We start from the raw sequence: 72,089 nt of genomic DNA on the forward strand, positions 1-72,089 counted from the left end.
TAGGATTGAGAAGAGAAGTGAAGAGGAATTAAAGTAGAGGAAGAAGAAACTTTGCTTTGGCTTAAGGTTTTACATCAATTCAACAAATTTGGGACTCAAATTTTTCTAAAGCAAATGTTCTAACCCCTTCCTACAGAATTTTGATCTTTGATTTCATCTTAATTCTAAAAATTTTGAAATATTTTGGCTTGAAACATAATATTTATATCGTTTGGGTATAAAATAGTGAATCTGAAAATTTTCAGATCTTTCTGCCTTATTCTAGCCATAACTTTGTGCTTAGATTCTTGATTTTGGAAAAACCATATTTATTTGAAAATAAACTTATAGACTTTCTTTTACTATTAAAACTAATAAATTTGGAGTCTACTTGTCTACTCAAATTATTCTTTCAATTGACCCTACTAAAATAGAGACTATTAGTTTTGACCTTTTAGTACTCTTGCTTATAACTCTCTGTTGAAAACGTCGATTTATCAAAAACTAGATTTATAAATATTTTTATGCATATCAAATTTATATGATTTGGAGCATAATTCCTATTGAATCATATGTTCGAATCAACTCTATGAATTCTGCAAAATAGAGATAATATTTTCTGACCTTAGGTTACTAAATTATTTATAACTCCTTGTTGGAAACTCTTATTCATACAAAATTTGATTTATCAAAAATTAATATGATATATCTTTCGAAAGACCTTATTTTTCGTAAATTGGAGCATAATTAGTTTTTCAAATAATTCATGCAATGTGCCTCTCAAATTCTATTAGAATCGAGCTTTGATTGATTTTGCCTATTCTTGTTTCATCACTTTAGAAATTAATTTCAGCTAAAATCCTTGCTTCAATTGAGCTTTAAATTATTGCTTTGAATTCCTGTTTGCTCTTATCCTTCAATTATTTATATACCTGAATCTATTATGTAAAGTTTATGTTTGTATCACATTGTTTTGTATAGGCATATACATTCCGTTATCCGCTTGTGTTTCTGATATATCCTAATTTTATTGTTCACAATACCCTTTTGTACTCTAATATTTGTGGGATAATATGAACCTTTGCTAGAAATGGTAAATGAATTATTTGAAACTTTGCCAGAAATGGTAAAGGGTATGTGCCTAGAGCCCGCGATGCTTTAGATTAAGTTTGGTGGTCATTCAGAAACGGATGGACCATATTATGTTATGATTTCACTTCACCATCTATATGTTTGATATGATATACAGAGCTTTGATTATATGTTTTTATATATGCTTTGGATAAGAATGAAATGTATGCAATGTCAAATGCGACATTTGAGCTTTTGATTTGTATTTGTTATTGATATGTTCTGAAATATTTCATATACTATTGATATGTTTCGAAACATTTCATACGCCATTAATATGCTATGAAATGTTTCATTTGCTATTGATATGCTCCGAAATATTTCATCCGCTAATGATATGCTTTGAAATGTTTCATATGCCATTGATATGATCCGAAACATTTCATATGCCATTGATATGCTCCAAAATACTTCATATGTTATTGATATATTCCGAAATATTTCATCTACCATTGATATGCTCCGAAATATTTCATCTACCATTGATATACTCCGAAATATTTCATATGTCATTGATATACTCCGAAACATTTTATATGTCATTGATATGCTCCAAAATGCTTCATATGCCATTGATATATTCTGAAATATTTTATATGCCATTGATATGTTCCAAAACATTTTATCCACCATTGATATGCTTTGAAATGTTTCATCTGCCTTTGATATGCTCCAAAATATTTCATATGCCTTTGATATGCTCCAAAACATTTCATATGCTATTGATATACTCTAAAATACTTCATATGTTATTAATATATTTTGAAACATTTCATATACCATTGATATGCTCCAAAACACTCCTTACTTCATTGATATACTCTAATTAGTCTTTACTTTCTTATTATGAACAAAATATGCTTCAAATGAAATGACATTGTAATTCTACATTTGTTGAGTGGCTACCTATAAACTATTGTATTCCTGCCTTGTATTTGGTACCTTATTTGTTTGAAACTATCCTCTTTCGTCATGGATATGTTAGTCGCTTGCTGAGCTCTATATGCTCACTCTGTTGCTATATAATTTTTTTAGGATAGCTCGTCGCTCACTTAAATGTTTAAATTGGATCAAGGCTTTGGAAAGTTAGAAGATTTTGGGACAAATATTTAGTGGATGATATGCTTTTATTGTATAAGTATACTTGGTGTCTAATTAAATGTTGATGGTAAATATGAACTTATGAGTTTTGTAAAAGTTTAAAGAACCTTTCATGTTTATGATTTTATAGTGTTAAGTTTAATTTGTATAATGATATGAACATGTTGTAAATATTAGTTTTTGTGATTATATAGAATACCACACTTATGGATTTATGAGGTGGTTATTATCTTGGTGAATTAGGTTCAGATTTTATAATTTATTGAGTATTATGGTATATGATTTTAAACTGCATAGGTTTTATGAATTGTGGAATTATAGATGCGAATGATTTGAATGTTTTATCAGTATACTCAAATATGTGTTTGGATCCTGGGATAAAGTTTTGTTGAATTATAATAATGATAGGTTCACACCTCCTGAATGTGAAAATTCAGGGGGCATGATAGAGAGAAAAATTTGAGTCCCAAATGTATGGAATTGATGCAAAACTTAAAGCCAAAGCAAAGCTTCTTCTTCCTTTACTTTAATTTATCTTCCCTTCTCTTCCCAATCCTACGTTAGATGCAATAAGTTTCCCTCCTTTAGTTTCTCCTCTAATACATTAGATTTGACAAATATAAAGATTGCAAAGTGGCAAGCTTGCATAAAAGAGGCTTATGTGTCATCCATAGAACAAACATAGGTGATACCAACCTTATGTTAGCTAGTGAAGCATGTCCATCATTTTATTTTTAACTTAATATGAATCTTTTACAAATCATATCAAATTTTTAATATTTACATTTAGGTCCCAACATTACAAATAAGCCCTTATAAAATTTTCAACAATAAGGGATGTTGCACTCTCGAAATATATTAATGACATATGAAATATTTCAAAGCATATTAAGGGAATATGAAATGTTTTGGAGTTAGTAATATATATAAGACATTTCAGAGCATATCAATGGTGTATCAAAAGTTTCGAAGTATATCAATAGCATATGAAACATTTCGGAGTATATCAATGGCATATTTAGAATATATCAATAGCAAAAGAAGAATTTCGGAACATACCAATGGAATATGAAATATTTCAGAACATATCAATGACATATGAAATATTTTGGATTAGATCAATGATGTATAAAATGTTTCAGAAGCATAAGAAATATTTCAAAATATATCAAAGAACAAATACGAAACAGAAGATCAAACGTCGCATGTGTCGTTGCATATATTTCATTCTTATCTAAAGCACATCTCTCATTTTGAAAATTTTATAAGGGCTTACTTGTAATGTTGGGACCTAAATGTAAATATTAGAAATTTGATATAATTTATGAAATATTCATATTAAGTTAAAAAAAAATGGTGGACATGTGTCACTAGCTAACCTAAGGTTGGTGCCACTTATGTTTATTCTATGGATGGCACATAAGCCTCTTTCATGTATGCTTGCCATCTTGCAATCTTTATATTAGTCAAATCTAATGCATTAGAGGAGAAACTAAAGGAGGGAAACCTACTGCAAATAACATAGGATTGAGAAGAGAAGGGAACAAGAATTGAAGTAGAGGAAGAAGAAACTTTGCTTTGGCTTGAGGTTTTACATCAATTCCACATATTTGAGATTCAAATTTTTCTAAGGCAAACGTTCTAACCCCTTCCTATAGAATTTTGATCTCTGATTTCATCTTAATTCTAAAAATTTTGGAAGATTTTGGTTTCAAACATTATATTTCTATCGTTTGGGTATAAAATAGTGAATCTAGAATTTTTCAAGCTTTGACATTTCTGCCTTATTCTAACCATAACTTTGTGCTTCGATTCTTGATTTTGGAAAACCAAATTTATCTGAAAATAAACTCACATCACTTTCTTTTACTACAAAGACTAATAAATTTGTAGTTTACTTGCCTTCTCAAACTATTATTTTAACTGACCATATGAAATTTGTAAAACAGAGACTATCAATTTTAACCTTTCAGTACTCTTGCTTACAACTCTTTGTTGAAAACGCTAATTTATACAAAACATAATTTATCAAAAACTAGACTCATAAATATTTTTTTGTGCATATTAGATTTATATGATTTGGAGCATAATTCCTATTGAATTATATGTTCTAATCAACTCTATGAATTCTACAAAATAGAGATAATATTCTCTGACCTTTAGTTACTAAATTATTTATAACTCCTTGTTGAAAACTCTTATTCATACAAAATTTAATTTATTAAAAATTAATTTGATATATCTTTCGAAAGATCCAATTTTGTGCAAATTAGAGCATAATTGGTTATCCAAATAATTCATGTAATGTGCCTCTCAAATTCTGTTAGAATCGAACTTTGATTGATTTTGCTGATTCTTGTTTCATCACTTTAGAAATTAATTTCAGCTAAAATCCTTACTTTAGTTGAGCTTTACATTATTGCTTTGAATTCTTGTTTATTCTTGTCCTTCAATTATTTGTATACATGAATATATTATGTAAAGTTCATGTTTGTATCATACTGTTTTATATAAGCACATGCATTCCGTTGTTATGCTTGTGTTTCCGATATATCCCAATTTTATTGTTCATAATACCCTTTTATACTTTGGTATTTGTGGGATAATGCAAACTTTTTCTAAAAATGATAAAGGAATTATTTGGACCTTTGCTAGAAATGATAAATGGTATGTGCTTAGTGCCCGGGATGCTCTAGATTAAGTTTGGTGGTTATTTAGAAACGGATGGACCATATTATGTTATGATACCACTTCACCATATGTATGTTTGATATGATATCTAGAGCTTTAATTATATATTTCTATGTATGCTTTGGATAAGAATAAAATGTATGCAATGTCAAATGTGACATTTGAGCTTTTATTTTGTATTTGTTATTGATATACTACGAAATATTTCATATGCTATTGATATGTTCCGAAACATTTCATACATCATTGATATGCTCTAAAATGTTTCATCTGCTATTGATATGCTCCGAAATATTTTATCCGCTAATGATATGCTCCGAAACATTTCATATACCTTTGATATACTCCGAAACATTTCATATGCCATTGATATACTCCTTTGCTTCATATGCCATTGATATATACTGAAACATTTCATACGCCATTGATATGTTCCGAAATGTTTCATCTGCTATTTATATGCTCCGAAATGTTTCATCCGCTATTGATATGCTCCAAAATATTTCATAATTCATTGATATGCTCCAAAACATTTTATATATCATTAATATACTCTAAAATACTTCATATGTCATTGATATATTGCGAAACATTTCATACGCCATTGATATGTTCCGAAACATTTTATCCACCATTGATATGCTCCGAAATATTTCATCCGCCATTGATATGCTCCAAAATATTTCATATGCCATTGATATGCTCTGAAACATTTCATATATCATTGATATACTCCAAAATACTTCATATGCTATTAATATGTTCCGAAACATTTCATATACCATTGATATGCTCCGAAACACTCCTTACTTCATTGATAAGCTCTAATTAGTCTTTGTTGGGAAATCTTGGGGGCGACATCACATGCGTAGTGAAAGAACAAGAAAAATAAAATCTCCAATTTCCCAAAAAGATGTTCGTCGTCGTGCGAAGATTGGTGTGCAAAAATTCGTGAAATAAACTATGTACAGAATATATTATGTTGCCTAGGGAGATCATATATCCCTATTTTCTTGCAGATCTCTAGGAGAGGATGAAGGAGGTCAAGCGTCCTCCTCTCTAGTGGTGATCTACATAGTAGGGCTACAATGATGCTCCTCAAAACTCTAGGTCTACTCCGAGGTGGAGAGGGGGAGGAGAATAGGAGAAGCAAGCAAAGGCTCTAGCCTATGAACCACTGAATCCCTCCTATTTATAGAGGTCCCTTGTCAAACCCAAATGAATCCTCCCATAGTGGGTATTTGATCTGCATCCAATTACACAAGCATTTTAGATTAGTGGATCTCTATCCAATAATTTCTTATGGGCTCTTATTGGATCTTGTCTATGGGATCCAATAATTTAGGGGCTTATTGGATATCCAATAAGATAAGGGCTCCGGCGGATATCTCATATCCGAACCTCTACTCATCGCAATGCCTACCATATGCATGTGACCCTCTAGGCCCAATATCGAGCTGGCCATGAGTCATACCTGTCAGAACTCCTTCAAACTTAGTGAATTATTATTTCTATAATAATTCACTCGACTCATCGACTATGGACGTACTAGGCCACTATATCGTAATCCCCAAATAATACAGGGGAATTCAATCCATTGGACATGTTTGTCCTCAGTTACCATATATCTATAGTCCCTCATCCATCTAATATCCCAAAGACCGCATATCGGGTATGATGTTGTTATACCCATATGGTTTCTTCTCGAGTCTCCCTCTAATCGGATTCTCCCGGAGAACTCTTTCTCTCTTAATCCGAATGACCCTGGTCAGGGATTTGTCTGAGCAAGAACACATAAAATATTCTTCTCATGATGCCGAGAGTGGATGATCCTCTATCGACACTCAATAGCCCTCGTAAGGTCGACTACCACTCCCAATGATCAGCTGTACTAGATCTGGGACATCCAAACCTATAAGTCTAGTATCAAAGAGTGGAGCACTCATACATGACATCCTTGGTGTCTCAAGTCTAAGGACCAAATACACCACTAGGACTACGGAATCGCTGTATGACAATAAGGTATCATCAACCATCTAGCATTCCGTAAGCGGATCAATCAGTGAACTCATTCTCCAATGAGCACCTGTACTGTATCCCTAGTGTCCCTACACGAGCAGCTATGAGACCAGCTGCATCCATCATATGGACGGGTATACAACATACCAGTCTGTCCGGTTATTACGATGTCCCTCTCGAGTAACCTATGACCGAGATTATTTAGGATATGTATTTAAAGGTGAATCGATCTCATTATCATAATCTTATCACGATCCAATTCCCATTTCACAGATCCAAGAATATTACAATATATACATGCATATATGCAATAGTTAATATAAAGTGATAAATACCATAATATAGTAAGCAAAAAGATTCTGTGTCAAGTCACACGTGCCATCACTCACGTGATTAGCTTGTTGGGCACCTACGACTAGCAGTCTTTACTCTCTTATTATGAACAAAATATGCTTCGAATGAAATAACATTATAATTCTATGTTCGTTGAGTGGCTACCTATGAACTCTTATATTCCTGTCTTTTATTTGGTACCTTATTTATTTGAAACTATCCTCTTTCGTTATGGATATGTTAGTCGATTGCTGAGCTCTATATGCTCACTCTATTGCTATATAAATTTTTCAGGATAGCTTATCGCTTATTAAAATGTTTAAATTGGGTTGAGGCTGTGAAAAGTTAGAAGATTTTGGGATAAACCTTTAGTGGATGATATGTTTTTATTGTATAAGTATACTTAGTGTCTAATGAAATGTTGATAGTAAATATGAGCTTATGAGTTTTGTAAATGTTTAAAGGATCTTTCATGTTTAGGATTTTGTAGTATTAAGTTTAATTTGTGTAATGATATGAACATGTGATAAATATTAGTTTTTGTGATTATATAGAATACCACACTTGTGGATTTATGAGGTGGTTATTGTCTTGGTGAGTTAGGTTTAGATTTTATAATTTATTGAGTGTTATGGTATATGATTTTAAACTGCATAGATTTTATGAATTGTGGAATTATATATGCGAATGATTTGAATGTTTTATCAATATCCTCAAATATGTGTTTGGATCCTGTGATGAATTGTTGTTGAATTATAATAATGATAGGTTCATGCTTCCTAAACGTGAAAATTTGGGAGGCATGATAGAGGGAAAAATTGGAGTCCAAAATGTGTGGAATTAATGCAAAACCTAAAGCCAAAGCAAACTTCTTCTTCCTCTACTTCAATTCCTCTTCCCTTCTCTTCTTAATCCTACATTGGATGCACCAGGTTTCCCTCCTTTAGTTTCTCCTCTAATGTATTAGATTTGGCTAATATAAGGATTGCAATGTGGTAAGCATCATTGAAAGAGGCTTATGTGTCATCTATAGAACAAACATAGATGGCACCAATCTTAGGTTAGCTAGTGACACATGTCGACCAATTTTTTTTAACTTCATATGAACATTTCACAAATCATATCAAATTTTTTATATTTATATTTATGTCCTAACATTATAAATAAGCCCTTATAAAATTTTAAAAAATGAGGGATGTTACACTCTCGGAGTATACTAATGGTATTTGAAATATTTCAGAGCATATCAAGGGCATATGAAATGTTTTGAAGTATATCAATGATATATAAAACATTTCAGAGCATATCAATGGTGTATAAAATGTTTTGGTGTATATCAATAGTATACGAAACATTTCAGAGCATATCAAGGCCATATTCAAAATATATCAATGGCATAGGAAGTATTTCAGAGTATATCAATAGCATAAGAAGTATTTCGGAGCATATAAATGAAATATGAAATATTTCAGAACATATAAATGACATATGAAATATTTCGGAGCATATCAATGATGTATAAAATTTTTCAAAAGCATAAGAAATATTTCGGAACATATCAAAGAACAAATACAAAACAGAAGCTCAAACATCACATGTGTTATTGCATATATTTCATTCTTATCTAAAGCACATATAGAAGCATATCTCTTATTTTTATAAATTTTATAAGGGTTTATTTATAATATTAGGGCCTAAATGTAAATATTAAAAATTTGATGTGATTTGTGAAAGATTCATATTAAGTAAAAAAGAGGTGGACATGTGTCACTAACTAACCTAAGGTTGTGCCAGCTATGTTTGTTCTATGGATGATAAATAAGCCTCTTTCATGCATACTTGCCACATTGTAATCCTTATATTAGCCAAATCTAATGTATTAGAGGAGAAACTAAAGGATGAAAATTTGCTGCATCCAACATAGGATTGAGAAGAGAAGTGAAGATGAATTGAAGTAGAAGAAGAAGAAGCTTTGCTTTAGCTTGAGGTTTTATATCAATTCCATACATTTGAGACTCAAAATTTTCTAAGGCAAGTGTTCTAACCCCTTCTTACAGAATTTATATCTTTGATTTCCTCTTAATTCTGAAAATTTTGGATGATTTTGGCTTCATACATGATATTTTTATCATTTGGGTATAAAATAGTGAATCTGAAATTTTTCGAGCTTTGACCTTTCTGCATTATTCTAGCCATAACTTTCTACATAGATTTTTGATTTTAGAAAAACCAAATTTATTTGAAAAAAACTTATAGCTCTTTTTTTTACTACCAAGATTTATAAATTTGGAGTCTATTTACCTACCAAACTGTTATTTCAACTGACCCTATGAAATCTATAAAATAGAGACTATCGTTTTTTATCTTTTAGTACTCTCTTGTTTATAACTCTTTGTTAAAAACTTTGATTTATACAAAATATAATTTATCAAAAATAATACTCATAAATATTTCTGTGCATATTAGATTTGTATGATTTGGAGTATAAATTCTTATTGAATCATCTATTCTAATCAACTCTATGAATTCTGCAAAACAAAGATAATGTTCTCTTACCTTTGGTTATTAAATTATTTATAGCTCCTTGTTGGAAACTTATATTCATACAAAATTTGATTTATCAAAAACAAGATTGATATATCTTTTGAAAGACCAAAATTGGAGCTTAATTGGTTATCCAAATAATTCATGCAATGTTCTTCTCAAATTCTGTCAAAATCGAGCTTTGATTGATTTTGCCTATTTTTGTTTCATCACTTTGGAAATTAATTTTAACTAAATTCCTTACTTTAGTTGAGCTTCACATTATTACCTTAAATTATTGTATACTCTTTGCTAGTCATAGGTGCCCTGCAAGCCAATCATATGAGTGATGACACATGTGATTTGACACACGGTCTTTTTTCTTATTATATTTTGGTATTTATCACTTTATATTGCTTGTTACATATATGCATATATATATTGTGATGTCCTTGAATCTATGCGATGAGAATCGGATCGTGATGAGATCACGATAATGAGAACGATTTGTTGAATCTCATATTTTGATGATGAAACTAATTGATAAGTGTTTACGATTTAATCTGCGTTTTGAGTGACGTAGGATGCTTCGATCAGGGAGAGACAATTAAAGCAGGGAGAATCATGTTGGGCTAGAGAAAAACATGTTAGAAGATTAGACGTCGGGCCGAAGGATCGGTCGATGTATCAACAGAAGGCTTTAGGCCATGTATTCGGGCATCGGGCCAAGAAGAGCGGATATTACGCCAAGGATATTGGAGTTGTGGAGGTCAACTGGCCGATTGGGCAATAGGCTGCAAGAGAGGACGATGCGCTAATGAATCAGATGAAGCATCGATAGACCAATGACATGTCGGACGACATAATTCATGCTTAGTAATAATTGTCTAAATCGAAGTATGTTTTTATATGTGCAGGATTAACTACGATAGCAATGCATAAATCAAAATAAAGTTCCAGAGTCAAGAACGCGATTTCGTTGGGAGTTCGAGAGTTCGTCGGAAGTTTGGATGTTCATCGAAAGTTCTACCGGAACCAAATGAGAAGTCTAGGAGCTTGCCAAAGATATGGAGGTAGTAGCCTTAAGGTTGAAGGCTACATAGACTCAAGTTTTCAGTCTGATGTCAATGATAGCAAGTCGAATTTGGGGTATGTGTACACCTTGAATAGAGGAGCAGTGTGCTGGAAGAGTTCCAAGCAAGATACTATTACTGACTCAACCACAGAGGTGGAGTACATTGCTGCATCAGATGCAACAAAGGAGGGAGTCTGGTTGAAGAAGTTCAACACAGATTTGGGAGTCGTGCGGGTAGCGAGGAGCCGATCTCCTTATATTGCGATAACAACAGGGCGATTGCTCAAGTGAAGGAACTTAGGTCTCATCAGAAATCTAAGCATGTTCTGAGGAGGTTCCACCTTATCAAAGAGATTATAACCTAAGGAGATGTAGTAGTGGAAAGAGTTCCATCCGAAGATAGCATTGCAGATCCACTGACAAAGTCATTGTCTCAGATTGTCTTTGAGTGTCATAGGGGTCTGATGGGGATCAGACACATAGGTGATTGGCTTTAGGTCAAGTGGGAGATTGCTAGTCATAGGTGCCCAACAAGCCAATCACATGAGTGATGGCACGTGTGACTTGATACAAAATCTTTTTGCTTATTATAATTTGGCATATATATCACTTTATAACTATTGCATATATGTATATATATATATATTGTGATGTCCTTGGATTTGTGCAATGGGAATCGGATCATGATGAGATCACGAAAATGAGATCGATTCACCTTTAAACACATATCCTAAATAATCTCGGTCATAGGTTACTCGAGAGGGACATCGTGATAACCGGACATACTAGTGTACTATATACCCGTCCATATGATGGATGTAGCGGGTCTCATTGCTGCTCGTGTAGGGGCACTAGGGATACAGTACAAGTGCTCATTGGAGAATGAGTTCATTGATTAATCCGCTTACGGAATGCTAGATGGTTGATGATGCCTTATTAACAGACAGCGATTCCGTAGTCCTAGTGGTATATCTGGTCCTTAGAATTGAGACACCAAAAATGTCTTGTATGAGTGCTCCACTCTTTGATACCACACTTATAGGTTTGGTTGTCACAGATCTAGTACAGCTGGTCATTGGGAGTGGTAGTCGACCTTACGAGGGCTATTGAGTGTCGATAGAGGATCATCCACTCTCGACGTCATGAGAGGAATATCCCATGTGTTCTTGCTCAGACAAATCCCTAGCTAAGGTCATTCGGGTTGAGAGAGAAAGAGTTCTCCGGGAGAATCCGATTAGAGCGAGACTCGAGTAGAAACCGTATGGGTCTGACAGTACCATGCTCGATATACGATCTTTGGGATATTAGATGGATGAGGGACTATAAGTACATGATAACTGAGGACAGACAGGTCCAATGGATTGGATTCCCCTGTATCGTCTAGGGACTACGACGTAGTGGCCTAGTACATTCGTAGTCGATGACTCAAGTGAATTATTACAGAGATAATAATTTACTGAGTTAGAAGGAGTTCTGAAAGGTATGACTAGTCACACACATATGGTAGGCATTGTGATGAGTAGAGGTTCGGATATGAGATATCCAATGGAGCCCTTGTCTTATTGGATATCCAATAAGCCCCTGAATTATTGGATCCCATGGATGAGATCCAATAAGAGCCCATGAGAGATTATTGGATAGAGATCCACTAATCTAAAAGGCTTGGGTTATTGGATGCAGATCCAATACCCACTAGGCGAGGATCCATTAGGGTTTGACAGGGGACCTCTATAAATAGGAGGGATTTAGAGCCTCATAGGTTAGAGCCTTTGCTTGCCTCTCCTATTCTCCTTCCCCTCTCCACCTTAGAGCAGGCCTGGAGTTTTTGAGGAGCATCGTTACTGCCTTGTTGTGTGAATCACTACTAGAGAGGAGGATGCTTGACCTCCTTCATCCTCTCCTAAGGATCTGCAAGGAAACAGGGATATACGATCTCTCTAGGTAACACAATCTATTCTATACGCAGTTTTTCAGTTTTGCGGATTTTGCACACCAATCTTCGCACAACCATGAATATTTCTTTGGGAATCGGGGATTTTGTTTTCTTATTCTTCCGCTGCGCATGGAATGTCACCCCCAAAGATTTTCCCAACAGCGGTATCAGAGCCAGGTTGTTCGTGCGATAGATTGGTTTTAAAATGCATGTGTTGTATTTTGGAGAAGCTTTTGACATCAAAATCGTTGACGCAAAAGCAGAAAAGGGCAGTAACTATTACTGCCGTCGCAGATAGCAGCACTGCTATCTGCGTGCAAGCAGGCAGCCTACAGCAGCAGCCGCAAGGGCAGCGGTGCCTGCGGTCGCTACTCTCGCGTGGTGACGCGCCGCAGGGCAGCTACGCGTGTGGCCGCTGCTCCCGCGGGCAAAAACCCAGCAGGGGCGGTTGCTCGGCGAGGCAACACCACCTGCGAGCGCTGCCTCACGGGCAGAACCGCCCGCGGAGTGGACGACGCCCATAGGGGCATCCGCCAGCGGAGGTAGCGGCGCCCGCGGGGGTGCCCAGTTGCAGGGGCAGCGCCGCTAGCGGGCGTGCCGCCTGCAGGCGAGGGTAGCGACTCCGCCCTCCGCCGTACAGCCCGTCGCCGGCAAGGTGGCAGAGGCGGCGGCGGCAGCAACAGTAGGGGAGGATGAGGGCATTAGGGTTTTCTGGGCAAAAGACAGTTTTGCCTCTCAGAATTTGAGAAATTTCAATTTTTGTCTTTTGTCTAAATTATGAAAATACCCCTAAGAATTAAGAAATTCCCTATATATCCCTGATTTCATAAAATACTAATTAATTAAAAAGTTTAGTTGATTATTATTTTTATTATTATCTAGTAGTCCTATATGATGATGATAATTTATACATGTTATGTATGATATGTGGATGGTTGATCATGAACGGTGTGATGTGTGTAATTGTAATTATTATTATTGGGGTCTGTGAGCCTCCATTATATTTCTTGTTTATTGTCGGGCCTGTATGTGATTGATTACTTAGATTCAGACTTCATCGGTTGTGTTGATTCTCGTAAATCAATATCATGATATATTTTTATAATAGCTGGTGGAACTATTTTTTGGAGAAGCATCAAGCAAACCTTAATTGCTACTTCTACCATAAAAGTTGAGTTTGTCCCCTACTTTGAGGCTACTTCACATGGTGTATGGCTTAAGAGTTTCATTTTTGGACTTAAACTCATGGATTCTATTTCTAGGCCATTTAGAATTTTGTATGATAATTCAACTACTGTCTTTATGGATAAAAATAATAAAAGTCAAAGTCAAAGTAAACACATCGACATTAAGTATTTAGCCATAAGAGAATGTGTAAAAGGAAAGAAAGTAGTCATTAAGCATATTAGCACTGAATTGATGATTGCTGATCCTTTGACTAAACGCATGCCATCTCTGAAATTCAAGAATCATACAGAGAAAATAGGACTTGGTTCCATTTTGTAATTATATTGAAACTCTTATATATATTGTGATATTTTCTCATTCATGTGTACATTAGTTTGAGAAAATATATTTGTATTAGACTAAAAATAAATATAAGGTTTATTCATTAAGCAAAATTACCATACTAAGATTAATTCTCAAGAAACTAAATACATCATGATACATGGATAATAATACTCACTCTTAGAGGACTTATCGATATGATTCATATATTTATTTCTTAAAAAAATTATTTAATAAAGATTAATTCAAATTAGTAAGCTAAACATATGGACCAAGTAGGAGAATGTAACCGTTCTCATTAAATTCAACATTCATTATCATTGATTTCTTCATTTATTATTATTTAAATATTTTAATTTTTTATTCATTATAAATATAACTGTTATTATTAAATATTTTATTTATTATTATTAAAATTCTTCATTATGTTTCAAATGTTACAAATTTAAATTAATTCTTGAACGTTACGAAGTTGGTGATAATAAATATTCTTGATGGGAGAACGTCTATATAAATGATAGTTTTGGTTCTTGGGCTCTATCTCTCTCTTAAGTCTAAAGGATTTCGTACACCATCTAAAGCGAGAGTTTTAAGTCGAGAAGTGTGAAAATACAAAGAGAAACCATTGTTGAAATTCTTGACAATAATGGTTGGAGGTATGTAATTTTCGTTTCCATATTAGTTTTCTTGTATTTCTATTATAGTGGTTTAGAAACATATTTTGATATTAAATTCTTTCGGCCCTGTCCTCCCCTTTGACTTCGTTATTCTCTTAGACAATCTACCTAATGATAACGTTGGAGGCAATCCTCATCTCTTGCACTATCCCATTTCTCCTACTTTACTATTATCTCCTTCGACTTTCGCTATTCTCTCGGATGGCCTACCAAACCATGTTGTCAGTGGTGATCCTCATTTCATATACTGTCTCATTTCTTTCGTTTCACTATCTTATCCAATGCTTTTGGCTTCATGTAAGGTCGGTGGTTATTTACTGATAGTGAGGATCGAAATTATCATTTTATCATTTTTAGTATCATTTTTATACGTAACAATACATATGGTATCTTCTTCAGTAAAGTTAATGATGTGAGGAGAAACAATGTTAAAAGCTTTACTTTTATAAATATAGAAATATCAATATAATTTTTTAAAGTGTAAAGATCAAAATTCTAAACATAACTAACTGCATGCGATAATATTTTCTATATCTAGTTACCCCTACCTTTAGTCATGCCTACCTCTCACTCTCCTCAACTGTAATCACACTCCTTATCTTTCATTGTATTCCTCTCCTCCACGACTACTATCTGTTCATCTACAACCTCTTTTTTTTTTTTGTCTCAGTTAATCTCACAATCTCACCTCTCCCTCTCCTCAGCCATCGCCTCTTGCACCCTCAGTTGCCTTCCATATTTTGCATTGATAAATGAGTGTGATTATTCTTGTTTATAGAATTAACTAAAGCTTCCCAAATAGAATTTTAAAAGTCCATAAAGTACCAAAAAAATAGAAACGTTGTTACACTTGTGCTGAAAGTTTGTGATGCAATAGACACCTATTCAGAATATTCGTTGTTACACTTATTCAGAATAGGTGTCCATTGCACCCCAAACTTTCGTCATAGATGGGTAACAACATTTCAATAGTAAATTTTAATTTTATGGATTTCCTAAGTTTTCTCGCACATTTTCAAGTTCATTCTATAAACAAGTATAACCAAACTGATTTTAATGTAATTCTAGAATACTTGTCTATTGCATCTCAAATTTTTATCACAGATTGGCAACAATATCTTAATAGTGTATCTATCTTTTTTTTTTCTATCTTTTTTAATTTTAGGGACCTTTTAAGGCTAGAATGACATGTTTTAATGTTGATTCTTTGAATAAGTGTTCTTCTATCATTTTTAACGTTGGAATACTTATCCATTGGACCTCAAGCTTTCACCAAAAACGGACAACTCAATAATGAGTTAATCGAATTTAATAGTTCTAATTATTTTATAATTTTTAAAACCAATTTGACATGTTTATAAGTTGATTTTATAAACCAGTTTAGCCACGTAAATTCATTAGTGTAACTGCTAGAATAATATCCATTTCATCTCAGACTTTCACCAAATAAGGGCACTAAGTATCTACATAATGAATCAATATATATTTCTAATTTTTGTTAATTTTAGGGATTTTCTAATTCTAATTTTAGATTGTTTCATATTGATTCTAAAAATAAATGTAACCATGTTCATTTATTAGTTCGTTTATTTGTGTAATAACAAAAATAGTGTATATTATATATTAGACTTTTACAAAATATGAGAAATAATATTTCAATGATGAATAAATATTTTTTTCTAATTTTATTTTTTGTAAAAAAATTCAATCTGCCATATTTTTTAAGATAAGGTGGCAAGGACGAGCATGATGGAAGGCATAGGCGACAAGAAGTAATGGTCAAACAAAGGAAGAGAATAACAATGAAGGAGAGGGAGAAAGAGTATAACATGAAATGAGCTCACGTGGAAAGAACGACAATAGTAAAAGAGAGATGAGAGTGACGAAAAATTGAGGGAAAACTAGTAACGAGGAGAAGAAAGAAGAAAGGATTATGGTGTTAGTAAACTAGTTAGATGAACTGGTTTGATTAGCATCATAATTAAATCCTCTAAACTAAATAATAAACCTGGCTTATCATCATATTTGCCCACACAGTATTTGATGATATTTACTTTTTCTTATCCTCACTCGATATAAATAAACTAGGGTACAAATATTCAACAGGCAAAGTGGATTAGGTCAACATGGAGCGATAAAAACTAATTGACACGTACATGAGACATTGGGTTTTGATCACGTCTATCGATGTAACAAAAATTTGAAGACACAAGCTCATGTTTGATACAAAATCAATTAAATTCGTAATTCATTAGAATTAAGATTGTTGAATTATTAAGTTTAACATTAACAATAAAATATCTATCGAATTTAAATGATCATATTGTGAGTTGATGATCATAACATGCCGTACTAATATGAATATTATCCGTTTATAAATATTACTTAAAATAATAATATCAACACAGCTACAAAATTAATATTTTCTTTCCATGGATAAAAAAAATCGTGTCCCGTTATATTAGTAAGACTGTTATCAGTTTAAAATATTTCTTTAAAATTATAAGATTTTTTAGAGATAAATCCGAAGGAAATTATAACATAATAGAAATTTGACGGTGATTAGGTGTATATAACAGTGTGATTTGAATGCTATTACATATTGGTCAGTTGAATATAACGATATAATTTCATGCTATTATACATTGACATTAAAGGAGATGAAGGGGATGTTAGGTATTACTAGAGTTTAATGGTTTGGAAGAGATAAGACAGGTTAAAATGTTATTTGTTTGAGGGTTTAGGCTATCATCGGAGAGAAAAAACCCAAGAAAAAATAAAAAAACTCAAACTAAAATACTCTATAGGTAGAGCCACTCAAGATAGGAGAAATGCTTGTCGGGTTTTCTCAATTGAGAGTAAACAAGATTGGAGCGGGTTCCATAGAAACTATAGCATAGGAATAAGGGTTAAAGTTTTGATACAAAGCAAGATAGCCAACGTTCGAGAGGAAGTAGAAAAGCTGACAAAAGGGTTCAATTTATGACTGAGGTGAGCAAATAATTTGTCTACAGAATATATATTTGAGAGAGTGGAGGAAGTTAGGAGAACCAAGAGATGAGAGAAAGAAGAGTTAATTGGATTTAATTTTAATGAAAAGAAGTCTATTTGATAGCCATTCTAATAGTAATTAATGAGGTCGGATTAATCAATGGGATGTCTTCCACCGATCCAACATAATAGCGAGAAAGATGGGTGATAATATTTTAAGAGATAGGGGGTGACTAATCAGGAAAAACATGCAAGGTAGGTATTTTCCCAAGCAATCACCCTTCTTAATATAACCATGTTCATTTTTTAATGTATCAATAAAAATGAAGTCCATTATACTCTAGACTTTACCCAAATATGAGATACAACATTTCAAAGGTGAATCAATATTTTTTCAAAGTTTGCTAATTTTAAGATTTTCTAAGTTTAATCTAGCATATTTTTTAGATGAAGTAACATGGGTGAGTATAGAAGGCATATAGGGCGATGAGAGATACTACTAAAAGAAAGGGAGAGACTAAGTGTGGCTAAAGGGAGAGAGAATAACAAAATAGTGTAAAAGAAGAAATGAATATATCCAAAAATTAAGAAGCTATTAATGATGAGAAGAAAGATATAGGATATCAATATCAATATCGGATATAGGATAACAAAATAGTGTAAAAGAAGAAATGAATATATCCAAAGACTAGTGATATCAATATAGGAGAGAAAGTAGTAGAGGAAGGAGGAGATACCATGTGAGGCATATTTGGTTTGGATAAACTCCACAATTAAATCATCTAAACTATGTAATAAAAGTCAAGGACAAGAGCATACTTATTCTATTATTATATTGATCACACAATATTTGATGGTATTTACCTTTTTTATAATAATTATTTTTGAAACATATCAATGAAAGTTATTTTTATCGGAGCAAGGTAAATGATATTGTGATATTGAGTTTTGATTTTGTATAGTATCTTAAGATGACACAAGCTCATGATACCGTTAGATGTATAATGTGTTGGAATCAAAATTTTTCTTATGTCCAAAAAAATTACTAAGTTTAACATTAATGTTAGAATCTTATTTGTTAGATATAATAATAATGATAATTTTATTGGTTTGTAAGTATTACTTAAAAATGATAATATCAACAACTAATTTTCTTTACATAGACAAGTAAAAAAAATACCATGTCTCATTGTATTAGTAGGAATTTTATCAGTTTAAAATATTTCTTAAAAATGATAATCTCATCAGCTACGAAGATGATGAGTTTTTAGAGATAAATAAGAAAAAATCACGTCTTAGGCCTTTATCTGACTCTTGAAGACAGTAGAATCAAACTCCAGAATCCACTAGTTCTTTGATTAGATCAACATATGATCTGCTTTCATCTCTACTTCCGTCTTGAGTTTGTTCTCTAACATATTTTGTCGTTGAAGTGAAACGCTCAATTACAAGCAATTGTTGCTACCTCTTCGACGACAGAATTCCTCAGGAAATTGTAACGCAACATAAATTTGACGGTGATTAATGTGTATATAACGGTGCGATTTCAATGCCGTTACCTTATTAGTTAAACATAACGGGACGTTTCAACGTCAGTACACATTGGTCGGTTGAATATAACGGCACGATTTCACGATATAACACAAGGCTGGGTCGGTGGCGTCTATATAAGCCGAGACCACCCTTTTGCGAACCTCATAACCTCTCTCGGCTCTCGCGCGCTCTGCTCTCGGCTCTCCTTTTGCTCTCTTGGCGATCTCGTCTTTCTGCGAAGGTCGGAGCTGCTCTCCGACGAAAGGATAAAGCTTCGACCGATCGTCGGCTGGGAGTGAGCGTCCTCTCCTCCGATTTAGGGGAGAATTTAGATTCTTGTTGTGGTGATCTCATTCCTTTTCCTTTGCTTGAGGTTTCGTTTCGCTTCGCTGTCGAAATTTTTTAGGGTTCAAGATATTGTTGAATTTTGATGATTTGGTTTCGTTTTGGTTGATATACTTGACAATTTCCGTGACCAAAAGTCAGAAATTTTGTTGTTCTCGGGGTTCTTTTTGATCAATTCTTGGTTATCGATCGTCTGGGTTTTCAAGTTTCTTTTGGGAAGTTCGATCTTTCTGGTTTTCTTGATTGTCTCTCGTCACCTCGGCGTTTCTCGTTCTGGTTTCGATTGGCAAGATGGCTTCTTCTCGTTCCAGGCGTGTGGAGTACGACCGCTTCATCCCGGTCCGATCGGCGATGGACATGGACTTCGCGCGCTGTGCTCTAACCATGCCTTCCAGACCTCAGCGTGATGGTTCGATAGAATCCCCATCGAGTGCAGCGTACCAAAAACTTCTTGTTCAATGTATTTTGAAGAACAGATCTCGCATTTTCGCATTCAAGAGTGCACCCGAATCACCGGCCGACAAGGTGTGCCAATTTGACGAGGACAATCGACCGCACAAGAAGCAACAGAGACGAATCCCAAAAGATCCAGATAGGGTTTTGGCTGCTTATGACATCATAGATGATGATAGGTTGAATCTCCTCGACTGGGGAAGCAATAATGTGTTGGCGATTGGCCTCAATGACACAGTGTACATATGGAATGCTGCGAATAAGTCTGGTACGAAGTTTTCACGAGCCTTAGAAAACAACAGCCCTGTCACTAGCATCAGCTGGTCCCCAGACGGCAAAGTTCTCGCTGTCGCATTTGGCAATTCAGATTTAGATCTGGTTGATGCAGCAACAGGACGTCTGTTGGTTGGGATGCAAGGTGACAGCCACTCCTTTGTTTGTTCAATTCCGATGGTAGTGTTGTTGATTATGACATTAGAAAAGATGACCGGGCCATCTGTCACTGTAAAGGGCATCGACTTGAAGTTTGTAGTCTTAAATGGTCCGAGTTGTTTGGGTGGTATCTAGCAAGCGGAGGGAAGGACAAACTTGTGCACATATGGGACGCCCGCATGGCTGTTGCAAATCACCATCCGTGCCAACATCAATTGCTTCACAAGATCAGCAACCACACTTCCACTGTGAGGGCCCTTGATTGGTGCCCTACCAGGAGCAATCTTCTGGCTTCTGGTGGAGGACGTAATGATCATTGCATTAAGTTTTGGAATGTTGTTAATGGTGTTTGCTTGAACTCAATTGATACCGGCTCTGAAGTTTGTGCGTTGTTGTGGGACAAGAACAAATCTGAATCGCTGACTTCCCATGGGTTTCCAAACAATCAACTCACCCTATGGAATTACACATCCATGACGAGAAAAGCTGAGCTTTTTGGTCATTCATCTCGTGTTCTTTACTTGACTGGGAGCCCATTGGGTGGTGTAGTAGCTTCTGCTGCAGAAGATGAGACACTCAAGTTCTGGAATGTCTTTGAGACTCCCAAACCACCAAAACCTAAAGCAAACACTATGCCCTTTGCCCAATTTAGTGTCATAAGATGAAACTGCTGGTGGTTGGAAAAGATTACGAGTAATACGGAAAACATTTTTAGTGCTTGACAAGAAGATCCATTGTTGATAGCATTGCATAGAGAAGTTTGTGGCATCAAAGAGGCAACATATTTTCATACAAGCATCATACATTTAAGATCTTCATATACGAGTGCAAGAGCCTAAGTTAAGTAAGAAATTACAATCATGCTTTAATTTTTACAGCATTTTAATAGGTTTATTATATAACAAACCAATGTGGTTGCAGCTGCAAGTTTGATTTTGTATCCAATTTTTCTTTCAGCTTTGCATATATCTTGGTATAACCTTTACCATATTGATGACACATACAATCTATAAGCACTACATTATTGTTTCTATATTTTATGTGTTCTAGTTTTAATATTTTTATCAATGTTACATTCTTGTTGTATGTTTTTAGGTGATTTGTTAATTCTTCCTTCTTTAAATTTGAGAATCTTCATGTTGACTTCTCAAGCACTAGATGAAAATATGCTGATGGTTGGAAAATATTATGAGAATAATACAGAAGACTTCTCTAGTGCTTGAGAAGAAAATCCATTGCTGGTAGCATTGCATAAAGAAGTTTGTGGCATCAAAGAGGCAACATATTTTCATACAAGCATTATATATTTGTGATATTTAGATATGAGTGCAAGTGCCTAAGATGAAAAATTTAGAACCATGCTTTAATTTTTACAGTATTTTAGGTCTATTTAAAATAAGCCTATGTGGATGCAGCTACAAGTCTGATTTTTGTATCCAATTTTTCTTTCAGCTTTGCACATATATTGCTATAACCTTTGCCATATTGATGGTACATGTAATCTATAACCCCTACATCATTGTTGCTATATTTTATGTGTCCTAGTTTTAATATTTTTAACCATGTTACATTTTACTATTATAGTTCTGTCTTTTTAGATAAATGATTTTTTTTTCCTTCTTTAAATTTGATAATCTTCATGTTGATCTTATTCTTTGTTTGTTTATGCTAATTATGCATAATTAGACCAACGAGGTAGTTGTTTATATATTTTTTTTGTTTCTGCTGAGTTGAGGTTTCTTATGATTGTAATGTAGCCTCATGAATTTCAGACTTTTCTTGCCGTTGAAAAAACTGGTTATAAAGTGTATAATTTGTAATCTTAAATGGTTTCAATATGTTACTATATAGTGAATAACCTACAAGTAAAATATAAGTTCAAGAGTGAAATCCAAGCTTAAAATATTTCAATTTTAAAATGATGTATCATAATTTCTGTAGAATGTAGTTATCATACTTATAAGAACTGCAAACCAAATTGAATATTTAATAGTAAAAAGATATCAAACAAATAATTTTATGAGTTTGATAAAGATGAAGTATTATGATTCTGTTTATTACATTTTTTTTCTGTGATATGAACAGAGGCTCATGGCTTTCCATTAATAGACTGTCTTCTGCTGGTCTTAAGATAGGGCTTGATAAATGGAGTCAAATAGGATATTATGTAAGTTCTAAATTGTGAAAATTAGCTTACGATACCAACAGTTAACAAATGCTAGATTATAGTGATAATGTCGTTCTGGTCCTTCTAGATTATAGTAATAAAAAGATCTTCATTGAGTCTGAACGTTCTAATTTGTGATTATTTCGGTCTGCAAGATTTTTCTTGCTGATTAGCTGTTGCATTGTAGCAGACTAGTATCAATCTTCATGAGATTGTTAGAGAAGCTTGCTAAGTTTCATACAAATGCTCGCCAACTAATGACATGGCTACTGTTTCAGTATTTTGAATTATGTTGTTGCAGTCATCTATCACAAGTTTCATCATCCACGTGCTGTAGTTTTAATCTGCTACTTGTGAGTATAAAACTGACCTCTGAATTGGTATTTCTTCATTCCACCTTACTTGTTTATTTAAGGAGAATAAGCTATCAGCAGCTGTTGTGATTATTGATTTTAATTCCTAATATCACATATGTAAAAGGTTTAAATTGACATGATAATTCCAGTTGAAACATTTAAGTGATTGTTTCTTTGAGTCATTTAATTGACATGCTTATTTTGGCCCAGTTGTGTGGCTTTGACCATTCTAGTTAGTTTGGCTTGAAGATTTTCAACCTAACAAAGCTAATCTCAGATCTGAAATCAAAAGTGGCATCAAGTCCAGTATTTCCTATTTGATTGAGCTCAAATTGGAGCATTAGAAAACTCCATGGTTCTTCCTATCTGTCATGTCCATCCTTGTCAAGCTTTATTGATTAGGAATTTTGCTACATAGTTTACTTAATGCTAACCAGATTCAGTTTTTCTTTCATATCAAATTTTGTGTTGTTCATGAGTTGATATGCAACATGATGTGTACTTCTTTTTGTCAACTTTGTAAGCATATCAGTGCAGGCCCCATTTGTTTTCAGTTTTGTACAGTAGATTTGCCTAATATCTTTTGATTACAATTACCGTGATGATTAAGTATCATAAATCAAGCATTTGTTAACTATTTTAGATTTGTGATGCTTTAGATTTTCCTAACATCACAGATAATTTCACTTGCAACAACTTTCTTATAGACTGCCATTTGTGATGCTTTAGTCATATGTTGAGGTTTATCTTTCTTTTATTTTATGATCAAGGCACATTCTTTATTTGTTCATTCAGGGACAAAGAGACCTGGAGCATTGATGCTTCACTTATTAGAATTTGAGAATCAGGTTTGAGTATCTTTTTTTGTTGAAGCTATTATATTAGCCCTTCATTAGAGAATATCTCTAGTGGTTTCTCAAATTTGATTATTGAAAAGTCTAGTTTTTTACTTGCTCTTCTAGCGTGCCTCTTAACATTCTGTAACCTTGCTTGTGAATTATTGACAATTACTATACAGGAATTGTGACTTCTGTTAGTCTTTCTGTTAAGAAAGAAAAAAGAGACATTATCTCACTTTTGAATTGCATTATAGATATTCTTTTATCACAGATCATTCATGAATAATATTTTTAGACACATTTCAATTTCTTTAGCCTTTGGTTTTTCTCTTTTATTTATGTGTTTTTCACTTTGCATTTTTCTGGCAAAATATATTGCAAACTGATATTTAGATCATTTTATCATCATTTTAAAACTAAAGAATTTTCATATTAAGAATATAGGTTTGTCTAGAGGAAGCCTACCTTGTTGGAGTTGAATGTAAAGGCACTGAATATATAATACATTTGCTGTTGATGAATCACTTGAAGAATTTGCACAATTAGCTCATGCTATTACACTTATCGAAAGTATGTTTCTATTTCCCTCATTGAACATGATGCAGCGAATGGTTCTATGGTTGCTCTAAGTGTGCATTTCTAGAGGTTTAGAATCTAGGAGTATATTATTGCTTTGGCTGTCATTGAATGTTGAAATTCAGAAAATATATTTTTCTATCATGATTCATTAGTAAACTCTACAGCTCTTCCTATCTATCATGTCCATTCTTGTCTAGCTTTATTGAATAGGAATTTTGCTACATAGTTTTATTTGATGCTAACCAGATTCAGTTTTTCTTTTATATCAAATTTTGTGTTATTCATGAGTTGATATGCAACGTGATGTACTTCTTTATGTCAACTTAGTAATCATATCAGTGTAGGCCTCATTTGTTTTCAGTTTTGTATAATAGATTTGCCTAATATCTTTTGATTATAATCACCATGATGATTAAGTTAGCAAATTACTTCATGGTTCATGGTATGCAGATAATTTCACCTGCAGCAACTTTCTTATAGACTGCCATTTGTGATGCTTTACTCATATGTTGAGGTTTATCTTTCTTTTATTTTATGATCAAGGCACATTCTTTATTTGTTTATTCAGGGACAAAGAGACCCAGAGCAAAGATGCTTCACTTATAGAATTTGAGAATGGTTTGAGTATCTTTTTTTGTTGATGCTATTATATTACCTTTACTAGAGAATATCTCTAGTGGTTTCTCAAATTTGATTATTGAAAAGTCATTAGTTTTTTGCTTGCTCTTCTGGCTTGCCCCTTAACATTCTGTAACCTTGCTTGCCAATTATTGACAATTACTATACAAGAATTATGACTTCTATTAGTCTTTCTGTTAAGAAAGACAAAAGAGACATTATCTCACTCTTGAATTGCATCCTAGATATTCTTTTATCACAGATTATTCATGAATAATATTTTTAGACACATTTCAATTCCTTTAGCCTTTGTTTTTTCTCTTTTATTTGTGTCTTTTTCAATTTGCACTTTTCTGGAAAAATATATTACAAACTGATATCTAGCTTATTTTTTCATCATTTTAAAAATAAAAAATTATCATATTAAGAATATAGATTTGTCAAGAGGAAGCCTACCTTGTTGGAGTTGAATGTAAAGGCACTGAATTATCAACATCATCATTTGTTGTTGATGAATCACTTGAAGAATTTGCACAATTAGCTCATGCTGTTACACTTGCCAAAAGTATGTTTCTATTTCCCCCATTGATCATGATGCAGCAAATAGTTTTATAGTTGCTCTAAGTGTGCACTTCTAGAGGTCTAAAATCTAGGAGTATATTATTGCTTTGGCTGTGTCATTGAATGATAAAATTCAGAAAATATATCTTTCTGAGGCATCTTTCTGACATGAACTCCATTCTTTAATCTTACATAGGAAATATTTGATTGATGTCACTTATCTAGTCCTACATGACATGTCATACTTAGTAATTTGTGCATCTCTTTATATATGTCTCCTTCAAGATTCATAAAAGTCATCCAGTGTTGTCAACAACACTAATAGGTGAAGACATCATGGATAGCTATTGCCATCCATTGAGATGTTGTATTATTGGTTATATTTATTGGGGTTGTATAATGCTGATTTTTTCAATGGTTGTGATTTAAATCCAAATAGTCACAATCGTAGTTGCTTTCTATTTGGCTGAATAAGCTTTGGTGTTAGCGGGTTCTTTGGTTACGTTAATGTCGCTTGAAGCTAGGGAATTGGGTTAGAGAAATAAAAAAAATCAGAAAATCTCAGAAAGTCAGAAATTATGAAAGCAAATGTAATTTTCAAATTTTTTTGTGGCCTTAAAATAGAAATATTAAATGCAAAGCTACCTTTTTTGTGATCTTGGAGTTCTCTCTTGGTGGTTGTTATTTGTCATATTCTTTGAGAAGGATTAGTGACCAGATGACACTCCTATAATATGGGCTCTTTGCTTTCTCCTTTTCAAAATTTCTATGGAATACTACAATCAAAATTTAATGATCTATAAACTCTCCTTAATCTTAGATTTTTTCTAATTGAGTGTGTTTGTTCGGGTGAAATTAGGGAGTAACTTATTGACCAAATGACACTCCTATAATATGGGTTGTTCTATTCTCCTTTCCAAAATTGTTGTGGAATAGTATAACCAAAATTTAATGATCTATAAACCCTCTTTGACATTAGGTTTTTCCCAATTGAGTGTGTTTCTTCTGATGAAATTAGGGAGTAAACTATTAATGGTTTTATTCTCTTCATTTCTTGGGTAACCACAATTGCAATATGTAGAATGAATTTTCTTCGTCAGGTCTTATGCTGTCTAGTTTGAACTTACAGTAGCATTTCTAGAGTGCTTGTAATCAAGATTCTAGTTATGCCAACTGATCCAAAGTTTTGTTTAGGCTTGCTTATTGAAATCAAAGACTTTATATTGGCTCTAGAAAGGGTGATGAAGTCAAGTTTGCAATCCAAGCCCTTGATATTGAATGTGTAATTTTATCAAGAAGAAGTTCTTATGCATTTATGATATAATTATTATGTAGTCATTAAAGCTCTCTAATGTTGTATTTTATATTTCTTACTATGCTTTAACTAAAATGACTTTACTCGCAATAATATAAACTAAAATGACATTACTAGGGGTGAGGAAGGGAGAATAAGGAGGAAAGAGGAAGAAAAATGGAGGTAGAAGGATGCTATGGTGGAAGAGGCGGAAAAGAAGATGAGAACACTTGGTGGTGGTTGCAGAAAGAGCAAAACAGGCTTGTGAGGAGACACGAACCTCAGAAGGAGAACCGGTTCAAGTAATTTAAAAAAAAAAATGATTTGATTTGGGTCTTTGAAAAGGGAAAACGGCCCTAGCATTTTTTTATAAAAAAGAAAAAAATCATACTATACAGCCTGAAATGAGGCAGTCCACATCTTAAATCATGCCCGGACAGTCATTATCAATCAAACTGATTAAAATTTAAATCTATGGGTATAACACGAACAAGTATATAAACAAATAGTTGAATATTTTAAAACTGTACGATATACTGATGCCAGCAAATGACCGCATTGATGTTGTCGTTATACGTTGGTTACTTGAATTAGTGCTTTCTAGAATAGTAACATGAAAAAAAATATTGAGGAAAAATAAGTTGGAATATATAAGATATCTTTTATGACTTGAAAGAAAAAACACTTATTTGAGGTAAAATTACTAATTATTATGTATCTTGTTGATGGCATTCGCCACCAAGTTGGAAAATAACCAAATTTCTTTGATCATTAGAAAAAAATAATCGATAATTTTATGAAGAAATACTTATAATGAGTAAGAAGAAGCTGATAAAAAAATATAATAACACAATACAATTATGTAAAATATTTAAAATAATTTCAAAAATAAAGATTTAATTGAAAGCTAGAAGGTCAAAAATCTGCTTATATTGATAAAGATTTGTAGAAATATTACAAATTTAAGAAAATTAAAATTTAACAGATTTTATTATTTAAAAGATCACGTATGCAAAGGAAAATTTTGTTGTGTCTCTGATGTAATGCATTACTTTCTGAGTTACTTTCTGCCATTTGGTAAAAAGTGGGAAAGATAAGTTAATTTTTGCCATTTAAATGCATTTTATAAATATAATGAAATCTTCTAGCTCACCATTTTAGAGTAAGAGTAATGCATAGTTGGTAGAAAGTTTCTGCCAAGATTTCTTTCAAGTCGAGTATATCTCAATTAAGACATTTTTATGATGTTTGATGATATCTATCGTTTGTTGTCGATATTTAATTATCTTACACTTTCATTCAGATTTGTCGATGATATTTCTTTAATGTCGAAAATAACAGAAAACTTCACAAGCATGGATAGTTTTAGTATCTGAATAGTGTAAGTTACAAAAACTCCAATGCAATATATTCAAATAGTGTCCTTGTCTTTTAATTGTCGTTTGCATGGATTTAAGCAGTGTGCTTCCGCTGCAGTACCATCGACTATGGATTGGTTTTAGACCATACGGTCCAATGCTAGTTTGTTTTGTTTTTTCTATTATCTTTTCAGGTGATGTATGACCCAATATATTAGTACCATGCTGGTCTTATAGAATATTGAAACTGATATTAGAGTGAGATTGTAGACCTTGTTGTGTATATTTATTTTATTTCAAGAGTAATTCTGATGCATCTTTGATTTGAATTAACCTTATTTCCGGTAATGTATGGAATCTTACTTCTAGATGATTGTGTAACTTAGAGAAGGCACTTGGTGGGGATGTTAGGATGTATGATGGAACTGCTCTCATTGTCAGTCTCTTCAACCAAAAGGGTGCAAAATTCATGAAGGAGCCTTACAAGCAAGTGCCCACTAGGCTTTTTCAATTTTAGCTATTTTAGATTTCATGGGAGCCAATGTCATACATGCATTTGTTATTCATTTTTAGTTTTTGACTTCCCTACATTAGATGTTATTGTTGCTTGTTTCATTATGCCTTAGCAATCTAAAAGTTAGGGATGCAATCCTAGAGACATTATATGTAATCCAAGTTACAAATATTGTATATGTTATTGCATAACTCTTAGGGTCTGCTGAAATAGAAGTTGTATTTGACCACAACAACAAAAATGATAACAGATAACTTAATTCCTGATAGTTTAAAAAAGTTTGAATGTTTGTTTTTTGATATTACAGTATGGCTCCTTAAGTCAAGTCATTGATGGTTTGAGCAATTTAATTATTTCCTTTCTTATAAATTTTTATCTAAAAGATTCTCTTCCAATCTCTTGGTAATTTTTTACTTTCCATTTATTTTCTTTTAGTATGCTTGTTAATGAAGCTATCTCTTGATCTTCAAAGGTCTTCCCTTACGAAGAATGCCATCAAATCATTTGCTATTATGATCATCTGTGCTAACTAGTTCATATATGGATTAGAAAATTGAACAAAAGGTGCACAAAAAATGGTATTATCATACAAGGTCTGATTTGTGTGATTTAACAGGAAGTAAAGCCATGTACTTGGACATACTTGTTTCCATTTCTACAATTGTCATTTTCAAATTCCTACTACGTTTTTCAAGTTTTCTCTCTCTTGTAAGGAGAATATCTGTACAAATGTTTTTAACACCGCCGATGTCGGTCCCAAGCCCGAATGAAAAAGGTGGAGGGTTGTGTAAGGCCACTAAGAGCCAGCTTGAAAAACATTTGAGAACTCATATGCGTGATCTTAATTGTTTCATAATAAAATTAGGTCATCATTGAGATTAGATGTGAGACATATTTACCACCAAAGTATACTAAAATATGAAGGTGGACTTCTAGACTGTTTGGAAGAAAACTATGATATTAGGTTTCAACTGTGGTGTAAAATAGATAAGGGGACAATTGGATTAGGCTAGTAACATGGAATATAAGGGGTTAGATTGCCATAGTAAAATTATGCAAGTATCATTCATAGATATGCCTCGAAATAATGTTGTAAAATCAAGAGATTTTGGAATATAATTATATTACTATAATATGTGTCATGAGAAAATATTTTGATTCATTGTTTATGCCTCTTACATTTGTCTTAAGTGATTAAATCAAAGGGGAATTTTTAGAAAATTTAGGTAATATAATCTAAGGAGAATCTTTTATTCAAAATCTATAATTGGAGGACATTTGATTGATTATATAGGGAGAGAAGCATGACAATTATGCAATTATAATTGTGTTTGACAATCAAAAGAGCTGTCCTCATCAACCACTCAAATGCTGTTGAAAAAACTGGTTATAGAGTGTATAATTTCTAATCCGAAATGGTTTCAGTAAGTTAGTATATAGTGAATAATCTCCGTAAAAGATTAATTCAAGAGTGAAATCCAAGCTTAAAATATTCTAATTTTAGTATGATTTGTCATAATTTCTATTTTAAACAGCAGTCATTAGACCTATGAGAATAGTAAATCAAATTGAATAATATAATAGTAAAGATATATCAAACAAATAATTCTATGAGTTTGATGAAAATGTGGCATTATGATTCTGTATATTATGGTTTTTTTTTCTGTGATATGAACAAAGATACATGTCTTTATATGAATAGACTATGTCTTTTGCTGGTCTCAAGATAGGGCCTGACAAGTTCTAAATTGTGGAAGTTAGCTTACTATATCAATAGTTAATAAATGCTTGATTATAGTGATAGTGTAGTTCTGGTCTTTCTGGATAAAAGGATCTTAGTGAAGGTTCTAATTTATGATTATTTTAGTCTCTAGGATTTATCTTTTACTGAATCAGCTGTTGGTTTGTAGAAGACTAGTAGCAATCTTCATGAGATTGTTAGAGAAGCTAGCTAAGTTTCATACAGATGCTCACCAACGAATGACATGGCTACTGTTTTCAGTATTTTCAATTATGGTGTTGCTATCATTTATCACAAGTTTCAGCATCCACGCCTTGTGGTTTGAATTGTGCGCCTTGCAAGCATAAAACTGACCTCTGAATCAGTATTTCTTCATGCCAATTCCCAGTTTATTTAATGAGATTAAGTTAGCGATTGTTTTTTGCAATTCCTAATATCGCATATGGTAAAATGTTTAAATTGACATGATAATTCCAGTTGAAACATTTAAGTCATGAAATGCTTATTATAACATCACGACAATCACCATGATGATTAGCTTGTTAGCAAATTGCTTCATGGTTCATGCTATATGGATATTTCACCTGCAACAACTTTCTTATAAATTGCCATTTGTGATGCTTTAGTCATATGTTGAGGCTTATCTTTCTTTTATTTTATGATCAAGGCATATTTTTTCTTTTGTTCATTAGGGATAAAGAGGCTCAGAGAATTGATGCTTCACTTATTAGAATTTGAGAATCAGGTTCATTTATCTTTTTTTTAAAACTATTATATTAGTCCTTTACTAGAAAATATATTTAGGGGTTTCTCAAATTTTATTATTGAATAGTCTATTTGTTTACTTGCTTCTCATTCTTGTTTAACTTTTGGCTTGACCCTCAACATTCTGTAATATTTCTTGCGAACTATTGGCAATTACTCTATGGGAATTGTGACTTATGTTAGTCTCTGTTATGTTTATGTAAGAAGGAAAAAAGAGACATTAACTAATTCTTGAATTACATTCTAGATATTCATTTGTCACCGGAGCATTCATCAATAATATTTTTACACATCTCAATTCCTTTAGCTTTTACTTTTTCTTGTTATTTGTATGCTTTCACTTTGCACTTTTCTATAAAAATATATTGCAAACTGATATTTAGCTCATTTTTCCATCATTTTAAAACCAAAGAATTATCATACTAAGAATATAGGTTTGTTCAGAGAAAGCCTACCTTGTTGGAATTGAATATTAAGGCACTAAAGATAATACTTTTTCTGTTGATTAATCACTTGAATAATTTGCACAATTAGCTTATACTGCTCCACTTATCAAAAATATGGTTTTTAATTTCGATGTGTACTGCTCGATATAGGCAGTACATATTGGTCCAAGAGCCTCTCGGTAGTCGGAACGCAGACTGCCTGCTACCCGCCGGTGCCAAATTTTTGGCCCCGTATCACCCGATACTGGGTTGTATTGGGTAGTAACGGTCGAAATTTCAACCATTACCAACCTATATCATATTTTAGGCGTACCACTCGATATGGTATGCCTCGATACGTATTGTACCAAGCCAGTACGGACCGAACTTATGAATCTTGATCAAAAGTATGTTTCTTATTCCTCCGGTTGAACATGATGTAGTGAATAGTCCTATGGTTTCTCTAAGTGTGCATTTCTAGAGGTCTAGAATTTATGAGTATATTATTGCTTTGGGTTATTGAATGATGAAATTCAAAAAATATATCTTTTGAGGTTTTTTTTGGCATGAACTGCATCCTCTAATGTTACATAGAAAATATTTCATTGATGTCACTTACCTAGTCTTACATGATATGTCATATTTAGTAACTTATACATCTTGTTGTATTTGTCTCCTAGAAAATTCATAAAGTGTTTCCAACAAGAAAACAACAGGTGAAGATTAGAAATGTTGTATGATTGGTTATATTTATTAGGGTCATATAATGTTGAACTTTTCAATGTTTGTGACTTAAATTCAAACACTCACAATCGTGGTTGCTTTCTATCTGGCTGAATAAGTTTAGGTGCTGTCGGGTTCATTGCTTATGTTAATATTGCTTTGAGCTCGGGATCCTGGTTAGACGAATTTAAAAATATCATAGAGAATATGAAGAAGTCAAAAATTCTGAAGAAAAATATAATTTTTATATATTTTTATGATTTTAAATGGAATATTAAATGCAAAGCTACCTTTCTTGTGATCCTAGAGTTCTTTCGTGGTGATTGTTATTTATCATTTTTTACAAGGATTAGTGACCAAATGACATTCTCATAACATGGGTCTTTCTCTTTGTTTTTTAAAATTGTCATGGAATAGTACAATCAAAATTTCATAATCTATAAATTCCTCGACCTCTGGTCTTTCCTTATTAAGGTGTATTTGTTTTGATAAAATTAGTGAGCAATTTATTAATGGTTTTGGACTATTCATTTCTCAGGTAACCAGAATTGCAATATGTAGATACGGAATAATTGGATAGTGTCACTTGGTAGAACGAATTTTCTTGGATTATGCTATCTAGTTTCAACTTTCACTACTCTTTCTAGAGTGCTTATGATCATGGTTTCAATTATGCTCATTGATCCAAAGTTTTGTTTAGGCTTGCTTATCGAAATCAAAAGATTTATATTGGCCCTGGAAAGGGTGCTGAAGTCAAGTACCTAGTCCGAGCCCTTCATGTTGAAATTATAATTTCATTAGCAACAAGTTCATATGCATTTATGATGTAATTATTATATAATCATTAAAACTTTCTAATATGGTATTTTATATTGCTTACTTTGTTTTAACTAAAATGATTACTCATAACATTCAAACTAAAATGACATTACCGACGGTTGAAGAAGGGAGAAGGAAGCAGGAAGAAAAATGGAGGTAGAAGAAGGAGGCCGTCGAGAAAAAGGAAGAAAAGAAAGAGGAGAATATTCAGGGTTTGTGGGGAGGGTGAACACTCGACGGTGGTTATACATAAAGTAAAACGGGTTCGTGAGGAGTTGGTAGCCCTAGAAGGGGTCGGTTTGAGTAATTTTAAAAGAAAAAAATGGTTATGTTCGGATCTATTAAATGGGAAAACTGGTCTAGCATCTTTTTTTTACAGAGTTTCTTGCTCTATTTTAGACCGGTGTGGGCAAGGTAAATAATCTAAGACAATAGAATTAGGCTGGTAGAATTGGAATATATGAATATTTTCAGAAAAGGGGTTAGATTGACACATTATATCATTATATATATATATATATATATATATATATATATATATATATATATATATATATATATATATATATATATACTGCATAGTTGGTTAAATGGGTTAAGGGAAAAGATGTAAGAGATTGTTAATACTAGATAATTAAACATACATTGGTGTAAGTATCTTTTATAGATAGGGGTCAAAATAATGTTGTAAAATCAAGAGATTTTGGGATATAATTGTAGTAACTTTTATTGAAAATCTATAATTGGAGCACATTTGAATGATCATATAGAGAGAGAAGATAGCGAATTTAAAGGAATATATGAGGGCTTTGGATATGAGGAGAGGAACAAAGAGGGTGGAACGATTTTGGATTTTGCTACATTAATGGTTTCATTGTTATTGATGCTTCAAGAAAAGTGATGAATATCAGATTACTTATAAGAGTAGACATGGATATAGTTGGACCTTTTTTTTATTATATGGTATATTTTAAAGATCGTAAAGTTATACATAATAAAAAGTTCATGAATAAATCAATTGGTTGTTTTAGGTATTCACTTTTTTGAAAATGGAAGAGAAAAGAAGATAGTAAATTGTACCAGAATTAGATAGGATAATTTTAAAGACATAATTTAAGATTTTATAAAAGTGGGATGGAGAACGAAGAGGTTTCAAACTTGAATAAGTTTACTCTTAATCCTGTGGACTTTGATGATCACTGAGATTAGAAACATGAAAAGATTCATTTTAAGAATCTAAGAGTAGAGGTGTACATCTGAGAGAGAGTTGGTGACGATATAAGTTCAAAAAGCAATCACACCTAAAAGATTGTGCTTTAAAGATTGATGAAATTATAAAATAAGGAAAATTTAGTACATATGTAGGTGACTAAAAAGAGGCAAATATAAATTGCATGCATGACAAAAGTACAAGGCTTATCTTAAGTCTTACAGTAAGCTAGGTACTAACGATAGAAAAAATGATATTTTTTCAAAAGTTAAAGAAAGAAATATCAAAGATTTAGGTAACCATGGACTTCTAAAGGATGATGATCACAAGATATTTGTTAATAATATGGAGATCAAGGAAAGGTGGTTTTTTTTTTGTAAATTAGCTAATGTACATTCTATACATGGCTTAATTCTAGTAGTAAATGATGGTGTTAAATTTAGAAGTAATAATTATGTTTTTCTTGGATTGAATAAGGTAAAATAAGACTAACAAGGATGAATATGGGTAAAAGTGTGGGACCAATTAACACATTTATTATGGTTGGAAGGGATCATGAGATAGTTTGGTTGACTAGTTTAGTTTAAGAATAAAAAAATGTCTATTAAATGGAGGAAGAACTTAGTACCATATTTATAGCTGCTCTTATTAGAGAGTAATTAAGATAATAAATCACACTAAAAAGTTTTGGATTAGGGTTGTTAGTGAACAAATGTGTCGTGGCTAGTGAGTCAGCACGGCCTGGTCCACGGGTCGATGTCAGGAGTCTTCTTTAGGTTGAGTTAGATGCGAAGGTCGACCGAGCACTCACGACGAGGTGCTGATCAGCATTCCTTGGTGTGCTGATCCGGGCACTGTGTATGTTGAGCTGCATCTCTCCTTCTCCGGGGTGGTTGGTAGCTTGTCTTCGCGAGGTAGCTGCGCCCTCGGGAAGGGGTGCTGGTTGGCATTGGTCGGGATCCGGGCCGGCTGGCTGTTCTCCTTCGTGCACTGGATGATGATTCCTGGGTGGTTGGCAGCTCGCCTTCGTGAGGTGGCCGCGCCCTCGGGAAGGGGTGCTAGTTGGCATTGGTCGGGATTCGGGCCAGTTGGCTATTCTCCTTCGTGCACTGGACGATAATTCCCAGGTGGTTGGCAGCTCACCTTCGTGAGGTGGCCGCGTTTTCCTGTAAAAATGGCCCTCGTCGGGATCACCATGATTTCCTACGGTACGGACCGGTACTGCAAACCATGATTTAAAGAATAAATTCCTTTGGCTTCATATGTTAGGATTGAAATCGACACTAAGAAGGGGGGAGTGAATTAGTGCTTCGATAAAAACCTCAACGATTCGAAAATTTTCGTTCAATGAAAAAATCGTGTTGGAAATGTTGAAGGTGTGCTTGACTTAGAATAAGTGCAATAAGCAATTAAAGCAATATCAATGATAATGAAAAGCAAAATAGAAATGCAAACCGAGTTTTATAGTGGTTCGGTCGTCGTAACCTACGTCCACTCCCGATTCCTCCTCCGTTGAGGCCACTGGCATCCATTAATGGTCTTCCTTCAATGGGCGATGACCAACTATCCTTATAACTCTATTCTCTTTTTGATAGGCTTAAGAGAGAACCTTTATACCACCACTCATTTTTCTCTTAAACAGAAATTAACACTTAGACTAGAGGAGCAGAATTCTCATAAGATTACAACAGAGTTTTGCCTTGTTTTTGTTCTCAGTTCTTATGTTTGCTGAGTAGGGATGAGAGGGGTATTTATAGGCTCCAAATGGATTCAAACTTGGAGCCAAAACCAGTCTCATCTCGGGTCTTCGAGGTACTAGCAGTGTGGTACTACCTCCTAACACTCTTGACACTGGGTGGTACTACTGCCTAGTCTGGTGGTACTACCGCTTGACAGAGCCTCGGAGATCGGGCTTTAGCGGTACCACTGCCTGGCAGCATTAACTGCCAGTGGTTCCATCGCCCACCCTAGGCAGCGCCACCGCCTAGCATGGCTCCAAGTGGTTGAGTGGGCCATCCATCCGGCCCAACTCAGCCTTAACTTAGGCCCAACGGGCCTTCTAATTGAGTTGGTCTAATTCCAATCCAATTACAACTTAAAACTACTTTGATCTAGACAATTATTGTAAAGCATTAATCACATGTTATTCAGCATGTTATTGGTTCATCGGCGCTTCGTCCAATCCTTTGGCGCATTATCCTCTTTTGCGGTCTTTTCCTCAATCGACATATTAACCTCTGCAACTCCGATCTCCTTGGCGTATTGTTCGTTCTTCTAGGCCCGATGCCCGAACTCATGGCACGAAGCCTTCTGCCGACACGTCGACCGATCCTCCAGCTTGACGTCCAATCTTATGAAATATTCGACTCCGGCTTAACATTAATTCTTCCTACTTTAATTGTCTCTTCTATTGAATATCATATTTTGATAATGAAACCAATCGATAAATGTTTATGTTTTAATTTACGTTTTGAGTGACGTAGGATGCTTCGATCAAAATAAGACAATTAAAGCAGGAAGAATCATGTTGTGCCGGAGGAAAACATGTCAGAAGATTGGATGTCGGGCCGAAGGAATGGTCGATGAATCGACAGAAGGCTTCGGGCCGTGGATTCGGACATCGGGCCAAGAAGAGCAGATATTGCGCCAAGGATATTGGAGTTGCGGAGTCAACTGGCTGATTGGGCAATAGGCTGCAAGAGAGGGTGATTCACCAAAGAATCGGACGAAGCGTCGAGGGACCAATGACATGCCGAACAACTTGATTAATGCTTAGTATTAATTATCTAGATCGAAGTATGTTTTTACATGTGCAGGATTAACTACGATAGCAAGGCATGAAGCAAAATGAAGTCCCAGAGTCAAGGACGCGACTTCGTTGGGAGTTCGAGAGTTCGTCGGAAGTCCGGACGTTCGTCGGAAGTTCTGGCGGAACCAGCCGAGAAGTCTTAGAGCTTGCCAGAGAAGCTCGTCGGAACACGCCAAGAAGATCATCGTGAAGTCCAAGAGCTTACCAGGAGTCCGTCGAAACATTGCCGAGAGATCGTCGGAAGATCGCTGGAAGAATAGACATAGGGACTTGTTTAGCTTAGCAAATGTCTTAGGATTTCGTAGTTAGCACGTAATTGGGCTTGGATTTGGGCCAACCCAATTAGGGGTCAGTTAGGCCTATGTAAGAATTGTGTTGGGCCCAATAAGAGGCCCAAACAGTGCCCAAAGAAGTCTCACTATTGTGGCACGGTCTTTGAGACTATGTCATGTGGTGGTACCACCAGTCTGGGCGGTTGTACCGCCCCTGGCAGCGTGCAAGGCAGTGGTACTGCCAGACCTGGGTGGTGGTACCGCCTAGGGCAGTGTCAGTGTCAGACTGACACTGGGCGGTGGTACCGCCCAACGCAGGCGGTAGTACCGCCCGTGCCGGGGGAACCCAGGATGGAAAAGTTTTAGACTCCAAGTTTGAATCAACTTGAAGCCTATAAATACCCCTCTCATCTCTGGTTAAAACACACAAGCACAGAGAGTCTAAAAGCAAAGAAAACGCTACTGTAATCTTTTTAGAATTTCCCTCCTCCACTCTAAGTTTAGAATTATGTAAGAAGAGTGTGAGTGCTTGTAAGGGTTGTCTCCTAAACCCGTGAAAAGGAGAAGAGGGGTGTAAAAGGTGGTTGGTCTTCACCTATTGAAGGAAGACCTCTAGTGGACGCCGGTGACCTCGTCGGAGGAGGAAGCCGAAAGTGGATGTAAGTCACGTTGACCGAACCACTCTAAAACTCTTGATCCTAACATCTTCATGATCGAAGCTAGTCTTGTATTACTCAAAACGCATATTAGATCATAAACTCTATCAATTGGTTTCGTCATCAAAATTCGAGATTCAACATCATCCTCTTGGTTGGAGCATGTGCAATGTTTCCTTCGTCCTCTTGATAGATCCTTAGTAGCAATAGTTGAAACCTTAGGGTAAGCCTAAGACCTCCTCTACTGCCACTGGTGGCATCAATTCCTCAAGCCATCAAAGATCACTAGAAAAATGGATTTGGATGGCCTTTATTGCCCATGTAATTGCTATCAACTCGAAGATTATCCCTAACATCCCTTCCTTTGCCTTTAGCAATAAATCCTATAAATACCCTCCACTCTCCGGTGAGGAGGATAAGGAGAGGAGGAGAAGGTATATTAGAGCAAATGACAAGTAGGGGTAGCTGGCATCAAGTGTTCGAGGGGCAATGGGTCAAAGGAGTTGTGTTGTGAGCCGAGCCCTAGAGCATATATATATATATATATACATATGTGTATATATGTATATATGTATATATATGTATATATGTATATATACATATATATGTATATATACATGTATATGTATATATACATGTATATATACATATACATGTATATATATATATATATATATATATAAACACTCATATACACATATACATATATACATATATATACATATATATAAATTCCTAGGAAAAGCTCCTAAGCTTGATAATTTTTCAGATAGTGCCCTAAGTTTGAAATGTTCCCGTAGAGCTCCCCTGATTGTGTGAAATGATCATTTTAACCCAAATAAATTAAAAAATATATATATATTTTTTTGGGATCCATCGCCGCCTCCGCTTGCATGCAACCCTCTCTATGCCACCTGCAACCCTTGCAAAAAGGCCCACCGTTGCCACCTGCAGCCCTCACACGAGGGAGCACTGTCATCACTCGTAACCATGTCCGCCCGCCCCTGCCCTACGGTTGGCCGCCTCCCTCTGCTTGCAACTCTTGCGTGAGAGCCCACCATTGCCACTTGCAGCCCTCGCGCAAGGGCCTGCTACTGCCGCCTACAACTGTGGTCGCCCCACTTGGCCCACAACCCTCATGGGAGGGCTTGCCGCTATCACTTGCAGCCCTCGAGCGAGGTTTGTTGTCGCACCTTGGTCGTTAGTTGCAAAGGGACTGCACAGCCTCCTCGCACCCCTTCCTCGTCAGCATGGTCTCCTGGGCATCCTCGCCATTGGCTGCAACCTCCATTGTTGGCCGCGGAGGTTGCACCTTCATCGCGGGTCCTGCGAGGGGGGGTGGCTGGTGCGGTGGAGGGGTCAATCGGTAGGGCGAGGGCATGACTAGGGGCTAGGTGGAGGGTGGTGGTTGATGGGAGTGGAATGTTCATTTTGACAAAAAGATGTACTCTGTGAGAATTTTTCATATTTGGGGTGTTATCTAGAAAATTCTCGAACTTAGGAATTTTTTTTTGAAAATTTACCCCATATATGTGTGTGAGAATTAGTTTTGCAATCTATATTTGATGAGACTAATTACATTATTCTCTTGGTTTGATTTAATTCTATGATTCATTTTGGATGTGGTAGTTGTTTGTGAGCTAAAACTTTATGGGTACAGTGCACCTTTGTTTTTTTTTTTTTTGCTTCTGCTGCAATAACCTATAATTCTACAACTGAACCATGAGAGATACACTGAGTATGCAGGTCCATCTGCTGAAAGGATTTGGACTGCCATGTACCAGGATTATTTTCCACAAATCTAGTTATATGTTTTTTCTTTTATTTCTTATTTCTTGTCCAGACATTTTGTTCAGTTATTTTTGCATTAAATGCTGAAATAATTGGAGATGATATGTTTGATATTAGTTACTGGTAATTCTTTTGTGTTATTGTTTTCCACATGCTCAACATTTCTAGTTGCTCAGTTTAGGTGATTCAACGATGAGTTTACGAAGAAGCTTACATTAATTAAATTATTCTTTGGACATACCATGTGAATGTATATAATTTCTTTTCAAATCAATTTAAGACTTGATTTAGTGATTTTATACTACAATCTATGTTTTCTTTATGTAACATTGTTGGTCAATTAGTAAATTCTAGGTGATAAATTTTATTTTGCATTTGCTTTGGTATCTCTAGCTCTCATCATCTTAATTCCTTTTGAAGAACTGTGTTACAAGAAGAGATTGGTAAAAGATTGATCTCTGGGATTCCAGTCCGCATAGCTTCTGCATATCTCCTTGAAGCATATACAGATTTGGTATCTTCCTACATACTCTATTTGGGATTTCAGTCGACATTAGCTATTGGAAAATGATTTTTGAATTTTTCAGTTATTAATCTCTAATATTCTTCTAAATGAGACAAGTGGGGTGGGGAAATGTTTTGATTTGTTTTGTGAGCGAGTGTAATTTATCCTAATTCTAGAGTGATATTCCCATCAAATACTTCCATCTGCATGAAGATAATTCTTGTTTGATAATGTTTGTATGTTTCTATCCTTTAGCTTTTGTATCAAGTTATGGTCATACAATTCCAGGTTACAGCAAGAAATCCATGCCTGGTGCTTTTCAGACATGTATTATGTTTCATCATCATAAGTCTGAATGTACTGGATCAATCAGCAGAGTTAATGGACAACCTTCAGAGGTTTCACGGAAACAAGGACTTCATTGGGGAAGTTCTTTCTTTCCTTTCTCGGCCTTAACCTCGGTCAAATGCAATCAGATTATGCAAGGTAGAAATGGCTGCCACGGTAAGAGGCTTTGGTCACTACAAAATTTTGGGAAATCAAATGTATGCAGCTGTCTCTCCCTGTGCAGTAAGATTTTTTTCCTATTATTGAAGTCCTTGGTGCTTATTTGCTACCTCCACCTTTCTGCACAACAAAAATGATCTACAGATTGCAGGAACGTCATTGTGGACCTTCTATATTGGTTTGGTATGAAGCCCCCATTCAGCACATTGGCTGGTCTTTCCATGCTAGTTGTTAGATATCATGTGTCAAGATTGGCAACCTTCTTTCCAAAATCTTTGCATCAAAATGCAAGTGCAGCCAAAAGAAGCAAATGGCAGACCCTGTTGAAAATATCATATGTTCGTTGCTGCTAAATCAGTGGTCTGATTTAGCTTTGAGATTGTTATTTAAGTTGCTGAATTAGACCTCCAATAGATTCTGTTAATGGGAAGAATTCATTTGTAAAAAGTACAAAAATCAAAACCAAAACATAGCACAATCTACACTTTGGCGGGCTTTATGTATTGACTCAACCATGATTAGTTGACTATGTTAAAAAGCTCAGAATAGATCTAATTTTTAAATTATGGTAAAAAAAAAGTTCAAATGTTGCCGGGTATAGATGTCGATTTGAAGATGGGGAAGTAGTCCTATTGTACGTTTGTAAAAATAAGCTCATGGTGACATCTATATGAGTGGAATATTGAACAATATATATATGGAATTTCACATTGTCTCTAAGAGCAGGGTTTGATGTCTCCTCTAATGCTATGTTACCTATGCTTGGAATTGGTGTTCCAAAATCATTGCCAATAGGTTTTGTTTCATTTTCCTATATTTGTGATATTTCTCTATTGTATTATCAGTTTTGTGTATTTTTTATATGAGATAAAGATACTTACGTAGGTTATTAGAATCCAAAAACAAAGCCAAAAAATCCTGAATCCTTTTCTTATATATGTGTTCTGTTGTGTCCTTGCAGAATTCAATTCCTCCTAAAGGACAAATGGAAGTTATTTTGACGAATTACATTTTTAGTATTCTGGAATGTATATTTCTGCATGCATAAACCTTAATATCAAGGATTGAAATATCGTATCATACCGGAGTTTCGACGTTCGCTCGGTATGGTGCGATACTGTATCATTCGGTATACCGCTCGATATATATATATATTTTTTGATGACATCGTCGAAGCGACATCACCTCTCTCTTCTCCCATGCGGTGACATCACCTCGTTTATATATATATATATATATATATATATATATATATAAATTAATAAATATATATTTATAGATAAAAAGATTATATATATATATTTATATATTTATTTATTTATAAAAGGCAACGTCACATCGCCTCGACGACGTCGCCTTTTCCTTCTCCCATGCGGGGCGACGTTGTCGAGGCGATACAACGTCGTCTCGTTTATATATATATATATATATATATATATATATATATATATATATATATATATATATATATATATATATATATATATATATATATATATATATATATATATATATATATATATATATATATATATATATATATATATATTCCGTTTCATCTGGTAACGGGCAGTCCGTGTACTGGTCAACTAACGGACCGGTACGTACTGCTCGTACCGGATGGTATTATTCAAAATTGGATACCTTGCTTAAGATATCGATTTAATCCAGCTTGGTGCAGTATAATATTTTTTTATGATTGTATTATGCTTCAATCTGCTGATCACAGTAACTTAAATAACATTCTTTTGGTTGACGTACTTCAGGATGCAGATTGTTTGGAACATGCCAAATACTTCAGGATGCAGTCTGTTGCTCTACAATCGTAGACTTTTATCTACATGTCCCGCAGCTTTTGTTGAACCAAAGCTCTGTCAAGTTGAACAAGAGCATGAGCTGAAGTAGCAGATTCAAAAACAACCCTGAAACTTTATGTTCACATTGTGAACTTGATTGTTTTGTTTAATTGTGTGGATGTGCCTGTTAAATTTATGAAATTTGTTTGCATATTGTAGTGTAGTGATAGCCTATGTAGGATGTGAGAAATGTCGTCGGAAAATCTTCAAAGTCAAGGTTTAGTTCTCATCTCCGGTTACAATCTAAAACCATTTATACTAGCCTTTTGTCAAGGTTTCAAATGTTCATTTGCTAGGTTTCTCCCAAAAAGTCATAAATCAGAAAATGATTTGTGGTCCATTCATTTTATATCTTGTTGAATACTGGTGGTGAATTCTTGGGTAGGTTTTTGTTGTCCTTTTGACTTTTTTAATTAATATATCTTATATACAAAATATAGATCTTGTTGTTGTTAGTATTCACAACCTAGCAGGTTACCCTTATAGTTGTACTCTCTGGAAAGTTATTTTCACGGTGGAAACTTAATATTACTCTAAAGGTAAATTTGGTAAAAAAATATTTGTTTTTCACGCAAAGCTTTTTTTTGTTTATTTTTTACTAAACGTCCCTTCGTAATGTTTTCTTTTTAACATTTTATCCTTATATAAACCTGTGGATCTTAGACCACTGATTCAAGTGTGTAGTTTGGTTTAGTAAATATCATTTTACTATTCAAAATAGGTTCAAAGTCAATTTATGATATATATATATATATATATATATATATATATATATATATATATATATATATATATATATATATATGCTAAGTTTGTGCTACAAAGAGATCATGGGCTTCAAAGCATATCCAAGTGCATAGGATCATAAAGACATATAAAGATTGATATAATTATGTGCTAAACAATTAGAGTTTATATCAAAATGATTGAAGCGAATGATAAAAAACATATTATTTCTTAAAAACATATATAGGATTAATCATTAGACTTAAATCTAACATTTTATTCCTCTATCATAAAACATGTAATTTTCATGTTTATTTTTTTTAAAATAAAAAGAAGCATGATATAGTTTTTTTATTTACTAACTAATTTAAAAATAACTCATGAAAAAGGCATCAAGTAATTTCGAAATAAGGCAAAGGGGTTTTATTTACCTTGTCGTCGAAAGTCGTTAAGGTGTAGTTTGCCATATCGCTTTTGTTGGTTTATTCTTCATCTTCGGATGAGCTCGATTCATTCCAAGCTGCCTTGAGTACTTTTTTCTTCTTTGGCAACTTCTTTTTAAATTTATTTTTATTTTTTAATTCTTGTTTATTGAACCTTTTAAATTTTACAGTGAGAAGTTTGAGTTCATCATCATTTGAGCTTTTGCTCGAGTGGTCTTCATTTGTTCTAAGTGTCAAATTCTTCTTGTTCTTTGGAATGTTGTTCTTGAGTTCTTCATGTGCATTGCATGTCATCAAAGACCCAATAAGTTTGTCAATCGAAAAATGGTTCAAGTTCTTTGATTCTTGTATTATTGTTACTTTCGAATCCCAATTTTTAGAAAATGATCGTAAAACTTTATTCACAAGTTCACGATTCGAAAAACTTTTACCAAGAGCTTTTAGACTATTGACGACATCCGTAAAACGATGTACATGTCTCCAATAGTTTCGCTTGGTTCCATATGAAATAACTTAAAATCACATATCAAAATATTTATTTTAGAGTCTTTAACTCTATTAGTACCTTCGTGTGTGATTTCAAGTGTGTGCCAAATGTCAAAAGTCATTTCACAAGTAGAAACCCGATTGAATTCTTTTTTGTCTAAGGCGCAAAATAGAGAATTCATAGCTCTAGCATTTAAAGAAAAAGTTTTCTTCTCCAAATCATTCCATTCGTTCATTGAAGTAGAAGACTTTTGAAATGTTTTCCAATAAGTGTAGTCTATCTCATTGAACATAGGAGGATGAACGATAGAAAAACTCTCTTGAAAGCCGAAAAGAGCCTTTTCTCTTGGGTGTTAAACCAAATGAGAAATACGAGGTTCTAAAACTAACTATTAGGAATGAGTCAGCACTAGGGGGGTGAATTAGTGCAGTGATAAAAATGTCGGTTTGAAAATTCTTCATTCGATAAAAATCGATTTTGAAAATGTGCTTGACTTGAAAGCGTGCTTGTTCGTAAGAGTAGTGAAAGCAAAGTAAGGAGGAAGTTTGCTATGAATGTAAATTGCTCAGAATAAATGTAAACCAGATTTTATAGTGGTTCGATCGTCGTGACCTACATTCACTCTCGATTCCTCCTTTGTTGAGGCCACCGGCATCCACTATCGGTCTTTCTTCAATGGGCGAAGACCAACTACCCTTTCACACCCCTCTTCTCTTTTTCATAAGTTTAGAAGACAACCTTTTATAAACACTCACTCCTCTCTAAACAAAATTTTAAATTTAAACTAGAGGAGGGGATCTCTCAAGTAATTTCTATAGTGTTTTCTCACTTTTAAGTTCTCTGTGCTTATGTGTCTTAACCAGGGATAAGAGGAGTATTTATAGACCTCAAGTTGATTCAAACTTGGAGCCTAAAAATATCTCATCCTGGGTCCTTCGGGTACTGACAGTACCACCGCTTGTGTTGGGTGGTATCACTGCCTGTAGCACTGATACTAACACTAACACTAGGCGGTACCATCACCTAGAAGACTATGTCTGGGTGATACCACCGCCCAGACTAGTGGTACCATCGCTTGACACTACAATTGGGTGGTACCATCGCCCAGTCTGGTGGTACCACCCCTTGACATAATCTCGGAGATTGTGCCACGACGATTTCACTTGTTGGGTCATTGTTTGGGCCTTTCACTTAGCCCAATACAATCCATATATGGGCCTAACTGACCCTTAATTGGGTTGGCCCAATTCTAATCCTAATTATATGCTAATTACAAATTTTAAGACATTCACTAAGCTAAATAAGTCTATAAGTCTAGGTTTCTTCCGGTGAGCTTCCGACGATCTTCTGATGAACTTCCGACGATCTATCAGGAATGTTCCAGCAGACTCCCGGCAAGCTCCTAGACTTCACGACGATCTTCTTGACGAGTTCTAATGAGCTTCTTTGGCAAGCTCCTATCTTCTTGGTCAATTCCATCAAAACTTCTGATAAACATCCAGACTTCCAACGAACTCTCGAACTCCCAATGAAATCTCGTTCTTGACTCTAGGACTTCATTTTGCTTTATGTCTTATTATCGTAGTTAATCATGTACACTTAAAACCTACTTCAATCTAGATAATTATTACAAAGCTTGAATCAAGGTTGTCCGACATGCCATTGGTTCATCGATGCTTCGTCCGATTCTTCGGCACATCGTCCTCTCTTGCAGCATATTGCCCAATCGGTTAGTTGACCTCCACAACTCTGATTTTCTTGGCACAATTTTCGCTCTTCTTGGCCCAATGCCCGAAGCCTTCCGTTGATATGTCGACCGATCCTTCGGCTCGATGTCTAATCTTTTGACATGTTTTTCTCTGACCCAACATGATTATTCTTGCTTTAATTGTCTCTCCCTGATCAAAGCTTCCTACGTCACTCAAAACATAAATCAAATCATAAACACTATCAATTGGTTTCATCATCAAAATTTGAGATTCAACAATGAGATATCCGTCGGAGCCCCTATCTTATTATATATCCAATAAGCCCTTGAATTATTGGATCCTATGGATAAGATCCAATAAGAGCCAATGAGATATTATTAGATAGAGATCTACTAATCTAATAGGCTTTAGTAGTTGGATGGAGATCCAATACCCAATAGGGAAGGATCCATTAGGGTTAAGTTGATAGAGGATCTCTATAAATAAGAGGGAACCAATTGTTCATAGGCTAAAGCCTTTTTGGGTTGCCATCTCCTATTCTCCTCTCCCTTTCTTGTCCTCAAATAGCAGGCTTGAAGATTTGAGGAGCATCATTGTAACCCTACTGTGTGGATCATCGCTAGAGAGGAGGACGCTTGACCTCCTTCACCCTCTCCTAAAGATTTGTAGAGATTTAGGGATATACGATCTCATAAAACAATCTTTCGTATATGCAGTTTTAAGTTTTTGTGGATTTTACGCATCAATCTTCGAACGATGACAAACACATCTTTGAGAAATTAAGGATTTTGTTTTTATGTTCTTTCACTACCATGTGATGTCGCCCCCAGATTTTCCTATAGTGGTATCAGAGCCAGGTTGTTCGTGTGAAAGATTGGTTTTGAACTATATGTGTTATGTTTTGGAGAAGTTTTTGATGGCAAAATTGTTGACATAAAAGTGAGAAAGGGCAACGATCATTACTGCCCTTATTGCCCTCGCATATGGCAGCCTTGGCTACCATTTGTGTGCAAGAGGCTGGCGGCCATCAAGTTGCTATCGACGGCTGACGGCCTACTACAGTGGTGATCGGACCTGCAAGCACTACCCCTACAAGGGGCAGCACCTTCAAGCGCTGCGCTCACAGGCAGAACCTGTTGAATCTCAAATTTTGATGATGAAATCAATTGGTAAATTATTGATCTAATTCATATATTGAGATAAGTTTTACAGGATTAACTACGATAGCAATGAAGGCATAAAGAAAGATGTTGGGCCGAAGTCAAATATCGGACGATACGTCGAAGGTTCGGACGATGTGTCAAAAGTTTGCCGGAAGCTTGCTGAGAGTTCATCGGGAGCTCGCCGAGAGTTCATCGGGAGTTCACCGAGAGTTCATCGGGAGTTCGCCAAGAAGTTTGTCGAGAGAACAATTGACATACCGGACAGAGATTGCTTAGTTAAATATCTTAATTATCATAGTTAGACCATAAGTTGATTTAGGATTGGGAGGTAATCCCACTAACGCAGTTAGGGGCCAACTGGGCCCTTAATAGCGCTGAATTAGGCCGGTTGAATAGCCCATTTAGCACTTGAATTATGGTCGGCGGTGGCACCGCTTGGGACTTAGTCTCCCAAGTGGTCTAGGCGATGGTACCATTGATAACTAATGATGTCAAGTGGTGGTACCACCCTGTCAGATGGTGGTGCCGCTAGAGCTTAGTCTCCGAGCTCTGTCAAGCGATCATACCGCTCAAATTGAGCAGTGATACCACCTAGTGTTAGTCTGCAGGTGGTGGTACCATCCAATAATGGCGGTGGTACCGCCAGTACCTTGAAAATCCAGGATGAGATACTTTTTTGCTCCAATTTTAAAGCCATTGGGGCCTATAAATACCTTACCCTTTTCTACATGAAAAGGCTTGGAAGTGTGAATAATATCTTGAAGTCTTGTGGTGTTAAAAGTATTGTAAAAGTGCTAAGAGTCCTCCTCCTCCCTTTGTAAGGGTTGTCTCCTAAACCCGTGAAAAGGAGAAAGTACTGTAAAGAAGATGATTGGTCTTCGCCCATTGAAGGAAGACTATTAGTGGACGTCGGTGACCTCGACGGAGGAAGAATCGAAAGTGGATGTAGGTCCACTTCCAACCACTTCCACTTCCGATTCCTACGTCCACTAATGGAATATGTAATTACTAGACATCCTCGATCAAGGTCACCTTCCGATTACTATGTCCACTAATGTAATTACTAGACGCATATGACCTACGTCCACTTCTGATTCCTCCTCTATCAAGGTCACCGACGTCCACTAATGGTCTTCCTTTAATGGGCGAAGACCAACCACCCTCTTACAACACTTTGTCCTTTTCACAGGTTTAGGAGAGAACTTTTATAAGCCTCGCACCTCACTTGAATGATTACAAAACTTAGAGAGGGAGGAGGACACTTAGCACTTTTACAATTCTTTCACACCCCAACACTTCAAGATTTTGTTAACAGTTTGATATACTTTCATGCAGAAAGGAATGAGGTATTTATAGACCCCAATGACTTCAAAATTGGAGCCTAAAAGCATCTCATCCCAGGTTTCTGAGATACTAGTAGTACCATCGCTAGTACTGGACGGTACTGCCACCTGACACTCTGACATTGGGCGGTACCACTACCCAATCTGGCAGTACTACCGCCTGATAGAGCATCGGAGATTGGGCTCTAGCGATACCACCGCCTAACATGGCAGTACCATCGCTTGACAGGGCGGTACCACCGTTGAGTCTAGGCAGTACCACTACCCAGGCTTCTTGGTGACTAAGCCTTAGGCAATTCCACCACCCCAGTCCAGCGCTACCACCACTAGATGAGGTTTAGCAACCTATTTGGGGCTTGAATCCGGCCCAACCATTCCAATTACGAGTCCAATTGGCCCTTAACAAGTTTAATGAAATTACCTCCCAAACCTAACTCTAATTATGTGCTAACTTCGATTTTTAAGGCATACATTAAACAAAACAAGTCAAACAAGTCTAGGTTTCTTTCGGCGATCTTCCGGCGGACTTCTGATAATCTCTCGACAATCTTCTAACGGATTCCTAGCAAGCTCCTGGACTTTACGATGGATCTTTTTGGTGAGTTTCGATGAGCTTCTTCTCGGCCAATTCCGATGACACTTCCAACGAACCTCCGGACTCCCAACGAACTCTCGAACTCCTAAAGAATTCTCGATCTTGACTTCGACACTTCGTTTTGCTTTATGCCTTGATCGCTATGGTAGTTAATCCTACACACTTTTCTCAACATATAGTTTGAATCAAATAATTTATCAATTGATTTCATCATCAAAATCCAAGATTCAATAATGTCAAGATAGAAGTTCATATCTTGATTGATTATTTTTTACAAAATTTGCATGTTATTTATTTATGATGCATCTTTTGTTTGTTAGAAATATATCGCTTTCAAATCTCTTAGTGGTATACTTGAAGTTAACCGCCTCATTAGTCCAAAATATACGGAATGGATCTGCAACTTGAGAATTATTCTCATGGTAGAGAAAATCGTGTACGTCCATGATATAGTGATACCTACGCCCGAGGAAGGGGCAAGCGAGGATGAGATTATTGAATCTCGTATTTTGATGATGAAACCAATTGATAATTGTGTTTATGTTTTAATCTGTGTTTTGAGTGATGTAGGATGCTTCAATCAGGATGAGACAATTAAAACAGGAAAAATCATGTTGGGTCGAAGGAACATGTCAAAAGATTGGACGTCGGGCCGGTGGATCGGTCGACGTATCGATAGAAGGCTTCGGACCGTGGATTCAGGCATCAGGCTAAGAAGAGTGGGTATTGCGCCAAGGATATCGGAGTTACGGAGTCAATTGGCCGATTGGGCAATATGCCGCAGGAGAGGATGATGCGCCGAAGAATATGACGAAGTATCGAAGGACCAATAACATGCCGGACAACTTGATTAATGCTTAGTATTAATTGTCTAGATCGAAGTTTATTTTACGTGTGCAGGGTTAACTACAGTAGAAGTAAGACATGCAGCAGGAGTTACGCCGGAGTCAAGACCATGATCACGTTGGGGGTTCGAGAGTTCAACGGAAGTCCGGACGGTCGTCGGAGGTTCTACGGGAACAAATCCAAGAAGTCCAGGAGCTTGCCAAAAAAGCTCGTCGGAACTCGCCAAGTGGATCGTCGCAAGTCCAGGAGTTTGCTGAAAGTCCACCGGAGCATCGACAAGGGTTCATCGGATGTTCACCGGAAGTTCGCCAGAAGCTCGCCGGAAGAAGCGATTGATGCACCGGAGCAAGTTGCAGTATTAATGTCTTAAATATCATAGTTAGCATGTAGATTAAGTTAGGAATGGGAGGTGATCCCATTAACTTAATCTAGGGGCAATTAGGCCCTTGACAAACCCAAATTGGGCCAAATGGATCAGCCCATTTGGACCTAGAATTCCTACCAAGCGGAGGCACAAGAACTACTCACTAAGAAATTTAAAAAAATAATGAAACAAAAATTTAAGAACAAAAAGAATGGAACTACTTACTTTGAACGTAAGAAGAAGAACACAAAGTGGGATGAATCGAGCTCCTCCGAAGACGAGGAGAAAATAAAAAAAGGCGAGGTGGCAAACTACGACTTAACCACCTTCAATGATGAGGTAATCGAAATCCCCCTAATTTACTTCGAAATTACATGATACTTTTCATGATCCATTTTTTTAATTTATTTTGAATTTATTTTCTTAAAAATTAAATGTATAAAAATGAAAATGTAAAAATATGATTATGCTCGTAATTTTGAAAATGACAAATTGCATGTTTTATGTTAATGCAATAAAATGTTATATATAAATCTAATGATTGTACACATAATAAGATTAATCTTATGTATATGCTTGATAAGCAAGAATGTGTATTTTGATGATTTCCATATTGCTTTTCAATGACGATGCATGGCTTTTGCATGGAAGGCTTGATGATTTTTTTTATGAACCTTATCATTAGTTTTGACATAATGAACAAAATTTGAGCATGCTAATATAAAGTCAATCATATAAATTAAAACTAAAGAAGTTTTAGATATCTATAAGAATCATTCAAAATTATGTTCAATGAAACCTTGCTTAATGTTGTAATATTGAAGTTTTGATACCATGATTTGACGATTTTATGTTTGAGATTTTAAAGTTATACATGATGATTTTTGTGAGTTATTGGTCTTGATGGTTCTTATGACGAAATTTATTTTTTGATCCTAAACGTTGATGCACATTTTTGTTTGGCATAAATGAAATAAGTCACATGAATTGAAACAATTAAAAAGAGAAAAGGTTTCTCCTAGAAAAATTTATTTTTTCTATTTTCTTGATTTTTCCAAAAAGGAGATAAATGAATCTATTTATATCACCGTTATGAATCTCTTGGACCATGAAAATGATTTTGATGATTTAAATTTGAATAAATTTTTATCGAAATCATGATCTTGATTTCTCATGATTTATAACTTAAAATTGTTTATGATCAAGATCTTATTTTTTTTTTACTCCCACGTTTCTTCTTGTCATTTACTAAAGAAGTAAAATTATCCAAATGAATCTTGAATGTTCTTTGGTATTCATGAATTGATTATAACTTGAAAGATTTGTTATGAATCAACATTTTTTTTATTGTTCTCCTACGATTCTACTTGGTATTTTCTTAAAAGGAGATTTTCTAATGAATCATGATTCTTCTTGTGAGTTCTTGGATTTATTACTTTATTTTCTTTTAAAACAAGATCTCTTCTTTGTATTCCTATGATTTTTCTTGGTATTTTATTTAAAGAAGAGATTTACTATATGAATCATGTCTTTTGGTATTCAAGTGATATTATCTTTCATGACATGATGTCATTGTATTTATGACTTGTATGCCTTGAAATGATTAAAATATTTTACACTATTTTATTCTTCTCTTCTTCTTTCTTGTTTACAATGATAAAATGGGGAGAAATTTTGATCATGCATGGTGGGATATAATTTGACAAAATTGATACCATTATGATGTGAAATATTAATGATTTGAAATACTATGATTTGTTGCTAAAATGATGTATTATGAATGTCTATGATGTGCTCAAAATAATGATGAATATTTTGAAAATAAATATTTGTATCATATTTGATGATTTTATATTTTAAAAATATACATGATGAGTTACAGTGATGATTGATTTATTTTTAATATCATGCATAAAAAAAAAAGAAATGTAAGGTTTTAAAAATATGCATGCTTTAATTTGAAAATATAATGATGTACAAATAAGATTGGTACTTACCTTTGTCATAATTGATGTAAAGGGTCTTCCCTTCTTTTTGCCAATGACAAAGGGGGAGAAAGAGTTGCTAATGTGCTATCTTGAATTGATGTAAAGGATCATCTCAAAGAGAAATTAGCTAGCTTGCACAAGTTAAGAAAATGCAAAAACTTGCTTACTTTCTTGCACATCTAAAGAGAAGATGCAAATGTGAGAAGATGCAAATGTAACACTTGCCAAATTGTTTGCTTGCCTTGTGTAAAACATTGTCTCTTGCTAGTTTGGCTTGCCTATCTTAAGAAACAAAAATTACAAAAGTGCTATCTTGCCTATGTCAAAAAGCAAAATTTGCAACTTGCAAATTGCAATAGGAAGCAAGAATCATGAGCTTACGCAAGAAAGCTATATTGCATTTACTTTCAAAATTTTTGCTAGCTTGTATATAGTAAAACTTGCATATCGTAAAAATTGCTAGCTTGTAGTCTAAAGAGAAGCAAATAGTTGCTATCTCAAGAAAAGCAAACATGCTAAACTTGCACATCTTTAATTGCTAGATTGCATGATGATAAAATTTGATACTATGTTTTTCATATAATGAGTTGAACTTATATCACAAACACTTGATTATGGTACTTCTCCTTTTTGTTGATGATAAAGGGGGAGAAGTATGTTGATTATATGTCATGATTTTATCATGACATTTTGCTTGGATTTTTTAATCCAAGAGTTTCTATCAATACAACATATTGATAGGGGGAGTTTGTTTAAACTCCGGGAGTTAAGTTTAACTCCATCATCAATTGGTTATCATCATAAAAAAGGGAGAGATTGTTGAATCTCGTATTTTGATGATGAAACCAATTGATAATTATGTTTATGTTTTAATCTGCATTTTGAGTGACGTAGGATGCTTCGATCAGGATAAGACAATTAAAGTAGTAAAAATCATATTGGGCCGGAGGAACATGTCAGAAGATTGGACATCGGGCCGGTGGATCGGTCGATGTATTGATAGAAGGCTTCGGGCCGTGGATTTGGGCATCAGGCCAAGTAGAGCGGGTATTGAGCCAAGGATATCGGAGTTGCAGAGTCAACTGACCGACTGGGCAATAGGCCGGAGGAGAGGATGATGCGCTAAAGAATTGGACGAATCGTCGAGGGACCAATGACATGTTGGACAACTTGATTAATGCTTAGTATTAATTATCTAGATCGAAGTTTGTTTTACATATGCAGGATTAACTACGATGGAAGTAAGGCATGCAACAGGAGTTGTGCCGGAGTCAAGACCATGATCACGTTGGGGGTTCGAGAGTTCGACGGAAGTCCAAATGGTCGTTGGAGGTTCTCTGGGAACAAATCCGAGAAGTCCAGGAGCTTGCCAAAGAAGCTCATCGGAACTCGCCAAGTGGATCGTCGCAAGTCCAGGAGTTTGCCGGAAGTTCGCCGGAGCATCATCGAGGGTTCATCGGATGTTCGCCGGTAGTTCACCGGAAGCTTGCCGGAAGAAGCGATTGACGCACCAGAGCAAGTTGCAATATTAATGTTTTAAATATCATAGTTAGCATATAAATTAAGTTAGGAATGGGAGGTGATCTCATTAACTTAATTTGGGGACAATTGGGCCCTTGACAGGCCCAAATTGGGCCGAATGGATTAGCCCATTCGGACCTAGAATTCCTGCTAAGCGGTGGCACCGCCAGGGTCGACGGTGGCACCACCCAGGAGTCTTGGTCTTCCAGGAATTCTGGGCGGTGGTACCACCCCTATCAGGCGGTTGTACCACCTAAGCTCGGTCTCCGAGCGGTAGTACCGCCCAGTTATGGCGGTAGTACCACCAGGATCCTGGATATTTGGGAGATGACAGATTTGAGCTCCAAATTCAAACCAGTTGGGGCCTATATAAACCCCACCCTTTCCTGCATGAAAGGGCATTGAAATCTTGATCTTATTATGAGAATTTTAGAGCTCAAAATTGTTATAAAGGTCAAAAGTTCTTCTCCCTCTTTTCGTCTAAGTTTTGATCATTCAAGAGAGGAGTGAAAATATATAAGGGTTGTCTCCTAAGCCCGTCAAAAGGAGTAAAGATGTAAAAGGGTGGTTGGCCTTCGCCTATTGAAGGAAGGCCTCTAGTGGACGTCGGTGACCTCATCGGAGGAGGAAGCCAAAAGTGGATGTAGGTCAAGATTGACCGAACCACTCTAAATCTCGGTTTGCATTTACATTCTACACTCTATCTTAACTGCAAACTACCTCCATTGCTTTACTTCAACTGTACTTTGCTAGATCTTGAGTTAAAGAACTTTCCGAATCGGCTTTCACATCGAAATCGTTTTTATCATACGAACGCAGTCTTAATCATCGAAAGTTTTCCGCTGCACTAATTCACCCTCACACCCCGCCGACCCCCCCGCCCCCCCCGCTCCCCCCCCCGCCCCCCCCCCCCCCCCCCCCCCCCTCTCTTAGTGCGATCCTAACATAGATCACTTGCTACGTGAAGTATATAGATGACTCCAATCATACTTAGTGTTACATGTTGGGCTCCATAACTTTTGAGTTACAAAGATAGCATGAAAAGATAGATGTTAAATCCATTCTCCTATATATCAGTAAATTATTTGAGGAACAGGGAATGACTCAACAATGTGAGATATCCAAAAGTCTCTTCCGTGCTAGGATGACTGAGGGGACATCGGTTCAGAACCATGTTCTTAAGATAATTAAATGGATAGAAAAACTCACAGGGTTATGAATGGTCCTATAGGATAACCTATATGTGGATCTTGTGCTTCAGTCCCTACCAGATTATTTTTCTTAGTTCATCATGAATTTTAATATGAACAAGCTTGAGATAACTCTCCTTGAGCTCCTTAATATGTTGAGGGAAGCTGAGAGCACTATCAAGAAAGAGAAGCCAGTTTTTTATGCTGGTGAGACTAGAAAAAAAAGGAAGATAGAAAAGTCTCTTAAGAAGGGTAAGGGCAAGGGCAGACCGGGTAAAGCAAAGGTTGCTAAGAAGAACCCGGCAAAGAATAAAGGTTAGTACTTCCACTATGACAAAGACGAGCATTGAAAGAGGAACTATAAAGATTACCTTGCAAAAAAGGTGAAATAGAAGCTTGGAGAAGCTTTTAGGCACGTTCATGATCAATCTCCAATTATAAGATTTTTATAATAGTATATGGGTATTAGATACTAGTAGTACTTATCACATCTGTAATTCATAGTAGGTTTTAGCAAGACCTAAGAGATTAACGAGAGGCGAGATGGACCTCAAGATGGGTAATAGAGCAAAAGTTGCTGTAGTGATTGTTGGTAAGGTCACTCTATATCTACTTGGTAGAGCTATTATTGCATTGGATGCATGTTATTTTGTTCCTTCTATTATCAAAAAAATTATTTTATTTCATGTTTGACAATTAGTAGATATAAATTAGTTTTTTAGAACAATGATTATTTAAAATTATTGGATGATAAGATCATCACGAGAGGAACATGCATAATGGTTTGTTTATACTAGACATTACTTCACATATCTTGAATGTAAGTGTGACCAAGAGGAAACGAGATGAGATGAATAGTGCATACCTATAGTATTGTAAGCTATGTCATATCCATGAGGGAAGGATTCAAAAGTTGCTAAAGGATATATATCTAGATCCATCTGACTATGAGTCATATACAACTTGCGAGTCTTGCCTTCTTGAAAAACTAACCAACTCTACATTTAGTGGAACTAGAGAGAGAGCTATTGAATTGTTGGAACTCATATATAGTGATATATATGGTCTCATGTCAACTCTTGTCATAGGTGGTTACTCCTACTTCATTACTTTCACTAATGATTTCTCTAGGTACGGACACGTGTACTTGATGAAGTACAAGTCCGAAGCCTTCGAGAAATTCAGAGAGTATAAGAATGAAATGGAGAACCAGAGTAGAAAGTATTAAGATTCTTTAATTAGATCGAAGAGGTGAGTACTTGAGTACAGAGTTCACCTAGTTCCTCAAGGACCATGAGATTCTATCCTAATGGACACCTTCTTATACATCTTAGCTCAATGATATATCTAAACAATGGAACCACACACTACTAGAGATACTGTAGTCCATGATGAGTTTCGCCGATCTACCTGTCTCATTCTAGGGAGACGCCTTAGAGACCGCAACTTGCTTTCTGAATAGAGTTCCAACTAAATTGGTAGTTTCTACACCATATGAGATATGGAAAGGGAAGAAGCCCGATCTTAAGGTTGTTACAGAATCTTTTTGCTTATTATATTTTGGCGTATATCACTTTATAACTATTGCATAAATGCATATATATATTGTGATGTCCCTGGATTTGTGCAATGGGAATCAGATCATGATGAGATCACGATAATGAGATCGATTCACCTTTAAACACATATCCTAAATAATCCCGGTCATAGGTTACTCGAGAGGGACATCGTGATAACCGGATAGACTGGTGTGCTGTATACCCGTCCATATGATGGATGCAGCTGGTCTCATAGTTGCTCGTGTAGGGACACTAGGGATACAATACAGGTGTTCATTGGAGAATGAGTTTACTGATTGATCCGCTTACGGAATGCTGGATGGTTGATGATGCCTTATTGTCAGACAGCGATTCCGTAGTCCTAGTGGTGTATCTGGTCCTTAGACTTGAGACACCAAGGATGTCCTGTATGAGTGCTCCACTCTTTGATACCAGACTTATAGGTTTGGCTGTCCCCAGATCTAGTACAGCTAGTCATTGGGAGTGGTAGTCGACCTTACGAGGGCTATTGAGTGTCAATAGAGGATCATCTACTCTCGGCGTCATGAGAGGAATATCCTATGTGTTCTTGCTCAGACAAATCCCTGGCCAGGGTCATTCGGGTTGAGAAAGAAAGAGTTCTCCGGGAGAATCTGATTAGAGCGAGACTCGAGTAGAAACCGTATGGGTCTGACAGCACCATGCTCGATATACGGTCTCTGGGATATTAGATGGACGAGAGACTATAGGTACATGGTAACTGAGGATAGACATGTCTAATGGATTGGATTCCCCTGTATCGTCTGGGGGCTACGGCGTAGTGGCCTAGTACGTCCGTAGTCGATGAGTCGAGTGAATTATTACAGAGATAATAATTCACTGAGTTAGAAGGAGTTCTGACAGGTATGACTCACGGCCAGCTCGATATTGGGCCTAGAGGGTCACACACATATGGTAGGCATTGCGATGAGTAGAGGTTCGTATATGAGATATCCGACGGAGCCCTTGTCTTATTGGATGCAGATCCAATACCCACTAGGGAAGGACCCATTAGGGTTTGACACGGGATCTCTATAAATAGGAGGGATTCACAGCCTCATAGGCTAGAGTCTTTGCTTGCCTTTCCTATTCTCCTCTTCCTCTCCACCTCAGAGTAGGCCTGGAGTTTTGAGGAGCGTCGTCGCAACCCTACTGTGTGGATCACCGCTAGAGAGGAGGACGCTTGATCTCCTTCACCCTCTCCTAAGGATCTGCAAGGAAACAGGGATATACGATCTCCTTAGGTAACACAATCTACTCTATACGCAGTTTTGAGTTTCGCGGATTTTGCGCACCAATCTTCGCACGACGACGAACATCTTTTTGGGAATCGGGGATTTTGTTTTCTTGTTCTTCCGCTGCGCATATGATGTCGCCCCAAGATTTCCCAACAGTGGTATCAGAGCCAGGTTGTTCGTGCGAATGATTGGTTTTGAACTGCGTGTGTTGTGTTTAGGAAGAATTTTGACGTCAAAATCGTTGACGCAAAAACAAGGAAGGGCAGCAACAGTTGCTGCCCTCGATCTGCGTGCGTGCAGCGCAGCCGAAGGCAGGCAGCACAGCGTCGGCGCATGTGCAAGCGCTGTGCCTGCAGCAGCCGGCCGGCAGCCTGCTTGCAGCAGGCTTGCATCCGGCGGGGCTGGCAGCCCACGGGCAGAGGCGCCACAAGGCAGTGGCGCTTGCCGCCGCTGCTCCCGCGGGCGAAACCCCCCCCACAGGGGCGGCCGCCCGACGGGACAGCACCGCCTACGGGCATTGCCCCGCCGGCAGAACTGCCCGCGGGGGAGCCCACCTGCAGCGGCAGCACCGCTAGCGGGCGTGCCACCTGCAGGCGAGGGCAGTGCCCTCGCCCCGCCGCACAGGCCGCCGCCAGTAGGGTGGTGGCGGCGGCGGCAGCAGCAAAGGATAGTAGGGCATTAGGGTTTTCTGGGAAAAAGATAGTTTTACCCTCGGAATTTGAGAAATTCCAATTTCTATCTTTTGTCCAAATTACGAAAATACCCCTATAAATTCAGAAATTTCCTACATGTCTCTGATTTCAGAAAATATTAATTAATTAAAAGGTTTAGTTGATTATTATTATTTTTATTATCTAGTAGTCCTACATGATGATGATTATTTATACATGTGATGTATGATGTGTGGACGGATGATCATGGACCGTGTGATGTGTGTACTTGTGATTATTATTATTGAGGTCTGCGAACCTCCATTATATTTCTCGTTTATTGTTGGGCCTGCGTGCCTATGATTAAGTTGTAATCATATGAGGAGGTGCAGCGGGAGCGAGGATGCGATAGCGGGACCCACGAGACGGACGATCGTGATGCATGGAGATGCATCAAGATGTCGACGAAACCGACGAGGATGAGATGGACGATCACAGGGCATGGAGATGCACCGTTGCACACATAGATCTTGATGTGAGTGATTAGACCTACTGGCTCGGGCCTAATCATATTAGGTTGTGGTCCATGATCATCTGGTGTGATTGCTTATACACATACTAGATATGTATATATATTTGCATGCGATATAGATATATATTAAATATGTATATGTGTGATATGTCATATTAGGAGACCAAATTATAGAAACATCTCTCGATAATATTAAGTCGGGAAACGTGAGGCAATTAGATTGACCCACGTGGCCTTCCATCGTTATGAGTAGGAACCGAATCCCGGTGTAGGTTGAGTTGGTCGAGTCCCTCGAGACTCACCTATATCGCGATTCGCTATCTTGCTTACGACATAGAGATGTCACCGGTGACCTTAGGGCATGGTATACTTGGTCGAGTCCCTCGAGGGTATATCATCAAATCAGACTCATCTTGTAACGAAGGTGTTGACTTAACCGAGCATCATGGTTGGTCGAGTCCCTCGAGGCCATGGTGATTCGGAGGCCGAACAGGACGGGAATCACAAGGAGTTATGATCGGCAAGAGTTGCCTACCTTTTAGGCTTAGTGTGATTGGTCGAGTCCCTCGAGGTTACACTAAGACGCTGATTGGATCCTGATCCCCACTAGAAGTCTACCGGAGACTTCCGTTTCACGTGCTGAGGGTGTCGCGTGACTCATTAGTAAAATAGTGGGAGCATATTAAGATAGAAGTCCATATCTTGATAGTTTATTTCTTGCAAAATCTGCATGTTATTCATTTCTGCTGCATCTTTATTTTCAGAAAATGTCGCTTTCAAATCCCTTACGTGGCATACTAAATGTCAACCGCCTCACTGGTCCAAATTATACGGATTGGCTCCGTAACTTGAGAATTGTTCTCACAGCGGAGAAAATTGTGTACGTCCTTGATTCAGTGATGCCTACGCCCGAAGAAGGGGCAAACGAGGATGAGATCGCTCGCTACGTGAAGTACATTGATGACTCCACTCTTGCTCAGTGCTATATGTTGGGCTCTATGACTCCTGAGTTACAGAGACAACATGAAAAGATGGATGCCAGATCCATTCTCCTACATGTCCGTAAATTGTTTGAGGAACAGGGAAGAACTCAGCGATATGAGATATCTAAGAGCCTCTTCCGCGCTAGGATGACTGAGGGGACACTGGTTCAGAACCATGTCCTAAAGATGATTGAGTGGATAGAGAAACTCACAGGTCTAGGAATGGTCCTAGAGGATAACTTGTGTGTGGACATTGTACTTTAATCCCTACCAGATTCCTTTTCATAGTTTATAATGGATTTTAATATGAACAAGCTTGAGGTGACTCTCCCAGAGCTCCTCAATATGTTGAGGGAGGCAGAGAGTACTATTAAGAAAGAGAAGCTAGTTCTCTACACTGGTGAGACCAGAAAGAAAAGGAAAGCACAAAGGTCCCTTAAGAAGGGAAAGGGCAAGGGCAGACCAGGTAAAGCAAAAGTTGCTAAGAAAGACCCAGCAAAGGACAAAGGCCAGTGCTTCCACTGTGGTAAAGATGGGCATTGGAAGAGAAACTGCAAAGAGTACCTTGTAGAAAGGGCGAAACAAAAGCTTGATGAAGCTTCAGGTACATTCATGATTAGTCTCCATTTGTCAGACTCTTATGATAACACATGGGTATTGGATACCGGTAGTGCTTATCATATATGCAATTCGTTGCAGGTTCTAGCAAGGCCTAGGAGACTAGAGAGAGGCGAGATGGACCTCAAGATGGGTAATGGAGCAAAAGTTGCTGTATTAGCTGTTTGCGAGGTCTCCCTACATCTGCCTAGTGGAGCTTTTATTGCATTAGATGCATGTTATTTTGTTCCTCCTATTATCAAAAACATTATCTCCATTTCATGTTTAACAGTTAGTGGATATAAATTTGTTTTTGAGAACAATGGTTGTTCGATATTATTAGATGATAAGATCATCACGAAAGGAACATTGCATAATGGTTTATTTATGTTAGACACTACTCCACATATCATGAATGTAAATGTGTCTAAGAGGAAACGAGATGAAGTGAACAGTGCATACCTGTGGCATTGTAGGCTAGGTCACATCCATGAAAGAAGGATTCAAAAGTTACTAAATGATGGATATCTAGATCCATTTGACTATGTGTCATATGCAACTTGTGAGCCTTGCATTCGTGGAAAACTAACCAAATCTCCATTTAGTAGAACTGGAGAGAGAGCCACTGAGTTGTTGGAACTCATACATAGTGATGTATGTGGACCCATGTCAACTCATGCCATTGGAGGTTACTCATACTTCATTACATTTACTGATGATTTCTTAAGGTATGGATATGTGTACTTAATAAAGTACAAGTCCGAGGCCTTTGAGAAATTCGGAGAGTATAAGAATGAGGTGGAGAACCAGACTGGAAAGAGTATCAAAACTCTTCGATCAGATCAAGGAGGTGAGTACTTAAGTACAGAGTTTACTCAGTTCCTCAAGGACCATGGGATATTATCCCAATGGACACCTCCTTACACACCTCAGCTCAATGGTGTCTCTGGAAGGAGGAATCATACGCTATTAGATATGGTACAGTCCATGATGAGTTTCGTTGACCTACCCATCTTATTCTAGGGATATGCCCTAGAGACCGCAGCTTATCTTCTGAACAGAGTTCTAACTAAGTCAGTAGTGTCTACACCATATGAGATATGGAAAGGGAAGAAGCCTAATCTTAAGGTTGTTAAGATTTGGGGCTGTCCTGCCCACGTTAAAAGACACAACGCCGATAAGTTAGAATCAAGGACAGAGCGATGCAAATTTGTGGGATACCCCAAGGAAACTTGTGGGTATTATTTCTATCATCTCGAGGACCAAAAGGTCTTTGTAGCTAAGAGAGTAGTGTTCCTTGAGAAGGAACACATTCTTGGCAGAGACAATGGGAGAATGATAGAGTTGAGCGAGGTTGGAGAACCAAGCTCAAGCACCACTCTACAGCCCGAGTCTGTTCAGGTACCTAATACACAAGTTTCAACTTTACGCAGGTCTGATAGAGTATCTCATCCTCCTGAAGGATATGTGAGACATATTAGAGGAGAGGATGTTGAGGATATTGATCCTCAGACCTACGAGGAGGCTATTATGAGTATAGACTCCGGGAAGTGGCAAGAAGCCATGAATTCTGAGATGGATTCTATGTACTCCAATAAGGTTTGGAACCTAGTTGATGTGCCCGAAGGTATTGTACCTATCGGTTGCAAGTGGATCTTTAAGAAAAAGATCGGAGTAGATGGAAAGGTAGAGACCTATAAAGCAAGGCTAGTGGCTAAGGGGTATCGTCAAAGGCAAGGTGTTGACTACGACGAAACCTTCTCACCTGTAGCAATGCTAAAATCCATCAGAATTCTATTGGCTATTGCAGCACACTATGATTATGAGATCTGGCAGATGGATGTGAAAACCACATTCCTCAACGGGAACCTCGAGGAGGAGGTGTATATGATGCAACCTGAGGGATTCGTGTCCAAGAATTGCCCAGATAAGGTGTGTAGGTTGCTTAGATCCATTTATGGACTAAAGCAAGCTTCCCAAAGTTGGAACATAAGATTTGATGAGGCAATCAGATCTTATGACTTTGTTAAAAACGAAGATGAGCCTTGTGTGTACAGGAAGGTAAGTGGGAGCGCTATCACCTTTTTAGTGTTATATGTGGATGACATCCTCATTATTGGGAATGACGTAGGAATGCTATCCACAGTAAAGGCTTGGTTATCTAGACACTTCTCCATGAAGGACTTAGGGGAAGCATCCTATATCTTAGGGATTAGAATCTATAGAGATAGATCCAAAAGGATGCTTGGCTTGTCCCAGTCCAGGTACATAGAAACCATTGTCAAAAGGTTTGGCATGGAAAATTCCAAAGGGCAAACATAAATATGATACCTTATGCCTCAGCAATAGGGTCTATCATGTATGCCATGCTATGTACTAGGCCTGATATAGCGCATGCTCTGAGTGTCACGAGCAGGTATCAGGCGGATCTAGGCTTGGACCACTGGAAAGCAGTAAAGTGTATCCTTAAGTACTTGAGAATGACTAAGGATCTTTTACTAGTATGTGGAGGTAATAGCCTTAAGGTTGAAGGCTACACTGACTCAAGTTTTCAGTCTGATGTCGATGATAGCAAGTCGAATTCAGGGTATGTGTACACCTTGAATGGAGGAGCAGTGTGCTGGAAGAGTTCCAAGCAAGATACCACTACTGACTCGACCACAGAGGCAGAGTACATTGCTGCATTAGATGTAGCAAAGGAGGGAGTCTGGGTGAAGAAGTTCATCACAGATTTGGGAGTCAATACAGATAGCGACAAGTCGACTTCCTTATATTGCGACAACTATGGGGTGATTACTCAAATAAGGGAACCCGGGTCTCATCAGAAGTGTTCTGAGGAGGTTCCAACTTATAAGAGAGATCGTAACCCGAGGAGATGTAGTAGTGGAAAGAGTTCCATCCGAAGATAACATTGCAGATCCACTGACAAAATCGTTGTCTAAGATTGTCTTTGAACGTCACAGGGGTCTGATGGGGATCAGACACATATGTGATTAGCTTTAGGTTAAGTGGGAGATTGCTAGTCATAGGTGCCCAGCAAGCCAATCACGTGAGTGATGGCACATGTGACTTGATACAGAATCTTTTTGCTTATTATATTTTGGCGTATATCACTTTATAACTATTGCATAAATGCATATATATATTGTGATGTCCTTGGATTTGTGCAATGGGAATCGGATCATGATGAGATCACGATAATGAGATCGATTCACCTTTAAACACATATCCTAAATAATCCCGGTCATAGGTTACTCGAGAGGGACATCGTGATAACCGGATAGACTAGTGTGCTGTATATCCGTCCATATGATTGATGCAGCTGGTCTCATAGCTGCTCGTGTAGGGACACTAGGGATACAGTACAGGTGTTCATTGGAGAATGAGTTCACTGATTGATCCGCTTACGGAATGCTGGATGGTTGATGATGCCTTATTGTCAGACAGCAATTCCGTAGTCCTAGTGGTGTATCTGGTCCTTAGACTTGAGACACCAAGGATGTCCTGTATGAGTGCTCCACTCTTTGATACCATACTTATAGGTTTGGCTGTCCCCAGATCTAGTACAGCTGGTCATTGGGAGTGGTAGTCGACCTTACGAGGGCTATTGAGTGTCAATAGAGGATCATCCACTCTCGGCGTCATGAGAGGAATATCCTATGTGTTCTTGCTCAGACAAATCCCTGGCCAGGGGCATTCGGGTTGAGAAAGAAAGAGTTCTTCGGGAGAATCCGATTAGAGCGAGACTCGAGTAGAAACCGTATGGGTCTGACAGCACCATGCTCGATATACGGACTCTGGGATATTAGATGGATGAGGGACTATAGGTACATGGTAACTGAGGACAGACATGTCCAATGGATTGGATTCCCCTATATCATCTGGGGACTACGGCGTAGTGGCCTAGTACGTCCATAGTCGATGAGTCGAGTGAATTATTACAGAGATAATAATTCACTGAGTTAGAAGGAGTTCTGACAGGTATGACTCACGGCCAGCTCGATATTGAGCCTAGAGGGTTACACACATATGGTAGGCATTGCAATGAGTAGAGGTTCGGATATGAGATATCCGACGGAGCCCTTGTCTTATTGGATGCAGATCCAATACCCACTAGGGAAGGACCCATTAGGGTTTGACACGGGATCTCTATAAATAGGAGGGATTCACAGCCTCATAGGCTAGAGTCTTTGCTTGCCTTTCCTATTCTCCTCTCCCTCTCCACCTCAGAGTAGGCCTGGAGTTTTGAGGAGCGTCGTCACAACCCTATTGTGTGGATCACCGCTAGAGAGGAGGACGCTTGACCTCCTTCACCCTCTCTTAAGGATCTACAAGGAAACAGGGATATACGATCTCCCTAGGTAGCACAATCTACAATATACGCAGTTTTGAGTTTCGCGGATTTTGCGCACCAATCTTCGCACGACGACGAACATCTTTTTGGGAATCGGGGATTTTGTTTTCTTGTTCTTCCGCTGCGCATATGATGTCGCCCCAAGATTTCCCAACACTAGAGATACTGTAGTCCATGATGAGTTTCGCCGATCTACCTGTCTCATTCTAGGGATACGCCCTAGAGACCGCAACTTGCTTTCTGAATAGAGTTCCAATTAAATTGGTAGTTTCTACACCATATGAGATATGGAAAGGGAAGAAGCCCGATCTTAAGGTTGTTAAGATTTGGAGCTGCCCTACTCACATTAAGAGACATAACCCCGACAAATTGAAATCTAGGATGGAACGGTGCAAGTTCATGGGATACCCCAAGAAATCTTGTGGATATTATTTCTATCACCTTGATGACCAAAAGGTCTTTATAGCCAAGAGAGTAGTGTTCCGTAAGGAGGAACAAATTCTTGATGGACACAATGGGAGCATAATAGAGTTGAGCGAGTTTAGAGAACCCAGCTCAAGCACTATTCTATTGAATCTCAAATTTTGATGATGAAATCAATTGATGAAGTTATAATCTAATGTATGTTTTGAGTGACGCAGGACTAACTTCGATCATGGAAAGACAATTCGATTAAAGTAGGAAGAATCAGACGTTGAACCGGAGTGGAATATATCAGAAGATTGGACATCGGAGTGGAACATGTCAGAAGAATTAGACGTTGGGTCAGGATAGAACATATTAGAAGTTGGGGCTATTTTGGGCCAAGTGGAAGGCCCATTCAGTGACCCATAGCTAGCCCTAACGGTACCACTACCCAAGTTTCATGGAGACGTACACTATCTCACAAGCGGTTCCATTGCTTGACCTGGCAGTACCAATTTTCAGCCCGACGTCCAATCTTCTGAATATAAGGGAGTGTACATAATAAAACTATCAATCCTTTCTCCCCTTTATCATTGTCGAAAAGAAGGGAATAATATAATGTTATAATTCTTTTCTCTTTACATCAATTTTCAAATCATGATAAAAAAGATAAATTTAAATCAAGAGTAATGAGGTATACAATTCATGAATACAAGGGAGTGTACATAATAAAACTCAAGTTGTAACCATCAATAAGTCAAGTGACATATCATGGTTTATTTGGATAAATTTTCTCTTTACTAAATGGCAAAATGATTCATAGAAAAATAAAATATCTTGATTCATGTAGAATAAATCTAAGGTTATAAAGATAGAGGAATCAAGAGAAAAAACATGATTCATTAGGATAAATCTTCTCTTTAATGACAAAATCATATGTGAACAAAGAGTAAGGGATCTTGATTCATATAAAGAAAATCTCAAGTTATAATTTCGAGAATTCAAGATCATGATTTGGATAAAATTTCTCTTTAGTAAATAGCAAAAAGAAACACAGGAGATCAAATAAGAGATCTTGATTCAAAAAAAAAAAATCTCAAAATGAAAGATTTGAATAAAACTTATTTAAATTTAAATCATCAAATCATCAAAACCACTTTCATAATTCAAGAGATTCATAAAAAATAATATAAATAGATTTACTAATCTCTTTTTGAAAGATTCGATAAACTTTTAGGGATAATGGCATTTTTAAGAAAAAATGCATTCCCATTTTTTTTATTCGATTTATGTGATTAACTTCATATAAGCATGTTCTTTTCTTTTATGCCAAAAACCATGCATCAACGTTTAAAATCAAAAAATAAGTTTCATCATAAAAATCATCAAGATTAATAATATAACTATTAATAAACCATCTTCAAGCAAAAGATTTGATTAGTTACAAATGTTAGGATCAATACGGCACTAAGAGGGGGGTGAATTAGTGCAGCGATAAAAATTTTGTTGATTCAAAAAATTTCTTTCGATATAATCGTTTCGGCAAAATTTGTATCGGAAAGTAATAAAAATAATGACTTAGAGTAAATACAAAGTGTAGAATATAGCTAAATAGTGAAAGAAAGCAATAAGGAAAGAACACATCGGATTTATAGTGGTTCGGCCGTTGTGACCTATATCCACTTTTGATTCCTCCTCTGTTGAGGTCACTAGCATCCACTAATGGTCTTCCTTTAATAGGCGAAGACCAACCACCTTCTTACAAATCTTTCTCCTTTTCACAGGTTTAGGAGACAACCCTTACAACCCTCACACCTCTTCTCTAATGATAACAAAGTTGAAGAAAGAGAGGAGTAGGACACTTAGCACTTTTACAATTCTTTCACACCCCAACACTTCAAGATTTTATTCACAGTTTGATACCTTTTCATGCAGAAAGGAATGAGATATTTATATGTGATAATGACTTCATAATTAGAGCCAAAGGGTACCTCATCCCGGGTTTCCGGGGTACTAGCCGTACTACTACATGAAACTCTAACATTGGATGGTACCACCACCCAGTCTAGTGGTACTATCGCCTGACAGGATAGTACCACCGCTTGATAGCATTAACTGTCGATGATACCACCATCCGGTAGTACCGCCGTCTAAACAACCTGGGAGACCGAGTCTCAAGCGGTGCCACCGTTGGCCCTAGCTTTAGTCACCGAATGAGCCTTTCTCTTGGCCCAATTTAGTCCTAATTTGGGCCGAGTTAGCCCCTAACTGAGTTAGTGGGATTACCTCTCAATCCTAACTCAATCTAAGTTCTAACTATGACAATTAAGGCATTAACTAAGCAATCTTTGTCCGGTATATCAATCGTTCTTCCAATGAAGTCTCGACAAACTTCTAGTGAACTCTCGACATGCTTTTGGTGAACTCCCGACGAACTCTTAGCGAACTCCCGACGAACTCTCAACAAACTCTTGGTGAGCTCACGATGAACTCTTAGCGAGCTTGCCGATGAGCTCTTTGGTTCCTTGATGAGGTATCTTCAAGGAACAAAAGATTACATGCTTATGTATAGACATACAAACAATCTGTATGTGATTGGTTACTTAGATTTAGACTTCGCTAGTTGTGTTGATTCTCGTAAATCAATATCATGACATATTTTTATGATGGCTGGTGGAACTATTTCTTGGAGAAGCATCAAGCAGACCTTGACTGCTACTTCTACCATGGAAGTTGACTTTATCTCCTATTTTGAGGCTATTTCATATAGTGTATGGCTTAAGAGTTTCATTTTTAGACTTAAACTCATGGATTCTATTTCTATGCCATTAAGAATTTTTTATGATAATTTAACTGCTGTCTTTATGGATAAAAATAATAAAAGTGAAAGTCGAAGTAAACACATCGACATTAACTATTTAGCCATAAGAGAATGTGTAAAAGGAAAGAAAGTAGTCATTGAGCATATTAGCACTGAATTGATGATTGATGATCTTTTGACTAAAGACATGCCACCTCTGAAATTCAAGGATCATGTAGAAAAAATAGGACTTGGTTCTATTTTGTAATTATATTGAAACTCTTATATATATTATGATATTTTCTCATTCATGTGTATATTAGTTTGAGAAAATCTATTTGTATTAGACCAAGAATAAACATAAGGTTTATTCATTAAGCAAAATTACCATACTAAGATTAAATCTCAAGAAACTAAATACATCATGATACATGGATGATAATACTCACTCTTAGAGGACTTATTGATATGATTTATGTATTTATTTCTTAAGAAAATTATTCGATAAAGATTAATTTAAATTATTAAACTAAGCATATGGACCAAGTGGGAGAATATAATTGTTCTCATTAAGTTCATCATTCATTATCATCAATTTTTCATTTATTATGATTTAAATATTTTAAATTTTTATTCATTATAAATATAACTATTATTATTAAATATTTTATTTATTATTATTAAAATTCTTCATTACTGTTCAAACATTACAAATTTGAATTAATTCTTGAATGTTACGAAGTTGGTGATAATAGATATTCTTGATAGGAGAACATCTATATAAATGATAGTTTTGGTTCCTGGGCTCTATTTCTCTCTCAAGTCTAAAAGATTTTCTATACCATCTAAAGTGAGAGTTTTGAGCTAAGAAGTGCCAAAATACAAAGAGAAACCATTGCTGAAATTCTTGAGAACAATGGTTGGACGTACGTAATTTTCGTTACCATATTAGTTTTCTTATGTTTCTATTATAGTGGTTTAGAAACACATTTTGATATTAAATTCTTTTGGCCCTGTCCTCCCCTCTAACTTCGTTATTCTCTCAGACAATCTACCTAATGATAATGTATCCTTATCTCTTGCACTATCCCATTTCTCTTGCTTTACTATTATCTCCTTCAGCTTTCGCTATTCTCTCGGATGGCCTATCCAACCATGTTGTCAGTGGTGATCTTCATTTCATGTATTGTCTCATTTCTCTTGTTTCACTATCTTATCCAATGCCTTTGGCTTCGTGTAAGGTCAGTGGTTCTTTACTGATAGTGATGATCGAAATTATCATTTTATCATTTTTGTACATAATAACACATGTGGTATCTTCTTAAGTAAAGTTAGTGTGAGGAGAAGCAGAGTTAAAAGCTTTACTTTCATAAATATAAAAATATCAATATAATTTTTTAAAGTGTAAAGTTCAAAATCCTAAACATAACTGCATGTGATAATATTTTCCATATGTAATTACCCCTACCTTTAGTCATGCCATAATATTTTCCATATGTAATTAACCCTACCTTTAGTCATGCCTACCTCTCACTCTCTTCAACTGTAATCGCACTCCTTATCTTTCATCGTATTCCTCTCCTCGACGACTACTATCTGTTCATCTACAACCTCTTTTTTTTTTCTTTTTTTTTTGTCTCAGTTAATCTCACAATCTCACCTCTCCCTCTCCTCAGCCATCGCCTCTTGCACCCTCAGTTGCCTTCCATATTTTGCATTGATAAATGAGTGTGATTATTCTTGTTTATAGAATTAACTAAAGCTTCCCAAATAGAATTTTAAAAGTCCATAAAGTACCAAAAAAATAGAAACGTTGTTACACTTGTGCTGAAAGTTTGTGATGCAATAGACACCTATTCAGAATATTCGTTGTTACACTTATTCAGAATAGGTGTCCATTGCACCCCAAACTTTCGTCATGGGTAACAACATTTCAATAGTAAATTTTAATTTTATAGATTTCCTAAGTTTTCTCGCACATTTTCAAGTTCATTCTATAAACAAGTATAACCAAACCGATTTTAATGTAATTCTAGAATACTTGTCTATTGCATCTCAAATTTTCATCACAGATTGGCAACAATATCTTAATAGTGTATCTATCATTTTTTTTCTATCATTTTTAATTTTAGGGACCTTTTAAGGCTAGAATGACATGTTTTAATGTTGATTCTTTGAATAAGTGTCCTTCTATCATTTTTAACGTTGGAATACTTATCCATTGGACCTCAAGCTTTCACCAAAAATGGACAACTCAATAATGAGTTAATCGAATTTAATAGTTCTAATTATTTTATAATTTTTAAAACCAATTTGACATGTTTATAAGTTGATTTTATAAACTAGTTTAGCCACGTAAATTCATTAGTGTAACTGCTAGAATAATATTCATTTCATCTCATACTTTCACCAAATATGGGCATTAAGTATCTACATAATGAATCAATATATATTTCTAATTTTTGTTAATTTTAGGGATTTTCTAATTCTAATTTTAGATTGTTTCATATTGATTCTAAAAATAAATGTAACCATGTTCATTTATTAGTTCGTTTATTTGTGTAATAACAAAAATAGTGTATATTATATATTAGACTTTTACAAAATATGAGAAATAATATTTCAATGATGAATAAATATTTTTTTCTAATTTTATTTTTTGTAAAAAAATTCAATCTGCCATATTTTTTAAGATAAGGTGACAAGGACGAGCATGATGGAAGGCATAGGCGACAAGAAGTAATGGTCAAACAAAGGAAGAGAATAACAATGAAGGAGAGGGAGAAAGAGTTTAACATGAAATGAGCTCACGTGGAAAGAACGACAATAGTAAAGGAGAGATGAGAGTGACGAAAAATTGAGAGGGAACTAGTAACGAGGAGAAGAAAGAAGGAAAGGATTATGGTGTTAGTAAACTAGTTAGATGAACTGGTTTGATTAGCATCATAACTAAATCCTCTAAACTAAATAATAAACCTGGCTTATCATCATATTTGCCCACACAATATTTGATGATATTTACTTTTTCTTATCCTCACTCGATATAAATAAACTAGGGGACAAATATTCAACAGGCAAAGTGGATTGTCAACATGGAGCGATAAAAACTAATTGACACGTACATGAGACATTGGGTTTTGATCACGTCTATCGATGTAACAAAAATTTGATGACACAAGCTCATGTTTGATACAAAATCAATTAAATTCGTAATTCATTAGAATTAAGATTGTTGAATTATTAAGTTTAACATTAACAATAAAATATCTATCGAATTTAAATGATCATATTGTGAGTTGATGATCATAACATGCCGTACTAATATGAATATTATCCGTTTATAAATATTACTTAAAATAATAATATCAACACAGCTACAAAATTAATATTGTCTTTCCATGGATAAAAAAAATCGTGTCCCGTTATATTAGTAAGACTGTTATCAGTTTAAAATATTTCTTTAAAATTATAAATTTTTTTAGAGATAA

The 72,089-nt window shown here is 36.0% G+C and overlaps 2 protein-coding genes across 2 annotated transcripts; both read left to right on the top strand.

The window, feature by feature from the left end:
- The first annotated feature begins 19,674 nt into the window (after nucleotides 1-19,674).
- On the top strand, nucleotides 19,675-22,095 carry LOC135628360 (cell division cycle 20.2, cofactor of APC complex-like). The gene is made up of 2 exons (XM_065134984.1): nucleotides 19,675-19,790; nucleotides 20,152-22,095. The coding sequence occupies exon 2, from the start codon at nucleotides 20,192-20,194 to the stop codon at nucleotides 20,858-20,860; it is 669 nt and encodes a 222-aa protein (XP_064991056.1). The 5' UTR covers nucleotides 19,675-19,790; nucleotides 20,152-20,191; the 3' UTR covers nucleotides 20,861-22,095.
- On the top strand, nucleotides 20,905-21,390 carry LOC135629199 (cell division cycle 20.2, cofactor of APC complex-like). The gene has a single exon (XM_065136392.1). It carries the CDS (start codon nucleotides 20,905-20,907, stop codon nucleotides 21,388-21,390), a length of 486 nt encoding a protein of 161 aa, XP_064992464.1.
- Nucleotides 22,096-72,089: the final 49,994 nt, after the last annotated feature.

The sequence above is a fragment of the Musa acuminata genome, chromosome BXJ3-1 (assembly GCF_036884655.1).
Source record: "Musa acuminata AAA Group cultivar baxijiao chromosome BXJ3-1, Cavendish_Baxijiao_AAA, whole genome shotgun sequence".
NCBI lineage: Eukaryota > Viridiplantae > Streptophyta > Magnoliopsida > Zingiberales > Musaceae > Musa > Musa acuminata.

Bases quoted from the DNA above. Each gene is read 5' to 3' on its own strand.
- LOC135628360 (XM_065134984.1), top strand. From the start codon at position 20,192: ATGGACATGGACTTCGCGCGCTGTGCTCTAACCATGCCTTCCAGACCT.
- LOC135629199 (XM_065136392.1), top strand. From the start codon at position 20,905: ATGGCTGTTGCAAATCACCATCCGTGCCAACATCAATTGCTTCACAAG.